The sequence below is a fragment of the Triticum urartu genome, chromosome 7A (genome assembly GCF_056163025.1).
Source record: "Triticum urartu cultivar PI428250 chromosome 7A, HENAU_Tu73, whole genome shotgun sequence".
NCBI classification, from domain to species: domain Eukaryota; kingdom Viridiplantae; phylum Streptophyta; class Magnoliopsida; order Poales; family Poaceae; genus Triticum; species Triticum urartu.
In genome coordinates this window covers 627,399,404-627,471,492 of record NC_141879.1, presented here as the reverse complement: position 1 = coordinate 627,471,492, position 72,089 = coordinate 627,399,404, and the positions used below count along the sequence as shown (strand labels likewise).

General features: G+C 46.1%; 1 protein-coding gene and 1 pseudogene across 1 annotated transcript; both read left to right on the top strand.

The window, feature by feature from the left end:
• Window positions 1-43,328: 43,328 nt before the first annotated feature.
• Window positions 43,329-51,447, top strand: LOC147960778 (uncharacterized). The gene is made up of 4 exons (XM_087533547.1): window positions 43,329-43,424; window positions 50,738-50,838; window positions 50,923-51,142; window positions 51,226-51,447. The coding sequence occupies exons 1-4, from the start codon at window positions 43,329-43,331 to the stop codon at window positions 51,445-51,447; spliced, it is 639 nt and encodes a 212-aa protein (XP_087389673.1).
• Window positions 51,448-57,587: 6,140 nt separating this feature from the next.
• On the top strand, window positions 57,588-58,272 carry LOC125519179 (protein STRICTOSIDINE SYNTHASE-LIKE 3-like; annotated as a pseudogene).
• The last annotated feature ends 13,817 nt before the right edge of the window (window positions 58,273-72,089 follow it).

Genomic DNA, 72,089 nt, shown 5'->3' with positions numbered 1-72,089 from the left:
AAAGAAAGCTAGAAATGGCCACCGGAGGAGAACAAAGCGCCGGAATGCAAAACGGACAACGGGGAAAATACTCGAATGCATGAGATGAACACGTATGCAAATGCAGTGCACATGATGACATGATATGAGATGCATGACAACGATAACAACACACGGAGACAAAGACCCGAACCCGAGAAAATAAAATAACTTAACGCCAGAAACGGCAAGAGTTGGAGTACAAATTGGGAAAGTATTATCCGGGGTGTTACAACCCACTTTGTAGCCACTTTCGATAATTTAAACGACGTGCACGACTTCGACTCCGAAGACATCGACGGTATGGACGACGATGTAGGAGATGAACATGAACCAATGCCTATAAGGCACTGGACAGCCACCTCATCTCATGATGTATACATGGTGGACACACCCAAAGGAAGCGACAACGAGGAACACAGGGATGCAACGAGGGATCGTTCACTCGAAAAGCAATGAAAGCGGCGACGTAAGCGCCGCTCCAAGCCCCGCCTCTACAGAGACAACAGCCATACAGACCCATCCATAGAGCAGGACGAGCCGGCGGACGACGAACATGCCTTCGAGCACGCATCCGAACAACGCAACTTGGATAAACAAACCGAACACCCCGTCCCCGGCGAAAACAACAGTCCGAATGACCTTACACCGGATAAACTCATGGAGCACAAGAACCTCCACAAAAGGCTCGTCGCCACTGCACATAGCCTGAAAAAGCAGAAGCGGAAGCTCAAAACTGCGGAAGATGCCCTCAGAATCAAATGGAGCAAAGCACGCAACACCGCAGACAAATATGGCGGCAGTCGCCGCACAAAAAGCTATCCAAAGCGAAAGCTACTACCTGAATTTGACGAGGAGGCCTTAGAGCCCCCGCAGTCAAAAAATAGGAAAGCCATCCGGTCGGATGGACGACCGCATGGCCAGCATGGAACGGCAAGCGGCGCCGCACACAAGCCGGCACGTGATCCACCAAAGGATCTGCATCAAAAAGACGGCCCAGCCAGATCTATATACGGGCCAAGAAAGGAAGCTCTAGTAAGCAATGCAACACAACAAATATCCGAACATCACGGCACACCCAAATACAGGGGTGCCGCACACCCCCTATGTTTCACCGATGAGGTGCTGGACCATGAATTTCCAGCGGGATTCAAGCCCGTAAACATAGAGGCGTACGACGGAACAACAGACCCTGGGGTCTGGATCGAGGATTATATCATCCACATACACATGGCTAGAGGAGATGACCTCCAAGCCATAAGATACTTACCCCTCAAGCTTAAAGGGCCAGCCCGGCATTGGCTCACAAGGAATGCATGAACCTGGCCTCAACATGGAAATCCAAGTGTGCCACTGGAAATATGAGATGAAATCGCTTGAAAACGATATAAAGAACGCCAGAATCAGAGTTACGGTTTGGAAATGGCAAGCAAAACAAATATGACACCGGTCTGCGATTTACAACAAGTAGTCATCTAAATGCAATGGGATGAACATGCTACAGCACCCAAACATGACAACAAAATACATGGCAGGGATGCATTCAAGATGCTTAACAAAAGTCTAGCACTGAGCTACGTCCAATTCATCCATTAACAGGTTCAAACAAGCATGTCAAAAATGCATCTGGTAAACAGATCTCAGACTTAGTGAGATTTACACTTGTTCGGAATCTCAGATCAGGTAGCCCTCTTCGGAGCAACAAAACTACATGCTACAAGACCTGATCATGGCAAAGTAAGGCATGGAATGGAGCTACTCAAAGAGCATAACAAAAGTCCCTTAGTGACCTTGAGCCAAAAGGGATCAGAAAATACAATTGCAAGCATGTGAACATGGCAAAAACATAATCAGATCACAGACTTAGTGAAAACTGGAGCATGCTGAAAACAGATATCAAGTAGGTATGTTTACGAGCTTGATGCACTCACTATGGAGCAAGTCATGACAAACTAAGAATACACCCATCAAGAATACACAAAATGCAAGCTAGACATGGCAAGAAAAATAGCATAGGATGCACGGCAAGAAAAATAGCATAGCATGCACGGATCAACTACAACATCATGGGCAAAATTGCAAACAAGTTGACAATCTGCCCAGATTCACAAAGTAGCAAAAGTAGAGCTCGATTGACTCAAGCTAGGGTGCTCCATAATTGCAAACAAAGACATGGATGGATAAAGCACTACAAGATTAACAAAACATCCTTACTGATCATTCTCAAAAGAGGCACGGATCACTAGGAAACAACATGAACATATGGCCATATGAAATAAACAGATCAAGGACTTAGTGAAATTACTAAGTCCCTGAAATAAGCACTAACAAGAGCACCACTTTGCAAGCTTGTTTTAGTCACCACACACATCATAAAAATACATGGGTTGCACCTCTGGAAAGATGGAAAAACCCTCAACAAAACATATGTAGATCTCATGGGCATATCATGCACACAATAATCATGGCAAAAATGACAAATATGCAAATGGAGCAGCAGATCTGACAATAATCTCAAGTAGCCCTCTTCTAACAGCATTTCGGGCATCAAGATGAACTCAAATGAAAATGATACAGTGGAATGAAATGATGTACTCTCTGAGACGAACATTTTGATATGCTATATGCCCAAATCGGAGCTACGGATGCAATGTTACGACAGGTCAAAGTATGCAACATGAATCTGAGAGAGGGGAAGAAAGGCAACCCTCGGGTTAGGGTTTCAGATCGGATCTGGATCGGGGCACACGGATCGAGGTTCGTCGCCGGGGCTCGCCGGAGGAAGAGGGCGCCGGGGCTTTGGGCGCCGGTGACCGGGGCGACGAGGGGCGGAGGCGTCGTCGATGGTTGCCGGCCAGGGTGGCAGGGCGCCGGGCGGCGGGGCCGGTGCGGTGGCGGGGCGAGGTTGTGGCCGGCGCGGCGGACCGGGTCGCCGGCCTCGGGGAAGGAGGCGGCGGGAGGCGAGGCGCCTCGGCGGCGGAGGAACGGGCCGCGGGGGCCCGGATCGGGCTCCGCTGGCCTCGGCGCGGGGACGGCCGGCGGCGGCCACGTGGCGCGACGGGAGAGGACGAGGGGACGGTGGCGGACATGTCCGGCCCGGACGGACAATGTCCGGCGCGGCGCGAGGGGTGGATCTAGGGTTTTTCGGGAGGAAGGAGAAGGAGATTTTTGGGGGGTCTTTAAATAGGCATAGAGGGAGCTAGGAGAGTCCAAATGAGGTGCGGTCTTCGGCCACGTGATCGTGATCGAACGCTCTAGATGATGGAGCAGGTTAAGTGGGTTTTTGGGCCAACTTGGAGAGGTGTTGGGCTGCAATACACACGAGGCCTTTTCGGTCCCTCGGTTAACCGTTGGAGTATCAAACGAAGTCCAAATGATACGAAACTTGACAGGCGGTCTACCGGTAGTAAACCAAGGCCGCTTGGCAAGTCTCGGTCCAATCCAGAAATGTTTATCCCCACACACGAAAGAAAGCTAGAAATGGCCACCGGAGGAGAACGAAGCGCCGGAATGCAAAACGGACAACGGGGAAAATACTCGAATGCATGAGATGAACACGTATGCAAATGCAGTGCACATGATGACATGATATGAGATGCATGACAACGATAACAACACACGGAGACAAAGACCCGAACCCGAGAAAATAAAATAACTTAACGCCGGAAACGGCAAGAGTTGGAGTAGAAATTGGGAAAGTCTTATCCGGGGTGTTACAACCCACTTTGTAGCCACTTTCGATAATTTAAATGACGTGCACGACTTCGACTCCGAAGACATCGACGGTATGGACGACGATGTAGGAGATGAACATGAACCAATGCCTATAAGGCACTGGACAGCCACCTCATCTCATGATGTATACATGGTGGACACACCCAAAGGAAGCGACAACGAGGAACACAGGGATGCAACGAGGGATCGTTCACTCGAAAAGCAATCAAAGCGGCGACGTAAGCGCCGCTCCAAGCCCCGCCTCTACAAAGACAACAGCCATACAGACCCAGCCATAGAGCAGGACGAGCCGGCGGACGACGAACATGCCTTTGAGCACGCGTCCGAACAGGGCAACTTGGATAAACAAACCGAACACCCCGTCCCCGGCGAAAACAACAGTCCGAATGACCTTACACCGTATAAACTCATGGAGCACAAGAACCTCCACAAAAGGCTCGTCGCCACTGCGCATAGCCTGAAAAAGCAGAAGCGGAAGCTCAAAACTGCGGAAGATGCCCTCAGAATCAAATGGAGCAAAGCACGCAACACCGCAGACAAATATGGCGGCAGTCGCCGCACAAAAAGCTATCCAAAGCGAAAGCTACTACCTGAATTTGACGAGGAGGCCTTAGAGCCCCCGCAGTCAAAAAATAGGAAAGCCATCCGGTCGGATGGACGACCGCATGGCCAGCATGGAACGGCAAGCGGCGCCGCACACAAGCCGACACGTGATCCACCAAAGGATCTGCATCAAAAAGACGGGCCAGCCAGATCTATATATGGGCCAAGAAAGGAAGCTCTAGTAAGCAATGCAACACAACAAATATCCGAACATCACGGCACACCCAAATACAGGGGTGCCGCACACCCCCTATGTTTCACCGATGAGGTGCTGGACCATGAATTTCCAGCGGGATTCAAGCCCGTAAACATAGAGGCGTACGACGGAACAACAGACCCTGGGGTCTGGATCGAGGATTATATCATCCACATACACATGGCTAGAGGAGATGACCTCCACGCCATAAGATACTTACCCCTTAAGCTTAAAGGGCCAGCCCGGCATTGGCTCACAAGGAATGCATGAACCTGGCCTCAACATGGAAATCCAAGTGTGCCACTGGAAATATGAGATGAAATCGCTTGAAAACGATATAAAGAACGCCGGAATCAGAGTTACGGTTTGGAAATGGCAAGCAAAACAAATATGACACCGGTCTGCGATTTACAACAAGTAGTCATCTAAATGCAATGGGATGAACATGCTACAGCACCCAAACATGACAACAAAATACATGGCAGGGATGCATTCAAGATGCTTAACAAAAGTCTAGCACTGAGCTACGTCCAATTCATCCATTAACAGGTTCAAACAAGCATGGCAAAAATGCATATGGTAAACAGATCTTAGACTTAGTGAGATTTACACTTGTCTGGAATCTCAGATCAGGTAGCCCTCTTCGGAGCAACAAAACTACATGCTACAAGACCTGATCATGGCAAAGTAAGGCATGGAATGGAGCTACTCAAAGAGCTTAACAAAAGTCCCTTAGTGACCTTGAGCCAAAAGGGATCAGAAAATACAATTGCAAGCATGTGAACATGGCAAAAACATAATCAGATCACAGACTTAGTGAAAACTGGAGCATGCTGAAAACAGATATCAAGTAGGTATGTTTACGAGCTTGATGCACTCACTATGGAGCAAGTCATGACAAACTAAGAATACACCCATCAAGAATACACAAAACGCAAGCTAGACATGGCAAGAAAAATAGCATAGCATGCACGGATGAACTACAACATCATCGGCAAAATTGCAAACAAGTTGACAATCTGCCCAGATTCACAAAGTAGCAAAAGTAGAGCTCGATTGACTCAAGCTAGGGTGCTCCATAATTGCAAACAAAGACATGGATGGATAAAGCACTACAAGATTAACAAAACATCCTTCCTGATCATTCTCAAAAGAGGCACGGATCACTAGGAAACAACATGAACATATGGCCATATGAAATAAACAGATCAAGGACTTAGTGAAATTACTAAGTCCGTGAAATCAGCACTAACAAGAGCACCACTTTGCAAGCTTGTGTTAGTCACCACACACATCATAAAAATACATGGGTTGCACCTCTGGAAGGATGGAAAAACCCTAAACAAAACATATGTAGAGCTCATGGGCATATCATGCACACAATAATCATGGCAAAAATGACAAATATGCAAATGGAGCAGCAGATCTGACAATAATCTCAAGTAGCCCTCTTCTAACAGCATTTCGGGCATCAAGTTGAACTCAAATGAAAATGATACAATGGAATGAAATGATGTACTCTCTGAGACGAACATTTTGATATGCTATATGCCCAAATCGGAGCTACGGATGCAATGTTACGGCAGGTCAAAGTATGCAACATGAATCTGAGAGAGGGGAAGAAAGTCAACCCTCGGGTTAGGGTTTCAGATCGGATCTGGATCGGGGCACACGGATCGAGGTTCGTCGCCGGGGCTCGCCGGAGTTCGTCGCGGCTCGCCGGAGCAAGAGGGCGCCGGGGCTTTGGGCGCCGGTGACCGGGGCGACGAGGGGCGGAGGCGGCGCCGGTGGTTGCCGGCCAGGGTGGCAGGGCGCCGGGCGCCGGGGCCGGTGCGCTGGCCGGTGCGGCGGCAGGGCGAGGTCGTGGCCGGCGCGGTGGACCGGGTCGCCGGCCTCGGGGAAGGAGGCGGCGGGAGGCGAGGCGCCTCGGCGGCGGAGGAACGGGCCACGGGGGCCCGGATCGGGCTCCGCGGGCCTCGGCGCGGGACGGCCGGCGGCGGCCACGTGGCGTGACGGGAGAGGACGAGGGGACGGCCGTGGACATGTCCGGCCCGGACGGACAATGTCCGGCGCGGCGCGAGGGGTGGATCTAGGGTTTTTCGGGAGGAAGGAGAAGGAGATTTTTGGGGGGTCTTTAAATAGGCATAGAAGGAGCTAGGAGAGTCCAAATGAGGTGCGGTCTTTGGCCACGTGATCGTGATCGAACGCTCTAGATGATGGAGTAGGTTAAGTGGGTTTTTGGGCCAACTTGGAGAGGTGTTGGGCTGCAACACACACGAGGCCTTTTCGGTCCCTCGGTTAACCATTGGAGTATCAAACGAAGTCCAAATGATGCGAAACTTGACAGGCGGTCTACCGGTAGTAAACCAAGGCCGCTTGGCAAGTCTCGGTCCAATCCAGAAATGTTTATCCCCACACACGAAAGAAAGCTAGAAATGGCCACGGAAGAGAACAAAGCGCCGGAATGCAAAACGGACAACGGGGAAAATACTCGAATGCATGAGATGAACACGTATGCAAATGCAGTGCACATGATGACATGATATGAGATGCATGACAACGATAACAACACACGGAGACAAAGACCCGAACCCGAGAAAATAAAATAACTTAACGCCGGAAACGGCAAGAGTTGGAGTACAAATTGGGAAAGTCTTATCCGGGGTGTTACAACACACTTTGTAGCCACTTTCGATAATTTAAACGACGTGCACGACTTCGACTCTGAAGACATCGACGGTATGGACGACGATGTAGGAGATGAACATGAACCAATGCCTATAAGGCACTGGACAGCCACCTCATCTCATGATGTATACATGGTGGACACACCCAAAGGAAGCGACAACGAGGAACACAGGGATGCAACGAGGGATCGTTCACTCGAAAAGCAATCAAAGCGGCGACGTAAGCCCCGCTCCAAGCCCCGCCTCTACAGAGACAACAGCCATACAGACCCAGCCATAGAGCAGGACGAGCCGGCGGACGACGAACATGCCTTCGAGCACGCGTCCGAACAGGGCAACTTGGATAAACAAACCGAACACCCCGTCCCCGGCGAAAACAACAGTCCGAATGACCTTACACCGGATAAACTCATGGAGCACAAGAACCTCCACAAAAGGCTCGTCGCCACTGCGCATAGCCTGAAAAAGCAGAAGCGGAAGCTCAAAACTGCGGAAGATGCCCTCAGAATCAAATGGAGCAAAGCACGCAACACCGCAGACAAATATGGCGGCAGTCGCCGCACAAAAAGCTAATCAAAGCGAAAGCTACTACCTGAATTTGACGAGGAGGCCTTAGAGCCCCCGCAGTCAAAAAATAGGAAAGCCATCCAGTCGGATGGACGACCGCATGGCCAGCTTGGAACGGCAAGCGGCGCCGCACACAAGCCGACACGTGATCCACCAAAGGATCTGCATCAAAAAGACGGCCCACCAGATCTATATACGGGCCAAGAAAGGAAGCTCTAGTAAGCAATGCAACACAACAAATATCCGAACATCACGGCACACCCAAATACAGGGGTGCCGCACACCCCCTATGTTTCACCGATGAGGTGCTGGACCATGAATTTCCAGCGGGATTCAAGCCCGTAAACATAGAGGCGTACGACGGAACAACAGACCCTGGGGTCTGGATCGAGGATTATATCATCCACATACACATGGCTAGAGGAGATGACCTCCACGCCATAAGATACTTACCCCTTAAGCTTAAAGGGCCAGCCCGGCATTGGCTCACAAGGAATGCATGAACCTGGCCTCAACATGGAAATCCAAGTGTGCCACTGGAAATATGAGATGAAATCGCTTGAAAACGATATAAAGAACGCCGGAATCAGAGTTACGGTTTGGAAATGGCAAGCAAAACAAATATGACACCGGTCTGCGATTTACAACAAGTAGTCATCTAAATGCAATGGGATGAACATGCTACAGCACCCAAACATGACAACAAAATACATGGCAGGGATGCATTCAAGATGCTTAACAAAAGTCTAGCACTGAGCTACGTCCAATTCATCCATTAACAGGTTCAAACAAGCATGGCAAAAATGCATATGGTAAACAGATCTTAGACTTAGTGAGATTTACACTTGTCTGGAATCTCAGATCAGGTAGCCCTCTTCGGAGCAACAAAACTACATGCTACAAGACCTGATCATGGCAAAGTAAGGCATGGAATGGAGCTACTCAAAGAGCTTAACAAAAGTCCCTTAGTGACCTTGAGCCAAAAGGGATCAGAAAATACAATTGCAAGCATGTGAACATGGCAAAAACATAATCAGATCACAGACTTAGTGAAAACTGGAGCATGCTGAAAACAGATATCAAGTAGGTATGTTTACGAGCTTGATGCACTCACTATGGAGCAAGTCATGACAAACTAAGAATACACCCATCAAGAATACACAAAACGCAAGCTAGACATGGCAAGAACAATAGCATAGCATGCACGGATCAACTACAACATCATCGGCAAAATTGCAAACAAGTTGACAATCTGCCCAGATTCACAAAGTAGCAAAAGTAGAGCTCGATTGACTCAAGCTAGGGTGCTCCATAATTGCAAACAAAGACATGGATGGATAGAGCACTACAAGATTAACAAAACATCCTTACTGATCATTCTCAAAAGAGGCACGGATCACTAGGAAACAACATGAACATATGGCCATATGAAATAGCAGATCAAGGACTTAGTGAAATTACTAAGTCCCTGAAATCAGCACTAACAAGAGCACCACTTTGCAAGCTTGTGTTAGTCACCACACACATCATAAAAATACATGGGTTGCACCTCTGGAAAGATGGCAAAACCATAAACAAAACATATGTAGAGCTCATGGGCATATCATGCACACAATAATCATGGCAAAAATGACAAATATGCAAATGGAGCAGCAGATCTGACAATAATCTCAAGTAGCCCTCTTCTAACAGCATTTCGGGCATTAAGATGAAGTCAAATGAAAATGATACAATGGAATGAAATGATGTACTCTCTGAGATGAACATTTTGATATGCTATATGCCCAAATCGGATCTACGGATGCAAAGTTACGGCGGGTGAAAGTATGCAACATGAATCTGAGAGAGGGGGAGAAAGTCAACCCTCGGGTTAGGGTTTCAGATCCGATCTGGATCGGGGCACGCGGATCGAGGTTCGTCGCCAGGGCTCGCCGGAGTTCGTCGCGGCTCGCCGGAGGAAGAGGGCGCCGGGGCTTCGGGCGTCGGTGACCGGGGCGACGAGGGGCGGAGGCGGCGGCGGCGGGGCACCAGGGTGGCAGGGCACCAGGCGGCGGGGTGAGGTGGTGGCCGACGCGGCGGACCGGGTCGCCGGCCTCGGGGAAGGAGGCGGCGGGAGGCGAGGCACCTCGCGGCGGAGGAACGGGCCGCGGGGGCCCGGATCGGGCTCCGCGGGCCTCGGCGCGGGGACGGCTGGCGGCGGCCACGTGGCGCGACGGGAGAGGACGAGGGGATGGCGGCGGACGTGTCCGGCCCGGACGGACAATGTCCGGCGCGGCGCGAGGGGTGGATCTAGGGTTTTTCAGGAGGAAGGAGAAGGAGATTTTTGGGGGTTCTTTAAATAGGCATAGAGGGAGCTAGGAGAGTCCAAATGAGGTGCGATTTTCGGCAACGCGATCGTGATCGAATGCTCTAGATGATGGAGCAAGTTAAGTGGGTTTTTGGGCCAACTTGGAGAGGTGTTGGGCTGCAACACACAAGAGGTCTTTTCGGTCCCTCGGTTAACCGTTGGAGTATCAAACAAAGTCCAAATGATACGAAACTTGACAGGCGGTCTACCGGTAGTAAACCAAGGCCGCTTGGCAAGTCTCGGTCCAATCCAGAAATGTTTAATCCCCACACACGAAAGAAAGCTAGAAATGGCCACCGGAGGAGAACGAAGCGCCGGAATGCAAAATGGACAACGGGGAAAATACTCGAATGCATGAGATGAACACGTATGCAAATGCAGTGCACATGATGACATGATATGAGATGCATGACAACGATAACAACACACGGAGACAAAGACCCGAACCCGAGAAAATAAAATAACTGAACGCCGGAAACGGCAAGAGTTGGAGTACAAATTGGGAAAGTCATATCCGGGGTGTTACAACACTCCACCACTACGAAAGGATCTCGTCCCGAGATCTAGGACTGAAAGAATGCCGGGTACTCAGAACGGAGGTAGTCCTCGCGTTCCCAGGTAGCTTCACAGTCGGAATGGTGTGACCACTTGACTTTGAGGAATTTGATTGACTTATTGCGAGTCTTGCTTTCAGTCTCTTCAAGAATAGCAACTGGGTTCACGGTAGGAGAGATCTTCTTGGAGCTTAATGTCCTCGAAGTTGACGGTGCGGTCAGGAGTCTTGAAGCACTTTCGGAGCTGAGAGACATGGAACACATCATGAACATTTGCAAAGTTTGAAGGAAGCTCGAGTTGATAGGCGAGATCGCCTCTCTTGCTGACAATCTTGAAAGGTCCCACGTATCTCGGGGCAAGCTTCCCTTTGATACCGAAGCGACGAGTACCTTTCATAGGAGAGACACGGAGGTAAACATGACCTCCGATCTCGAAAGCCAAATCACAGTGCTTACTATCATAGTAGCTCTTCTGACGGGATTGGGCTGCTTTGAGGTTATCACGAATGACTTTGCACATTTCCTCTGCCTCTGTGACTAAGTCATTACCCAAAAGCTGACGTTCACCGGTTTCATACCAGTTGAGTGGGGTACGGCACTTCCTGCCATACAGAATTTCAAATGGGGCCTTGCCCGAACTTGCTTGAAAACTGTTGTTGTAGGAGAATTCAGCATAAGGAAGACAATCCTCCCACTTCATGCCGAAAGAGATCACACAAGCCCTGAGCATATCTTCAAGAATCTGGTTGACACGCTCGACTTGACCGCTAGTTTGAGGATGGAAAGCTGTGCTGAAGCGGATGTTGGTGCCCATGGCCTTCTGAAAAGAATCCCAAAACTTTGAGGTAAAGATGCTGCCACGGTCTGAAGAGATCACTTGAGGAATACCGTGCAGAGAGACAATCCGAGAGGTATATAGTTCCGCCAATTGAGCTACAGTGATTGACTCTTTAATAGGCATAAAGTGAGCCACTTTGGTGAGTTTGTCGATGACAACGAATATAGCATCATTGCCACGCTTGGACTTTGGAAACCCAGTCACGAAGTCCATTTCAATGTGGTCAAACTTCCATTATGGAATGGCAAGAGGTTGGAGGAGACCAGCTGGCCTTTGGTGTTCTTCCTTCACTCTTCTGCAGACATCACATTCATTCACGAATTGAGCAATCTCTCGCTTCATTCGAGTCCACCAATAAGCCTGCTTGAGGTCCTGATACATCTTTGTGCTCCCAGGGTGGATGGAGAGGAGAGAATTGTGAGCCTCGTTCATGATCACTTTACAAAGTTCACCTTTGGGCACAACAATACGATCCTCGAAGAAGAGAGTGTCCTTGTCATCAAGGCGGTAGCACTTGTACTTGGGTTGACTCATGGCAATCCCAATCTTCACCTTTTTCACCATAGCATCAAGAAGTTGGGCTTGGCGAATCTGGTCTTCTAAGGTAGGAGAGACTTGAAGGTTGGCAAGGAAACCTTGAGGAATAACTTGCAGATTAAGTTTGCGGAAAGCTTCACAAAGCTCGGGTTGATAAGGCTTGAGAATCAGACTGTTGCAGTAAGCCTTTCTGCTCAATGCGTCAGCAATCACATTGGCCTTGCCTGGAGTATACTCGATACTCGGATTATACTCTTGAATCATTTCGACCCATCGAGTTTGCCTGAGGTTGAGATTAGGCTGAGTGAAGATGTACTTGAGACTCTTGTGATCAGTGAAAATGTCCACTTTTCTTCCCAATAAGAGATGTCTCCAAGTCAAAAGAGCATGCACAACTGCCGCCAACTCGAGATCATGAGTGGGGTAGTTCTTCTCATTGGGCTTCAATTGGCGAGAGGTATAAGCAACAACTTTCTTCTCTTGCATCAATACTGCGCCAAGACCTTGGAGAGAGGCATCACAAAAGACCTCGTACGGTTTGGATTCATCAGGCGGAGTCAGAACTGGAGCACTGATCAATTTCTCTTTCAAAGTGTTGAAAGCAATGTCACACTCCGGAGACCAAACGTACTTGACGTGCTTTTTGAGAAGATTAGAGAGAGGCTTCGCGATCTTAGAAAAGTTTTCAACGAATCTTCGGCAATAGCTTGCGAGACCGAGGAAGCTACGGAGTTGCTTCACGTTCTGAGAAGGTTCCCAATTCACAATTGCAGACACCTTCTCAGGATTCACAGCAATGCCCTTGGTAGAGATGATATGACCAAGATAAAGAACCTCATCGAGCCAAAATTCACACTTGGAGAACTTGGCGTAGAACTGATGTTCTTTGAGCTTATCGAGAACCAAACGCAAGTGCTTGGCATGATCTTCCTTATTCTTCGAGAAAACCAGAATGTCGTCGAGATAGACCAAAACGAAGTCATTGGTGTAGGCGTTGAAGATGAAGTTCATCATGCGAGAGAACGTCGGAGGAGCGTTGACGAGGCCAAAAGACATGACAGTGTATTCATATGAACCATAGTTTGTCCTGAAAGCCGTCTTGGGAATATCTTGCTCACGGATTCGAATCTAACGGTAACCCATACGGAGATCAAGCTTGGAGAATACTTGGGCACCTTTGAGTTGTTAGAACAGCTCATTGATGTTGGGAAGTGGGTATTTGTTCTTGATGGTCTTCTTGTTCAATGGACGGTAATCAACACAAAGTCGGTCCGTTCCATCCTTCTTCTTCACAAAAAGAACACCACAACCCCACGGAGAAGAACTAGGCCGGATGAGACCCATTTTCTCTTGAATATCGAGTTGCTTCTTCAGCTCCTTTAACTCTTCAGGTCCGAGCTTGTAAGGACGCTTGCAAAAAGGTTCCGTGCCAGGCTCAAGATCAATAACGAATTCAACTGGCCGGTGCGGAGGCATTCCTGGAAGCTCTTCTGGAAAGACGTCTTGATATTCGCAAACGACTGGAATTTTGCGAGATAGCGTCCAGTTCACCCTTCTCATTGAGAGCAAACAGACGGATGGTATCGTCATTCGCGGCAAAGACAATTACATCCTCAGACGAATGAGTCAATTGAATCTGCCTGGCTGCACAATCAAGCTGAGCTTTGTGCTTAGAAATCCAATCCATCCCGAGAATAAGATCAATATCCGAGTTACCAAGAACCATTGGAGAAGCCAGAAACTTGAAGTCACCCAACATGATAGAAACATCCGGGACTATTGAAGTAGCCCTCATAGACTTAGCCGGAGAAACCACTCCCATAGGTTTACCCAACATTTGTGAAACGAAGTCATGCTTGGAAACAAAAGATCTTGACATGAAACAATGCGATGCACCCGTGTTAAAAAGAACTTTTGCAGGAAAAGAGTTAACTGGAAAGTTACCCATGATCACATCTGACGAGTCCTCTGCCTGAGCTGCATTGAGCAAGTTGACCTTGGCGTGCTTGGGGTTATGCTTGACCACAGCTGTACTTGCCGATCTCACAGGAGGAGAAGGAGGAGGAAGATGCCTCTGGTTGAAACACTTGTTGGCATAGTGACCCTTCTGTTGTCACTTGTTGCATGTGACCTCTGAAAGCGGACGGTGATACGGAGCACTCGATCTTGGAGCTTGAGACGAAGTCTTGTTCTGAAAGCCAGGGTTGGGTGGGTGGGAAGTCCACTACCACCTTTGCTCTTCTGCTGATACGACTGACGGAACGGAGGAGGAGGAAGCCAATACTTCTGCTGCTTGGCCACTTGAGTAGAGGAAGAAGGAGTAACATCTCTGACTCGCTTCTTGGAAGCATCACACCTCAACTGAGCAACCTCTTGCTTCAGTGCCATGTTGTAGAACTCATCGTACCTCAAGGGCTCAAAGAGAACAAGAGCTAGCTGGATTTCTTCTCTGAGACCACCTCTGAACTGGTATATCATGCTCTTCTCATCAGGTACGTCCTGCTTAGCAAAGCAGGCGAGCTTCTGGAACAACTTGTTGTAGTCATAGAGAGACAAAGAGCCTTGCTTCAGGTTGCGGAATTCCTCACGCTTTCTTTCAACCATGCTCTGAGGGATATGGTGAGCTCTGAAATCTTGACGAAATTCATCCCAGGTGATAACACGTCCACCTCTGGAACCCTTGTGCTGCTGGAACCATTCTGCAGCTTGATCTTTGAGTTGGAAGGAAGCGAACTTGACAAAGTCCTCAGGCCTGACGTTACTGCACTCGAAATGCTTACACAGATCCACAAGCCAATCGTCAGCATCGGTTGCCTCAACACAATTGCTAAAAGTCTTTGGCCCGTTAGCAAGGAACTGGTTGAGTGTAGCAGAGTGATTCTGATTGTTGCCTTGATTCCCTTGGTTGCCTTGATTGCGCTCTTGAAGAATTTGCATGATCAACTGTGTGTCTGCATTGGTTGCGGCCATCACAGCTTGCCATGCCTCCGGAGGAGGTGGAGGTGGTGGCGGATCAGGATTCGGAGTCGTGCGCATTGGAGGAGCCATCCTGAAGAGGTTGACCACCATTAGCACATAGACAAATAAAATGAAGCTGAATCCAACGAAATGAAAATTGCAACATATCGTCTTCACATCTGAACAAAATGAATGAATGCATTCCTCTTGAAATGGTCACATATCCATAAATTGAGAAGCCACTTAGACTTAAGATAGAGAAATAAATCAACAAGGTACGGATCAAGAACGAATATTCGGTAAGAAATCCCAATCTCAAACCAATATCCGTGGAAGAAGAACTAGAGCTACGAGAATTCCCACCTATGAAATTCCCGAACATTTCCGGTTATGCAATCAGGTGTTGGGGATACAGGGGAAGCATAATATCTCACCCAATTCTAGCAAACCCTACAACCAGTTGTATCCATCCTTCAACACATAACCGAGAAAAACTTTGGAAACCATTTACCTCAACCTTCGAAAAGCATCCGTTATACAAGTTATGGCGATACTCCCGAACTCCCGCCCCAGTACTGGGTGGCGTCGAGGTTATCTCACCAATGAGCTACATAAAAGAGATTTTCGATGTCGGCGTACTAAACTCAGGTATGCCAGAACTGCAACGATAAAATTATGACGACAACACCTCAGAGCTCAACTCCCCGGGACACTTCCACAAAACCCCTGACAGGAGGCACCAAGACAATGTTCTCATCATAAAACCATCGGAACGATTCCAAGATACCCGCGTGATCCTAAAAAAAATTTAGTGAAATTTGAGAAGAGAAGAGTCAAAACTCTATGTCAGGATGCCTTACCAGAGCGATGAGGAGACTGGGAAGTAAAAAGGATTCCTAAACTCTCCGATATATAATTCCTAAATGACTCGAAACATTTTTCTAGACACAACTCGGCTGCTAAAAACGATCAAGCAATGGGGCTCCTAAGGTCGGGGAAGGCTCTGATACCAACTTGTAACACCCTCGATGCCTATATCTCCCACGTGTCGAGGCACGACTTAGAGACATAATCGCATTGAAGGCATATGTCGCAAGTAAGGTAATCTTTACACATCCCATGTAATATAATAATAAAGGGGAGAGAACATAGTTGGCTTACAATCGCCACGTCAATCAAGGTACATAAATAACATTACATCATTCAAAACACTCATGGCCCAACTATGGCGCCAAAATAAAAGATAACCCAACATGCGACATGGTCCCGATCACCCCCAACTGGGCACCACTACTAATCATCAGGAAAGGAAACATAATAACGTTGAGAGTCCTCGTCGAACTCCCACTTGAGCTCGAGCGCGTCACCTGGAGAGGAATCATCAGGCCCTGCATCTGGTGTAATAGTAATCTATGAGCCACAGGGACTCAGCAATCTCGCACCCTCGCGATCAAGACTATCTAAGCTTATAGGTAAGGCAAGGTAAAAGTATATGTGGAGCGGCAGCAAGCGACTAGCAAATATGGTGGCTATCCTGCTCGCAAAAGAGAGCGAGAAGAGGAGGCAAAGCGCGAGCGAGAAACTAGAGAGCAACCTGCGCAAGCATTACTCCAACACCGTGTCCACTTCCCGGACTCTGCCGAGAAGAGTCCATCACGGTAACTCACATGGTTGATTCATTTTAATTAAGTTAAGGTTCAAGTTATCTACAACCGGACATTAACAAATTCCCATCTGCCCATAACCGTGGGCATGGCTTTCGAAAGTTCAAATCCCTGCAGGGGAGTCCCAACTTAGCCCATGACAAGCTCTCACGGTCAACGAAGGAATAGACCTCCTCCCAAGACGTTCCGATCAGACTCGATATCTCGGTTCTTTAAGACAACTCCGACAACGGTAAAACAAGTCCAGCAACACCACCCGCTGTGCCGACAAATCCTAATAGGAGCTGCACATATCTCGTTCTCAGGGCACACCGGATAAGCTAAGTGTATGGGAGCCAACGTAACCCAAGTTGCCAAGGGACGGCCCCGCACGGTGCTCTAGGTTGGACCAACACTCAGAGGAGCACTGGCCCGGGGGGGTTTAAATAAGATGACCCTTGAGTCCGCGAAACCCAAGGGAAAAGGCTAGGTGGAAAATGATAAAACCAAGGTTGGGCATTGCTGGAGGAGTTTTATTCAAGGCGGACTATCAAGGGCTTCCCATTATAACCCAACCGCGTAAGGAACGCAAAATCTGGGAACATAACACCGATATGACGGAAACTAGGGCGGCAAGAGTGGAACAAAACACTAGGCGAGAGGCCGAGCCTTCCACCCTTTACCAAGTATATAGATGCATTAAGATAACAAGATAATATAATGATATCCCAACAAGTAAAGAAATGTTCCAACAAGGAACGGCCTCCAATCTTCACCTGCAACTAGCAACGCTATAAGAGGGGCTGAGCAAAGCGGTAACATAGCCAATCAACAGTTTGCTAGGACATGGTGGGTTAGAGGTTTGACATGGAAATTTGGGAATCTTGAAAGCAAGGGGTAGGCATCGTAGCAATGGCATAGCAAAAGAGCGAGCAATCTACCATAGCAAAGATAGTAGTGATTTCGAGGGTATGATCATCTTGCCTGCAAAGTTGTCAGAGTGGACTAGATCCTCGAAAGCAAACTCAACGGGCTCCTCGTTAGCGAACTCGTCTCCCGGCTCTACCCAAACAAGACAAACAAACAACAAGGACACAATCAACCACGTGCAAAGCTCAAACAACATGATGCAAAGATGATATGCTATGCGGGATGCATATGCAAGATGTGACAAGGAATGCATGAACTTGGCCTCAACTTGGAAATCCAAGTGTGCCACTGGAAATATGATATGAAATCGCTTAAAAACGATATAAAGAACGACGGAATCGGAGTTACGGTTTGGAAATGGCAAGCAAAACAAATATGACACCGGTCTGCGATTTTCAACAAGTAGTCATCTAAATGCAATGGGATGAACATGCTACAGCACCCAAACATGACAACAAAATACATGGCAGGGATGCATTCAAGATGCTTAACAAAAGTCTAGTACTGAGGTACGTCCAATTCATCCATTAACAGGTTCAAACAAGCATGGCAAAATGCATAAGGTAAACAGATCTCAGACTTAGTGAAATTAACACTTGTCTGGAATCTCAGATCAGGTAGCCCTCTTCGGAGCAATAAAACTACATGCTACAGGACCTGATCATGGCAAAGTAAGGCATGGCATGGAGCTACTCAAAGAGCTTAACAAAAGTCCCTTAGTGACCTTGAGCCAAAAGGGATCAGAAAATACAATTGCAAGCATGTGAACATGGCAAAAACATAATCAGATCACAGACTTAGTGAAAACAGATATCAAGTAGGTATGTTTACGAGGTCGATGCACTCACTACGGAGCAAGTCATGACAAACTAATCATACACCCATCAAGAATACACAATATGCAAGCTAGACATGGCAAGAACAATAGCATAGCATGCACGGATCAACTACAACATCATCGGCAAAATTGCAAACAAGTTGACAATCTGCCCAGATTCACAAAGTAGCAAAAGTAGAGCTCGATTGACTCAAGCTAGGGTGCTCCATAATTGCAAACAAAGACATGGATGGATAAAGCACTACAAGATTAACAAAACATCCTTACTGATCATTCTCAAAAGAGGCACGGATCACTAGGAAACAACATGAACATATGGCCATATGAAATAAACAGATCAAGGACTTAGTGAAATTACTAAGTCCGTGAAATCAGCACTAACAAGAGCACCACTTTGCAAGCTTGTGTTAGTCACCACACACATCATAAAAATACATGGGTTGCACCTCTGGAAAGATGGAAAAAACCCTAAACAAAACATATGTAGAGCTCATGGGCATATCATGCACACAATAATCATGGCAAAAATGACAAATATGCAAATGGAGCAGCAGATCTGACAATAATCTCAAGTAGCCCTCTTCTAACAGCATTTCGGGCATCAAGATGAACTCAAATGAAAATGATACACTGGAATGAAATGATGTACTCTCTGAGACGAACATTTTGATATGCTATATGCCCAAATCGGAGCTACGGATGCAATGTTAGGGCGGGTCAAAGTATGCAACATGAATCTGAGAGAGGGGAAGAAAGTCAACCCTCGGGTTAGGGTTTCAGATCGGATCTGGATCGGGGCACACGGATCGAGGTTCGTCGCCGGGGCTCGCCGGAGTTCGTCGCGGCTCGCCGGAGGAAGAGGGCGCCGGGGCTTTGGGCGCCGGTGACTGGGGCGACGAGGGGCGGAGGCGGCGCCGGTGGTTGCCGGCCAGGGTGGCAGGGCGCCGGGCGGCGGGGCCGGTGCGCCGGCCGGTGCTGCAGCGGGGCGAGGTGGTGGCCGGCGCAGCGGACCGGGTCGCCGGCCTCGGGGAAGGAGGCGGCGGGAGGCGAGGCGCCTCGGCGGCGGAGGAACGGGCCGCGGGGGCCCGGATCGGACTCCGCGGGCCTCGGCGCGGGGACGGCCGGCGGCGTCCACGTGGCGCGACGGGAGAGGACGAGTGGACGGTGGCGGACGTGTCCGGCTTGGACGGACAATGTCCGGCGCGGCGCGACGGGTGGATCTAGGGTTTTTCGGGAGGAAGGAGAAGGAGATTTTTGGGGGGTCTTTAAATAGGCATAGAGGGAGCTAGGAGAGTCCAAATGAGGTGCAGTTTTCGGCCACATGATCGTGATCGAACGCTCTAGATGATGGAGCAGGTTAAGTGGGTTTTTGGGCCAACTTGGAGAGGTGTTGGGCTGCAACACACACGAGGCCTTTTCGGTCCCTCGGTTAACCGTTGGAGTATGAAACGAAGTCCAAATGATACGAAACTTGACAGGCGGTCTACCGGTAGTAAACCAAGGCCGCTTGGCAAGTCTCGGTCCAATCCAGAAATGTTTATCCCCACACACAAAAGAAAGCTAGAAATGGCCACCGGAGGAGAACGAAGCGCTGGAATGCAAAACGGACAACGGGGAAAATACTCGAATGCATGAGATGAACACGTGTGCAAATGCAGTGCACATGATGACATGATATGAGATGCATGACAACGATAACAACACACGGAGACAAACACCCGAACCCGAGAAAATAAAATAACTTAACGCCGGAAACGGCAAGAGTTGGAGTACAAATTGGGAAAGTCTTATCCGGGGTGTTACAACACACTTTGTAGCCACTGTCGATAATTTAAATGACGTGCACGACTTCGACTCCGAAGACATCGACGGTGTGGACGACGATGTAGGAGATGAACATGAACCAATGCCTATAAGGCACTGGACAGCCACCTCATCTCATGATGTATACATGGTGGACACACCCAAAGGAAGCGACAACGAGGAACACAGGGATGCAACGAGGGATCGTTCACTCGAAAAGCAATCAAAGCGGCGACGTAAGCGCCGCTCCAAGCCCCGCCTCTACAGAGACAACAGCCATACAGACCCAGCCATAGAGCAGGACGAGCCGGCGGACGACGAACATGCCTTTGAGCATGCGTCCGAATAGGGCAACTTGGATAAACAAACCGAACACCCCGTCCCCGGCGAAAACAACAGTCCGAATGACCTTACACCGGATAAACTCATGGAGCACAAGAACCTCCACAAAAGGATCATCGCCACTGCACATAGCCTGAAAAAGCAGAAGCGGAAGCTCAAAACTGCGGAAGATGCCCTCAGAATCAAATGGAGCAAAGCACACAACACCGCAGACAAATATGGCGGCAGTCGCCGCACAAAAAGCTATCCAAAGCGAAAGCTACTACCTGAATTTGACGAGGAGGCCTTAGAGCCCCTGCAGTCGAAAAATAGGAAAGCCATCCGGTCGGATGGAAGACCGCATGGCCAGCATGGAACGGCAAGCGGCGCTGCACACAAGCCGGCACGTGATCCACCAAAGGATCTGCATCAAAAATACGGCCCAGCCAGATCTATATACGGACCAAGAAAGGAAGCTCTAGTAAGCAATGCAACACAACAAATATCCAAACATCACGGCACACCCAAATACAGGGGTGCCGCACACCCCCTATGTTTCACCGATGAGGTGCTGGACCATGAATTTCCAGCGGGATTCAAGCCCGTAAACATAGAGGCGTACGACGGAACAACAGACCCTGGGGTCTGGATCGAGGATTATATCATCCACATACACATGGCTAGAGGAGATGACCTCCACGCCATAAAATACTTACCCCTCAAGCTTAAAGGGCCAGCCCGGCATTGGCTCAAAAGCCTTCTCGAAAACACCATTGGAAGTTGGGAAGAGCTTGAGGATGCTTTCCGGGCAAATTTTCAAGGGACCTATGTCCGCCCTCCGGATGCAGATGATCTCAGTCACATAACTCAACAGCCCGGAGAGTCAGCCCGAAAATTCTGGAACAGATTTCTTACTAAAAAGAATCAGATAGTCGACTATCCGGACGCCGAAGCCCTAGCAGCTTTTAAGCATAACGTTCGAGACGAATGACTCACCAGACACCTCGGCCAAGAAAAGCCCAGAACAATGGCCACATTAACAAGCCTCATGACCCGCTTTTGCGTAGGAGAGTTCAGCTGGTTGGCCCGATGTAGCACCAGCAACCCAAGTACATCCGAAGTTAGGGATGGAAACGAAAAACCCCGACGCAGCAAGGACCAGCACCGAAATAAGGGAAGCAGCCCAAAGAGCACGGCGGTCAACGCCGGATTCAAAAGCTCGCGGCAGAATCAGTGAAAGCCGCCCCTCAAGGATAACAGGGACGAGCTATCCAACTTAAAAAAAATCTTGGACAAGATATGTCAAATACACAGTACTCCCGGGAAGCCTGCGAACCATACCCATAGAGATTGTTGGGTTTTCAAGCAAGCCGACAAACTCAACGCCGAACACAAGGGGCTCGACACACCAAGTGAGGACGACGACGAACCCCATAAGCAGAGCACCAGGAAACAAAAGGATTACCCACAAGAAGTCAAAACAGTAAACTTACTTCATGTGACGAACAGAATGGCGCCACCAGAGATACGCGCCATACGGCCTATCCCAAAGTAGTCTCGCCAATGGTTGTTAAAACCGATCACCTTCGACCATCAGGATTACTCTAGAAGTATCCGGAACGCAGGCTGGACTGCCTTGGTATTAGACCCAATAATCGGCGGACTCCACTTTACAAATGTCCTGATGGACGGCGGCAGTGGTCTAAACCTGTTATACCAGGACACAATCTGCAACATGGGGATAGACCCAACAAAAATTTGCCATAGCAAAACCTCCTTTCAAGGGGTAACACCAGGCCCGGATGCCCGCTGTATGGGTCCTCTCTGTCTAGAAGTTATGTTCGGCTCCCCCGATAACTTCCGTCACGAACAGCTAACTTTCCACATCGCCCCATTCTCAAGTAGCTATCAAGCACTGCTGGGACGTGAAGCTTTCGCCCGCTTTAACGCAATACCGCATTATGCATCTCTTACGCTTAAGATGCCTGGTCCACGAGGCATCATCTCATTAAAGGGAAAACATTGAGTGTTCCTCTCGCGCGGAAGACAGTGCGGCTGCCTTGACAGCCCCACAATAAAGCGGCTTCACCAGCCGAAGCACCTAAACAGGTTGTCAAGACCACGGACACGGCTAGACGAGTCCGGCATAAACATACAATTGATAAAGGCTTAATAGTCGTATACCCCTGTACTAGGGGCTCCGCGCATATAAAACAAGAGACAATAAAGCTCAATGTTACCCATTTCGATTTATACTTTGTTTATTTAGTATAACTTATGTTTGGCACGATTTTTCTTCAACCAAGTTCCTCTCTTTTTACAGATGAACACCGTGCTATGCCCGTCCAAGATATGGCACAACGGAGACACAGGCGCAGACGTGCAGCAGGGACCCGTTCCAAGGATTCTTTTCAGATTAAGACCCTGCGTAAACCTTTTTTACTGTCTCTTGTTGATACACATCCCCTGGTTTCTTGGTATAACCAAGGAGGAGGCTGGCGTTTTGGCATGTGGCCACGTCAGGGTTTTGCGCGTACCTGGACACTAGGGGCTTATTACTAAGGGCGTTATCCCACCCGCCCTCATAAAGACCGAATACCTTAGGGAGTGTTCGGCGTCACGAGTTTGGCCTTATATGCATCAGCTCCGAATCATGTCTTTGGTCAAATGTGGGGTTTGCCTGGCTCCTATGTTTTGCTGCCTTACGTTCCGCTCTATCGGCTAAGGCGGCACCAGGAGAACTACTGCGATTGTGCCCCGGTTCGGCCAGGCGAGCACCTCACTAGAGAAAGCCGAAAACTGACTGTCATGATATAGCGTGAGACTGGTCAACCACTCGATGACTTACTGGAATCTTTAGGATTCCTCCGCATTAACGAAGGGCCGTTTCCCGGCCAGGCACATACGCGCCCCGAGTTAGGGCGAGCGCAGACGCCACCCGGGGCTATATAAGTAGCCTCACTGTCAAACTCCTATGGCTAAGTGAAAGTGATAAAGCATCATAGTCCGATTGCCTAGTTCACTGCGCTATCACCTCCTTTGTAGGACCAAGACGTTGGATCAAGTGTGAAAATGCGCCTTCTGCGAACACCCCCGCATTATGTGCGTGGGGGCTGAAGCCGACGACTGCCATCTTTCAGATTTTATATACATATATGTTAAACGGTCGTAGAGGAGGTATCATAATACTTGCAGGCACAAGTATAAAAAGCTTCTACAATTTATCAAAATATTGTTTTACAATAATATATGCTATTCGAATATAGTATCCTTCGAGCACTGCGTCTCTATCAAACAAGCGCCTTGCAGAACTTCCTGGAAATAGTGCTCGGCAGGTACTCGGCTTCCATCCGAGTCTGGGGATGCAACAGCGGTGGCTTCCATTTCCGCCCAGTATGTCTTGACATGGGCAAGAGCCATCCGCGCACCCTCTACGCACGCTGACCTCTTCATCACATTGATATGCGGCGCCGCACCAAGGAACTGCTGCACCAAGTTGAAATAACTTTTCGGCTCTGGCCTCTCTGGCCACAGATGACTCATGACATACTTCATGGCGAGTCCCGACAACTTATTTAGCTCGGCCCATTCGGCCAAACGACCGGCTAATGACAGTGGATGCTCTGGATTGTGGAACTACGACCAGAAGAGCTTTTCCACTTCGCGATCTTCTTGATCTCGGAAGTGTTCAGCCGCATCTGCGGCACTCGCTGCCAAATCCAGATAGGTGTCCGCCGTACTCCACATCTGGTCTAACGGAGCATGTTTAGGATCATAGAACTTCCTCCGCAGCATAAAGGGCTTTCCAGCCGCGATCTCTATGGCCTGATGCAGCTCCTCCTTCATAGCTCTCATCGCAGAGCGAGCATCCTTGGCATCAACAACGACCTTCTTCAGGTCCGTCTGTTCCGCCCGATCTTCTTTTTCAAGAAGCTTGCAACGGTCAGTAGCGTTGTTCAGCTTCACGGCCATTTCCTTCTTGCTTCGGCAGTGAGCAGCCTGTTCGGCTTCAGCTCTTCAATTGCCTTTCCGGCAGCCACATCACTTTTCCTGGCTTGCTCCTTGGCTCGGGCAAGCTCCGCCCGAAGATTCTCCATGGCAGAAGCACCATCTGCATCAAGCGCACACATTGTAAGATACTGGCATAAAGCTCCTCTTACCAGGTGCCGCCGGAGGAATTACATACCTTGGGCCCCGTCAAGCCGCTTGTTGACAAGCACGATATCGGCATCTGCCACGTCAAGTTGCCGCTTTAGCTCAGCAAATTCATCAATCCGGCTGGCCACCGGACACTTCGCCACCTACGTATGAAGGCGACATGTTAGACCTGGGATTATGATCCTCTGTGCACCATCACTTTTGACAACGCACAGAGTCTCAGGGGCTACTATCTACACAGGGCGCATCTTATTTACGCGCAACTGTCCAAAAAGGGTACATTATTTCTCGTACCTCAAAACCTGTCAGTAAACTCCTGACGGCCTCGTGCAATCCGCTCTCCGCGGATGAAATCCTCTAAATCACTGTACCCATCAAGGCACGGTGCTCCTCTGAGATAGATGCTCGCCCTAGCAGATCCTTCAGCTCCTCCGACCGCGCAACAGACGGCGCCGGACTCGTCCGATGGCCCTTTTCGAAGGCCGGACGCGGAGGGCTTTGGGGGGCCATATGACTACCTTCCGGCCCCGCCGGATTCGGAGAAACCCTCCGCGATGATACCTCAGGGTCGCCCGCTTCGCAAGGCGGTACGGCAGGGGGAGGCGTTCCGCTCTCCATCATCTCCGGAAGAAGATCCCCCGAGGACGAGCTCTGCTGAGAAGGGCTAAGGTCCGAGCTACAAGGTAAATTTTTGATTCCTTTTCTCAGATATAAAGCAGGGATTTTTCTCGTTTCTCAAAAAGAAAACTCCTCTCTACTTACGGCTCAGGTGAGGGCTAATCCCCTTGAGGGCATAATTCGGCCGAAGTATCCCCCAGCACAGGACCCTCTGGCGAAGATTTCTTCCCCCGCTTTAAGGCCATGGTCTCCGGGTCTTCAGAGGCGGTCCTCTTCTTCCCCTAAGGAGAGGAATTTTCGATTCCTCCCTTCTGGACAACCTCCTTTGAGGAGGTTGTAGCTTCCTTGTCCCCTCCCTCGCTTCCCTTTGAAGGCACATCCTCCAACATCCTGACTAGCACGGGACCCGGCGTGGTATCCAGGAGGGGGGCCGGACACCTGATTAGCTTTGCTTTCGCTATCCACTCCTGTTTAAAGGACAGCTCTTTTAGGGGCAATTTTATGATAAATATACGGATAGCGAGACCGGGCAAAAGGCTACTTACTTGAGTATCGGGACGATTGCAGCTCAGACCTGCATCCTCCGTAGAATCCGGACACACTACTTGTGGTCCGAAGAACAATTTGTACATCTCCACGGGCGTCATGCCAAGAAAATGTTGGAGAACTCGTGGTCCCTCCAGGTTGAACTCCCACAGGCGGAGGGGGCGACGTTTGCAGGGCAGAATTCGGCGAATTAACATAACCTGCGTCACCACGACCAGACTGATGTCTCTTTCTAGGAGATCTCGGATGCGGCCCTGCAACAGGGGCACATCCTTTGCCGGACCCCAGTCCAGGCCCGTATTGACCCATGACGCCAGTCGTGGCGGGGGACCCGAGCGGAAAGCAGGCAGCGCCACCCACCTGGTGCTCTTGGGAGCTGTGATATAAAACCACTCTCGTTGCTATAAGCTGGACTCCCCTAGAAAAGAGCCCTCGGGCCATGGAGCACCAGCATTCTTGCTTATAAAAGCACCTTCGCACTCCGCGTGCCGTCCCTCGATCATCTTCGGCTCTACTTTGAAGGTCTTGAGCCATAGTCCGAAGTGAGGAGTAATACGGAGGAAGGCTTCACACACGACGATGAACGAGGAAATATGGAGGATGGACTCCGGAGCTAAGTCGTGAAATTCCAGCCCATAATAAAACATGAGCCCCCTCACGAAGGGATCAGTCGGGAATCCTAGCCCCCGAAGGAACTGAGACATAAACACCACACTCTCACCAGGCTTGGGAGTGGGAATGACCTGCCCTTGAGCAGGCAGCCTATGCGAGATTTCGCCGGTCAAGAACCTGGCCTCTCTCAACTTCAGCACGTCCTCCTCCGTCAGGCATCCATCGGCCTCGAAGGTCGGAACCGGACATTGTTGAAGGTACGAAGCGCCTGAAATCTGGAGCCTTTGGTGTTGGAACTCGAGGCGAAGGGCAAACTCGTTTGAGATTGAAAGAAAGGAGTAAGGCCTTGGTCTCTTTATAAGAGGTTGAATACCAAGGGCCTTCCCCGTGACCGTTTGGGACTCGCCTTTGATCGAGAAAATATACCAACGGGTACGGTTGGGTTACCCACACCCGTATTGATGAGAATCCCGGAATAAGGGGACACGATCTCTGCTTTAACAATACGTGCCAAGGAAACCGCCTCGCTAAACGAGCTGAGGTGGGACGGTAAAATGATTCGAATAAAGACTTGGCCGTGGTGTGATGTCACGCTACGGAATATGTCAGCAGATTAGATTTGTGTAAATATTATTCTCTCTATGGCAATATGTGAAAACTTATTTGGCAGAGCCGGACACTACCTTTGTGTTCAAAATCTTCTATGAAGTACTTGGAGGAGGAACCCGCCTTGCAATGCCGAAGACAATCTGCGTGCCGGACTCGTCGTTATTGAAGCCTGGTTCAGGGGCTACTGAGGGAGTCCTGGATTAGGGGGTGTCCGGATGGCCGGACTATACCTTTGGCCGGACTCCTGGACTATGAAGGTACAAGATCGAAGACTTCGTCCCATGTCCGGAAGGGACTTTCCTTGGCGTGGAAGGCAAGCTTGGTGATACGGATATGTAGATATCCTACCATTGTAACCGACTCTATGTAACCCTAGCCCTCTCCGGTGTCTATATAAACCAAAGGGTTTTAGTCCGTAGGACGAACAACAATCATACCATAGGCTAGCTTCTAGGGTTTAGCCTCTCTGATCTCGTGGTAGATCTACTCTTGTACTACCCATATCATCAATATCAATCAAGCAGGACGTAGGGTTTTACCTCCATCAAGAGGGCCCAAACCTGGGTAAAATATCGTGTCCCCTACCTCCTGTTACCATCCGGCCTAGACGCACAGTTCGGGACCCCCTACCCGAGATCCGCCGGTTTTGACACCGACAGGAACCCTCAGTCCAACCCAGGCGATGTAGCAAACCGGGTGTGACGCCGTCAGTGCCCCCCTCCCTCGTATATAAAGGAGTGGAGGAGGGGAGGGCCGGCCCTCCCTATGGCGCGCCCTAGGGGGAGTCCTACTCCCACCGGGAGTAGGATTCCACCCCCCCTTCCCTAGTAGGAGTAGGAGGGAAGGATGGGGGCGGCCACCACCCAATTTGGACTAGGCTAGGGCGACGCGCCCTCCACCTTTCCCTTCCTCTCCTCCTTTTCCACTAAGGCGCAATAAGGCTCATATACTCCCCGGGGGGTTCTGATAACCTCCCCGTAATCTGGTAGATGCCCGAACTCATCCGGAACCATTCTGATGTCCAAACATAGGCTTCCAATATATCGATCTTTATGTATCGACCATTCCGAGACTCCTTGTCATGTCCCTTATCATATACAGGACTCCGAACTACCTTCGGTACATCAAAACACATAAACTCATAATACCGATCGTCACCGAACGTTAAGCGTGCGGACCATACGGGTTCGAGAACTATGTAGACATGATCGAGACTCATATCCGGTCAATAACCAATAGCGGAACCTGGATGCTCATATTGGTTCCTACATATTCTATGAAGATCTTTATCGGTCAAACCGCATAACAACATACGTTGTTCCCTTTGTCATCAGTATGTTACTTGCCCGAGATTCGATCGTCGGTATCTCAATACCTAGTTCAATCTCGTTACCGGAAAGTCTCTTTACTCGTTCCGTAATGCTACATCCCGTAACTAACTCATTAGTTACATTGCTTGCAAGGCTTATAGTGATGTGCATTACCGAGAGGGCCCAGAGATTGCCACGCTGGATGCCTACGTGGCCTGGGGAGGTTGCTAGTGACCAAAATGCCACAATAGACGTATTTTGGTCATAAATGTCTATGACCATTCCAGAAGAAAGGTCGCTATAGTCAGTTTATGACGGCCAGCTTTTGACCTTATGTTTTTGGTCACAAAAAGGTCACAAATGGAAATTTGTGACCATTCAGTGACCAATAGTGGTGGTCACAAGTTGACATATTTTTTGTAGTGTGAAAGGCGTATAGTGATGTGCATTACCGAGAGGGCCCAGAGATACCTCTCTGATACACGGACTGACAAATCCTAATCTTGATTAATGCCAACTCAACAAACACCATCGGAGACACCTGTAGAGCATTTTTATAGTCACCCAGTTACGTTGTGATGTTTTATAGCACACTAAGTGTTCCTCCGGTATTCGGGAATTGCATAATCTCATAGTCATAGGAACATGTATAAGTTATGCCGAAAGCAATAACAGTAAACTAAACGATCATCGTGCTAAGCTAACGGATGGGTCAAGTCAATCACATCATTCTCTAATGATGTGATCCCATTCATCAAATGAAAACTCTTTGTACATGGCTTGGAAACTTAACCACCTTTGATCAATGAGGTAATCAAGTAGAGGCATACTAGTGACACTCTGTTTGTCTATGTATTCACACATGTATTAAGTTTCCGGTTAATACAAATCTAGCATGAATAATAAACATTTATCATGATATAAGGAAATACAAAAAACAACTTTATTATTGCCTCTAGGGCATATTTCCTTCAGTCTCCCACTTGCACTAGAGTCAATACATTGTAATAATTTTAACACCCATGGAGTCTTGGTGCTAATCATGTTTTTCTCGTGAGAGAGGCTTAGTCAACGGGTTTGCAACATTCAGATCCGTATGTTTCTTGCAAATCTCTATGTCTCCCTCCTTGACTTGTTCGTGGATGGAATTGAAGCATCTCTTGATGTGCTTGGTTCTCTTGTGAAATCTGGATTCCTTTGCCAAGGCAATTGTACCAGTGTTGTCACAAAAGATTTTCATTGGACCCGATGCACTAGGTATGACACCTAGATCGGATATGAACTCCTTCATCCAAAATCCTTCATTTGTTGCTTCCAAAGCAGCTATGTACTCCGCTTCACATGTAGATCCCGCCACGATGCTCTGCTTGGAACTGCAACAAATGACAGCTCCACCATTTAATAAAAATACGTATCCGGTTTGTGACTTAGAGTCATTCGGATCAGTGTCAAAGCTTGCATCGACGTAACTATTTACGACGAGCTCTTTGTCACCTCCATAAACGAGAAACATATCCTTAGTCCTTTTCAGGTATTTCAGAATGTTCTTGACCGCTGTCTAGTGATCCTCTCCTAGATTACTTTGGTACCAACATGCTAAACTAATAGCAAGGCACACATCAGGTCTGGTACACAACATTGCATACATGATAGAACCTATGGCTGAAGCATAGGGAATGACTTTCATTTTCTATCTATCTTCTGCAGTGGTCGGGCATTGAGTCTGACTCAACTTCACACCTTGTAACACAGGCAAGAACACTTTCTTTGCTTGCTCCATTTTGAACTTCTTCAAAACTTTATCAAGGTATGTGCTTTGTGAAAGTCCAATTAAGCGTCTTGATCTATCTCTATAGATCTTTATGCCCAATATATAAGCAGCTTCACCGTGGTCTTTCATTTAAAAATTCTTATTCAAGTATCCTTTTATGTTATTCAGAAATTCAGTATTATTTCCGATTAACAATATGTCATCCACATATAATATCATAAATGCTACAGAGCTCCCACTCACTTTCTTGTAAATACAGGCTTCTCCAAAAGTCTGTATAAAACCATATGCTTTGATCACACTATCAAAGCGTATATTCCAACTCCGAGTGGCTTGCACCAGTCCATAAATGGATCGCTGGAGCTTGCACACTTTCTTAGCACCTTTTGGATCGACAAAACCTTCTGGTTGCATCATATACAACTCTTCTTTAAGATATCCATTAAGGAATGCAGTTTTGACATCCATTTGCCAACTTTCATAATCATAAAATGCGGCAATTTCTAACATGATTCGGACGGACTTAAGCATCGCTATGGGTGAGAAGGTCTCATCGTAGTCAACTCCTTGAACTTGCCAAAAACCTTTTGCAACAAGTCGAGCTTTGTAGACAGTAACATTACCATCAGCGTCAGTCTTCTTCTTGAAGATCCAATTATTCTCTATGGCCTGCCAATCATCGGGCAAGTTAACCAAAGTCCACACTTTGTTCTCATACACGGATCCCATCTCAGATTTCATGGCGTCAAGCCATTTTGCGGAATCTGGGCTCATCATCGCTTCCTCATAGTTCGAAGGTTCTTCATGGTCAAGTAACACGACCTCCAGAACAGGATTACCATACCACTCTGGTGCGGATCTTACTCTGGTTGACCTACGAGGTTCGGTAGTAACTTGATCAGAAGTTTCATGAGCATCATCATTAGCTTCCTCACTTACTGGTGTAGTAATCACTGGAACCGATTTCTATGATGAACTACTTTCCAATAAGGGAGTAGGTACAATTACCTCGTCAAGTTCTACTTTCCTCCCACTCACTTCTTTCTAGAGAAACTCCTTCTCTAAAAAGGATCCATTCTTAGCAACGAATATATTGCCTTCGGATCTGTGATAGGAGGTGTACCCAACAGTTTCCTTTGGGTATCCTATGAAGACACATTTCTCCGATTTGAGTTCGAGCTTATCAGGTTGAAGCTTTTACACATAAGCATTGCAGCCCCAAACTTTAAGAAAAGGCAACTTGGGTTTCTTGCCAAACCACAGTTCATAAGTGTCACCTCAACAGATTTTGATGGTTCCCTATTTAACGTGAATGCAACAGTCTCTAAAGCATAACCCCAAAACGATAGCGCTAAATCAGTGAGAGAAATCATAGATCGCACCATATCTAATAAAGTGCGGTTAGGACGTTCGGACACACCATTACGTTGTGGTGTTCCAGGTGGCGTGAGTTGCGAAACTATTCCGCATTGTTTCAAATGAAGATCAAACTCATAACTCAAACATTCACCTCCACGATCAGATCGTAGAAACTTAATTTTCTTGTTATGATGATTTTCCACTTCACTCTGAAATTCTTTGAACTTTTCAAATGTTTCAGACTTATGTTGCGTCAAGTAGATATACCCATATCTGCTCAAATCATCTGTGAAGGTAAGAAAATAACGAAATCCACCGCAAGCATCAGCAATCATTGGACCGCATACATCAGTATGTATTATTTCCAACAAGTCTGTTGCTCGCTCCATTGTTCCGGATAACAGAGTCTTAGTCATCTTGCCCATGAGGCATGGTTCGCAAGCATCAAGTGATTCATAATTAAGTGATTCCAAAAGTCCATCAGCATGGAGTTTCTTCATGCGCTTTACACTAATATGACCTAAACGGCAGTGCCACAAATAAGTTACACTATCATTATTAAACTTATATCTTTTGGCTTTAATACTATGAATATGTGTATCACTACTATCAAGATTTAGTAAAAACAGACCACTCATCAAGGGTGCATGACCATAAAAGATATTATTCATATAAATAGAACAACCATTATTCTCTGATTTAAACGAATAACCGTCTCGCATCAAACAAGATCCAAATATAATGTTCATGCTCAACGCTGGCACCAAATAACAATTATTTAGGTCTAAAACTAATCCCGAAGGTAGATGTAGAGGTAGCGTGCCGACGACGATCACATCGACTTTGGAACCATTTCCCACACACATCGTCACCTCTTCCTTAGACAATCTTCGCTTAATCTGTAGCCCCTTCAAGTTGTAAATATTAGGAACATAACTAGTATCAAATACCTAGGCGCTACTGCGAGTATTAGTAAGGTACACATCAACAACATGTATATCAAATATACCTTTCACTTTGCCATCCTTCTTCTCTGCCAAATACTTAGGACAGTTCCACTTCCAGTGACCAGTCCCTTTGTAGTAGAAGCACTCAGTCTCAGGCTTATATCCAGAATTGGGCTTCTTCACTTGAGCAGCAACTTGCTTGCCGTTCTTCTTGAAGTTCCCCTTCTTCCATTTACCCTTTTTCTTGAAACTGGTGGTCTTGTTGACCATCAACACTTGATGCTCCTTCTTGATTTCTACCTCCGCAGCCTTTAGCATTGCAAATAGCTCGGGAATCGTCTTATCCATCCCTTGCATATTATAGTTCATCACGAAGCTCTTGTAGCTTGGTGGCAGTGATTGAAGAACTTTGTCAATGACACTATCATCAGGAAATTTAACTCCCAGCTGAGTCAAGTGGTTGTGGTACCCAGACAATCTAAGTATACGTTCAACGACAGAACTATTCTCCTCCATTTTGCGACTGTAGAACTTATTGGAGACTTCATATATCTCAATCCGGGCATTTGCTTGAAATATTAACTTCAACTCCTGGAACATCTCATATGCTCCATGATGTTCAAAATGTCGTTGAAGTCCTGGTTCTAAGCCGTAAAGCATGGCACACTAAACCATCGAGTGGTCATCAACTTTCCTCTGCCAGGTGTTCACAACATCTGTCGTTGCTTGTGCAGCGGGTTTGTCACCTAGCGGTGCTTCTAGGATGTAATTCTTCTGTGCAGCAATTGTAGCGACCATACCACAAACAGTCCGATCTCTGTGCTTTAGTTTCATCCCTGGATCAGTAACGCTGACACACACAGTACTTGAAGGATTTATAACAGAGTAGCAATCACACACTTATTACATCGAATGTCTCAGAAGAGAACTTATTACAATAAATACGGCTTAAGTCCATCTAATAACGATAATAGCGGAAGGCTTGGAAGATAAGTGAGTCCATCAACTCCAACGGCATCACTGAGTATAGAACCACGACCTAAAGGCACCTTATTCGTCGTATGGAAAGTCTGCAACATGAACGTTGTAGCCCGAAAACGGGTCAGCACAAGGAATATGCTGGCAATGTAACACATAGAGAGTAATGAAGGAATAGAGCTATACTACATGCATATATGGCTGGTGGAAAGCTCTATGGTCATAGTTTTTGCATAAAGCCAATTTTTCCCTACTACAAAGGAATAAATTTTATTTAACTATCATGGTGGTTATTAAACATTGAGAAGATAGACATCCTCTCAATCCCAATTAAGTATCATCATTAAAACCCAACAGTATTAATTAAAGTAACATGATGAGATTCACATGATAATCCAAGTACTAGATACTCAAGACGTCCATAACCGGGGACACGGCTAACCATGATTAGTTTATACATTCTGCAGAGGCTTGCGCACTTTTCCCCACAAGACTCGATCTCCTCCGTTGGGATTCTTGCACTGCATGATGTTTGAGAAACGGATGACCGAGACATAGTCTTTCAGAAGTGCTAGCACCTTACGATCGGGTAGACAGTACCAACATACATCCCCTACATCTGCTAGTCTACCACAGTAAGAGTTTGCACGACTTAGTCAACTATGCTAGAGCCCATAATAGCTTGTGGCTGCACACGGAAGTTTCTAGTATGAATAGTCTCATGATCCCTTTGAGCCTGGGTGGCTGTCCAAAAGAAAACAGGCAAGTCCTGGAATACCCAGGTGCCTCAATCCACCCAGATGTGTGTTTAAGGTGCCACCTTAAATAAACCATTAATTTACTAATCTCACATCTGTCATGGATACACCCACCCAATCCACGTCTACTAGCATAGCATGGCATAATAAGCAAACGTAGAAGTAACTCCGAAGGGTTTGATAATAAAACAGGGAATAGGTACTACCTCATCTACTTCCCAAAACCCACAATTTAATTAGATCCTAATCATGCAATTGTTTGAGGATTGATCTAATGCAATAAAACTGGGTATGAAGAGGTATGATCAAAGTGTTACTTCCCCTGCTGATGATCCGCGAAACCTAGAGATTCAAAGTAGCAAGCGGCGCACTCCGGGTACTCTATCGCAAACAAACAAGAATACAATAAGTAATCATCTAATGCATGGGTAAAACTCAAATAAGAAATCTAACCAGAAAGTTAAACTTAAGAACTCCGGTTTGCAAAAAGAATCAAATCAAACGAAACAACGAAAGTCAAACAGCGAAAGAAACAAACTTCGTTTACTAATCTGGATCTAAGTCAAATTTTACAGATGCAAAAACTTGTTTGAGTTGGTTAAACGGAAAGAGGGATTCGAGACGAAACTCCAGGCGCTTGAATCGCCTGATTCGGATAAACGAGCGAAAAGATAAACTAAAACGAAAATCGGATTAGAAATAATCGCAGAAAATCCGAGAAAAACAAAATCTGACGAACAGATTAACGAACGAACATTCGTTATCTGAAACTAAACGGTGAACGCGTTCGTTAAAACGAATGAACGAGCGAACGCTCGCTAAATAAAAGAACCGATAAAACCGATCTAAAAAAATAAACATGGGGTTTCTAAAAAAACTGGATCGGTTTTTCTTAGGAAACCGGGGTGGCGGGCGGCTACCTCGGCTCGGGCTCCGGCGAGGTCCGGCGGGGCTCCGGTGGCGGTAGGCGGCGTGGGGTGGCGGCCCCTGGCGGCGGCGGCGCAAGGCGGCGGGGCGGCGGTGGCTTGCGGCGGCGGCGGCTCCGGCTGTGGGGCTCCAGGGGGGCCCAAGTCGGTTTATAAAGGGGGTGGCGGCGGTGGCTTGCGGGAGGGGCTGAGGCGGCGTGGCCCTCCCGGACTCGGCGGCGGCGGCTATCGGGACTCCGGTCCCGATCCGGATGCGGGAGGCGGCGGCGGCTGGGCCTTCGGCCCAGTCGGGCGCGCGGGAGTTTTTTTTTTAAATAATCCCGCCGAACTAAGAAAAATCCTAGAGAAAAAATAAAAATCTAAAAATGCCAAAAAAAATTTCACCATCTAAATAAAATATTTAGATCAGGATGAACATTTTCTTGGCCCTAAAATGCAGTTTTGAAAACGTGCAATTTTTCCTAAATTCAAATAAAATAGCGAGAAAAATCCGAAATAAAATCTTGCTTGATTTTTTTATTAAACCTTCAATATTTCTTTATTTTGGGAAAGTCATTTTATTCCCTCTCTCGTATTTTTATTATAGAAATAATTGAAGATAAAATAAATAAAATCAATGATCCTATTTTCAAAATTTGAGAAAAACTCAAATATGAAAATAACGAAATCCCCAACTCTCTGTGTGGGTCTTTGAGTTGCGCAAAATTTCTAGATCAGGCCAAAAGCAAATAAAATATGATATGCAGTGATGACCTAATGTATAACATTCCAAATTGAAAATTTGGGATGTTACAAACCTACCCCCCTTAAGATGAATCTCGCCCTCGAGATTCGGGTTGGCTAGAAAATAGGTGAGGGTGGTCCTTCAGCAGTTCTTCCTCTCGCTCCCAGGTGGCTTCATCCTCGGTGTGGTGGCTCCACCTGACTTTGCAAAACTTGATAACCTTGCTGCGGGTGAATCGGCTGGCATACTCGAGAATCTTGACTGGTTTCTCCTCATAGGTCAAATCACTATCCAACTGAATTGCTTCCAGCGGCACTGTATCTCTCAGCGGTATGTCCGCCATCTCTGCATGGCACATCTTCAACTGGGAAACGTGGAACACATCGTGAACTCCTGACAATCCTTCGGGCAACTCCAACTTGTAGGCAACTTCTCCCATATGTTCCAAAACTTTGTATGGTCCCACAAAACGTGGCGCTAACTTTCCTTAACTCCAAAGCGCTTAACTCCCCGAAGGGGAGATACTCGATGATAAACTCGGTCTCCGACTTCGTAAACTGTCTCTTTGCGTTCAGAATCTGCGTAGCTCTTCTACCTAGACTAGGCTACCTTGAGCCTATCGCGAATCAATTTTACCTTCTGTTCAGACTCCTTAATCAAATCCGATCCTAACAACTGGCAGTCTCCAACTTCATCCCACGACAATGGGGTCCTGCACCTCCTTCCGTACAAGGCTTCGAAAGGGGCCATCTTCAAACTGGATTGATAACTGTTATTGTAAGAGAACTCTGCATATGGCAAATTGTCGTCCCAACTAGATCCATAATCTAGCGCACAAGCTCTCAGCATATCCTCCAAAATCTGATTGACTCTCTCGGTCTGTCCATCTGTCTGCAGATGAAAAGTTGTACTGAACTCTAGCCTGGTACCCAAAGTTTCGTGCAACTAACTCCAGAACTTTGAGGTAAACTGGGTTCCTCTATCTGATACAATGCTCCTTGGAACTCCATGCAGACATACGATCCTGGTCATGTATATCTTTGCCAACTTAGCACTGGTGTAAGTGGTCTTTACTGGGATGAAATGAGCTACCTTCGTCAAGCGATCGACTACAACCCATATCGAGTCATAGCCTGAACGGGTCCTGGGTAATCCCGTGATGAAATCTATGCCTAGCTTATCCCACTTCCATTCGGGTATCGGCAATGGTTGTAGCAATCCTGCTGGCTTCTGATGCTCTTCCTTTATTCTCTGACATACATCACAAACTGCTACATACTCTGCAATATCCTTCTTCATTCCGGTCCACCAGAAAGTATCCTTCAAATCCAAATACATCTTGGTATTTCCTGGGTGAATCGAATATGGTGAATCATGGGCCTCCTTCAGAATCAACTTCCTGATCTCTAGGTCGTTAGGCACATAAACACGGTCTTCAAACCATAGGGTATCGTGCTCATCCTCACGAAATCCTTTAACTTTTCCTGTGCTCATCTTCTCCTTTATAGAGGCAACCTCCTTGTCAGTCTTCTGAGCTTCTCTGATCTTATCCATCAAAGTAGATTGGATCTCCAATGCTGCTACATAGCCTCTCGGAACTATCCCCAAACATAGCTCACGGAGGTCTTCGGCTAACACCTTCGGTAAATCTCCCGTCATTAGTGTGTTGACATGGCTCTTACGGCTCAGCGCATCAGCTACTACGTTAGCCTTTCCGGGATGATAATGCAATCTCATATCATAATCCTTGATGAGATCCAACCATCTCATTTGCCTGAGATTTAGCTCCTTCTGCGTGAAAATATACTTCAAACTCTTGTGATCCGTGTATACTTCACAATGGTTTCCAATCAGAAAATGTCTCCAAGTCTTCAATGCATGCACTACGGCTACTAACTCCAAATCATGCGTGGCATAATTCAATTCATGAGGTTTCAGCTGTCGTGAAGCATACGAAACAACTCTTCCCTCCTGCATAAGCACTGCTCCAAGTCCTCGACGTGAAGCGTCACAATATACCTCGTAATCCTTGCGTTGATTTGGCAAAATCAACACTGGCGAGGTAACCAAACGTTTCTTTAACTCCTGGAAACTGGCCTCACATTCCTCAGTCCATTTGAACTTGGTATCCTTCTTCAACAACTCCGTCATAGGCTTCGCAATTTTCGAGAAATTCTCTATGAATCTCTGGTAGTATCCTGCAACTCCATGAAAACTCCGTATCTCTCCAACTGTTGTTGGTGCTTCCCAATTTGTCACAGTGACAACCTTGGTGGGATCTACTGCTATACCTTCTCCGGATATAACGTGTCCGAGGAATCCAACTTCCTTCAACCAAAACTCACATTTGCTGAACTTGGCATATAGCTGATGTTCTCTGAGCTTCTCAAGTACCAAACGCAAATGCTCCTTATGCTCCTCTTCATTCCTTGAGTAGACCAAAATATCTTCAATGAACACCACGACGAACTTATCCAAAACTCCATAAACACCTTGTTCACCATGTTCATGAAATATGCAGGTGCGTTAGTCAAACCAAATGACATAACGGTATACTCGTACAGCCCATACCTGGTGGTAAAAGCCGTCTTAGGTATATCCTGCTCTCGAATTTTTAATTGATGGTATCCTGATCGCAGACCGATCTTGGAAAATACCTTAGCTCCTTGCAATCGATCAAACAGATCATTGATCATCGGTAGTGGGTACTTGTTCTTGATTGTTACTTCATTCAATCCTCGATAATCAACAACCATCCTTAACGATCCATCCTTCTTCTCCACTAGAAGTACTGGCGATCCCCAAGGCGAAGAACTTGGGTGAATATAACCTTTATCCAGTAACTCCTTAATCTGCTTCTTAATCTCCTCCAAATCTTTTGCGGGCATCCTGTATGGTCTCTTAGATATGGGCCCTGTGCCTGGCAAGAGCTCAATCAAAAACTCAATATCTCTATCCGGTGGCATGCCTGGCAACTCCTCTGGAAATATGTCAGGGAAATCCTTCACCACTGGTACTTCCTGCTACACAACTCTTGACAATGAATTTACTTGAGTCCTCTTCGGCACATGCCGGGATACATACTTCATCCTTCTTCCTTCTGGCGTCGTAAGCAAAATTGGCTTACTGGTGCATTCAATGTTCCCTCCATACTTCGATAACCAATCCATGCCTAATATCACATCTAATCCTTGAGATTCCAATACTATTAGGTCCGAGGGAAATACATAGTTACCAATCCTTAATGGTAACCGATCACACCATAGACTAGCCATATACTCTGCTCCAGGCGAGGTTACTAACATGGGTGACCTAAGGGCTTGGGTTGGCAGTTTATACTTATCCACAAATCCCCTTGAGATATATGAATGCGATGCACCAGTATCAAAAAGAATGAGTGCAGTAAATGACTTAACCAAAAACTTACCTATTACTGCATCTGGCTGAGCTTCAACCTCCTCCACGTTAACGTGGTTCACCTGTCCCCTATTGAAAGGGTTCGGCTTCTTCCCAGAGCTTACATTGCTATTTCCATTCTGGGCTTCAGGACATTCATTGGTGTAATGTCCAATCTTCTGGCACTTATAGCAAGTGACTTGGCTCAGGTCTCTCTTGGCTGGCGTTGATGGGTTGGTACGGTTCTGGCCGTTGCTTCCTCCATTCCTATTAACATTCATGGGGCCATTATGATTGGGTGAGCTGCCTCCTCCATGGGTATGCTGAAAATGTCCTCCCGGTTTAGGGGTAAAACATGGCTTCTGCTGAGCTCCAGAATTGTACTTCCCTTATCCATACTTCCTCTTGCGGTTTTCAATCTGCTGCTACTTCCCTTCAATCATAAGAGCGCGATCTACCAACTCCAGGTAATTGTTGAAGCTTGCTACCATCAACTGCATGCTCAACTGATCATTCAGTCCTTCCAGAAACTTCTCCTACTTAGCTGCATCCGTAGCAACGTCATCTGGGGCATAACGTGTTAGCTTACTAAAGTCATCCACATACTGGCCAACTGTCTGTCCTCCTTGGCGCAAGTTGCGAAACTCACGCTTCTTCATGGCCGTAGCTCCTGATGAAACATGGGCAGTACGAAAAGCCTGCTGAAATTGGTCCCATGTCACCATGGCTATAGGGTAGGTGACAGTGTAATTCTCCCACCATGATGCTGCTGGTCCATCCAATTGATGTGCGGCAAAGCGCACCTTCTCAGCATCAGTACATCCTGTAGTGGTTAACTCCCTTCCAATCTTGCGGAGCCAATCATCTGCTACTATAGGCTCGGTGCTACTAGAGAACACCGGCGGATTCAGCCTAAGAAAACGGGTTAAGTGATCAACAGGTGGTGGCAGTGGTGGGTTGTTGTTGTTGTTGTTCCCCTTATTCTAATTCTGGACTAGCAACTGCATCAACGTATTCTGCTGCTGGATCAACTGAGTGAGCTTCGGTGGGAAAGCAAATCCATTGTCACGTCTCGGAGGCATCTGGGGTTTAGAAAAGATGAGAATATAGAATAGAATGAGGTCTAGAGGGAAAGCACTACCCATATGCACATGAGGCAAATGCAAACAAACTCACTTCATTCAATCAAACAAGGGCATACAACGGTCTATCTATCGTTACAAAAGTGCTCGGGCTATACTAGATACATGGGGGAATACTACTACTGTTATGGTGGTCGTCTAGAAAAACTACTCTGATGAAGACTCCATGATATCTGCTCCAGCTTCATCAACATAGTCATCATCGCTATCGTCTGGGTCTGAGTCGGTGTCGTCGATGATGATGTAGTTCTCTGGACAAGTGCAATCTTCGTCTTCTCCTCCAGTTGCGGAAAATCCCATGAACACTTTTAGCTTCTTCTTCAGATCATCATTCTTCTCTACTAGTGTTGCTATTTCCTCCTCATATCCATCGTGTGTAGACATGAGTTCTTCCTCCAGCTCCGTGATCTTGGTCATGGCTTTCTTCGGGTCTATCATGTCTCCACACATCTGGTTCTCCTGGCGTCGAATGTGCTGGTTTAACTCCTGGATGAAAGCTGCAATTGATCTATCCTTCTTGGTGCTGATCATCTCCCATTGCTCATCTCGGCGCCCACAAATCTGGTAGATAGTATCCTTGAGATCCTTGTGGTAAACTTCTCCAACGCGCCCCATAGTGATGTGGGCTGCCATGCTCTTTCCTAGACTCCAGGTTGGTCCATCAAAGGAAAACTCTATGGGCTCAGTGACGGGCATGAACATCCTTCCTGGAACTTGAACTTGAATCATCCAACGTTTCTCTTCAGGTAAAGTGGCGTTGTAGGTCCCGGTGAAGCTTGGTACTCCGATGTTCAGGTATCTAGTGACTTCCTTCAAGTGACGTCCAAAGGGTGTATCTTCATCTGGTTGCGTGAACTTGTTCCTTGCATCCGCCATCCTAAAAGAGTAGAAAATATGTGGAGTCATAAATGAGAAGAGTGAGTAGTGATCTAGGGATTTTAGCTTAGTGGTCGTGTCCTCCAGTCAGCGTGTGCTCTGATACCATCTTGTAGTGACCAGACCTCAAATAGTCCGATCTCTATGCTTTAGTGTCATCCCTGGATCAGTAATGCTGACACGCACAATACTTGAAGGATTTATAACGGAGTAGCAATCACACACTTATTACATCGAATGTCTCAAAAGAGAACTTATTACAATAAATATGGCTTAAGGCCATCTAATAACGATAACAGCGGAACGCTTGGAAGATAAGTGAGTCCATCAACTCCAACGGCATCACTGAGTATAGAACCACGACCTAAAGGCACCTTACTCGTCGTCTGAAAAGTCTGCGACATGAACGTTGCAGCCCGAAAACGGGTCAGCAAATGGAATATGCTGGCAATGTAACACATAGAGAGTAATGAAGGAATAGAGCTATATTACATGCATATATGGCTGGTGGAAAGCTCTATGGTCACAGTTTTTGCAGAAAGCCAATTTTTCCCTACTACAAAGGAATAAATTTTATTTAACTATCATGGTGGTTGTTAAACATTGAGAAGATAGACATCCTCTCAATCCCAATTAAGTATCATCATTAAAACCTAACAGTATTAATTAAAGTAACATGATGAGATTCACATGATAATCCAAGTACTAGATACTCAAGACGTCCATAACCGGGGACACGGCTAACCATGATTAGTTTATACACTCTGCAGAGGTTTGCACACTTTTCCCCACAAGACTCGATCTCCTCCGTTGGGATTCTCGCACTGCATGATGTTTGAGAAACGGATGACCGAGACATAGTCTTTCAGAAGTGCTAGCACCTTACGATCGGGTAGACAGTACCAACCTACATCCCCTACATCTGCTAGTCTACCACTGTAAGAGTTCACATGACTTAGTCAACTATGCTACAGCCCATAGTAGCTTGTGGCTACACACGGAAGTTTCTAGTATGAATAGTCTCATGATCCCTTTGAGCCTGGGTGGCGGTCCATAAAGAAAAAAACAAGCACTCGCTGGAATACCCAGGTGTCTCAATCCACCCAGATGTGTGTTTAAGTTGCCACCTTAAATAAACCATTAATTTATTAATCTCACATCTGTCATGGATACACTCACCCAATCCACGTCTACTAGCATAGCATGGCATAATAAGCAAACGTAGAAGTAACTCCCAAGGGTTTGATAATAAAACAGGGAATAGGTACTACCTCATCTACTTCCCAAAACCCACAATTTAATTAGATCCTAATCATGCAATTGTTTGAGATTGATCTAATGCAATAAAACTGGGTACGAAGAGATATGATCAAAGTGTTACTTGCCTTGCTGATAATCCGCGAAACCTAGAGATTCAAAGTAGCAAGCGGCGCACTCCGGGTACTCTATCGCAAACAAACAAGCATACAATAAGTACTCATCTAATGCACGGGTATAACTCAAATAAGAAATCTAACCAGAAAGTTCAACTGAAGAACTCTAGTTTGCAAAAAGAATCAAATCGAATGAAACAACGAAAGTCAAACAGCGAAAGAAACAAACTTCGTTTACTAATCTAGATCTAAGTCAAATTTTACAGATGCAAAAACTTGTTTGAGTTGGTTAAACGGAAAGAGGGTTTCGAGACGAAACCCAGGCACTTGAATCGCCTGATTCCTATAAACGAGCGAAAAGATAAACCAAAACGAAAATCGGATCAGAAATCACGATTAGAAATAATCGCGGAAAATCCGAGAAAAAGAAAAACTGACGAACAGATTAATGAACGAAAGTTCGTTATCCGAAACTAAACTGTGAACGCATTCGTTAAAACGAAAGAACGAGCAAACACTCGCTAAATAAAAGAACCGATAAAACCGATCTAAAAAAATAAACCTGGGGTTTCTAAAAAAACCGGATCGGTTTTTCTTAGAAAACCGGGGTGGCGGGCGGCTACCTCGGCTCGGGCTCCGGCGGGGCTCCGATGGTGGTGGGCGGCGTGGGGTGGCGGGACGGCGCAAGGCGGCGGTGGCTTGCGGCGGCGGCGGCTCCGGCTCTGGGGCTCCAGGGGGGGCCCCGGGTCGGTTTATAAAGGGGGGGTGGCGGCGGTGGCTTGCGGGAGGGGCTGAGGCGGCGTGGTCCTCCCGGACTCGGCGGTAGCGGCTATCGGGACTCCGGTCCTGATCCGGATGCGGGAGCTGGTGGCTGCTGGGCCGGCTCGGCTGGGCCTTCGGCCCAGCCGGGTGCGCGGGAGTTTTTTTTTAAATAATAATAATAATCCCGCCGAACTAAGAGAAATCCTAGAAAAAAATAAAAATCTAAAAATGCCAAAACAAATTTTCACCGTCTAAATAAAATATTTAGAATAGGATGAACATTTTCTTGGCCCTAAAATACAGTTTTAAAAACGTGCAATTTTTCCTAATTTCAAATAAAATAGCAAAAAAATTCGAAATAAAATCTTACTTGATTTTTTATTAAACCTTCAATGTTTCTTTATTTTGGGAAAGTCATTTTATTCCCTCTCTCATATTTTTATTATAGAAATAATTGAAGATAAAATAAATAAAATCAATGATCCTATTTTCAAAATTTGAGAAGAACTCAAATATGAAAATAACGAAATCCCCAACTCTCTCCGTGGGTCTTTGAGTTGCGTAAAATTTCTGGATCGGGCCAAAAGCAAATAAAATATGATATGCAGTGATGACCTAATGTATAACATTCCAAATTAAAAATTTGGAATGTTACAACAATGAGGATAATCCTCCACTACTAGAATCAGCAACTTTGCCATCTGCCAGCTCTTTGCCGTCAGCTAGCGGACGGCAAAGAAGCTCTTTGCCATCAGCTAATTGAAAGCAGACGGCAAAGAACAGGCTGATGGCAAAGAAAGCCTTTGCCATCAGCCTGTTCTTTGCCGTCTGCTAGCTGACGGCAAAGAATCTTTGCCGTCTGCTAGCAGACGGCAAAGAGGGAGGGGGCCCCACTGAGGAGCTGGTTAAAAAATACTTAACGGCCCCCCTCTTTGCCGTCCGCTAGCGGATGGCAAAGCGCACATTAGCGGGCGGCAAAGGTGGCGGACGGCAAAGATTAAACGTATCTAATTAACGGCTGGCGCGCCCCACCCCCCCTCTCTCTGTTTCCCTCCCACACACGCGCGCCGCCGCCCCCACCACTCGCCGCCGCCCGGTCGCACCACCGCCCCGCCGCACCACCGTCCCCCCGCCCCGTCGCCCCACCGCCCCGTCGCCCCGGCCCCCCGCCCCGTCTCGGCGCCGCCGTGCCCAGGCCCCCCGGCGACCCGGCCCCCCGGCGACCCGGCCCCCCCGCGCCCCACCGCCCCGGGCGCCGTCGCTCCACCGGCCGCCCGCCCCGTCGCCCCTGCCGCGCCCCGGCCCCCCGACGCCCCGGCCCCCCCGCGCCCCCCCGCCCTGGGACCGGCGCCGCCGCCCCAGGCCGCCCCGCCCCCTCCTCCACCGGCCACCTCCTCCAGCGGCCCAGGTGAGCTCTACCTCTCCTTTTTTTTCTGTTTTTTTAGTTTTAGGTTTATGTTTAGTTTAGATTTAGTTTTAGTTTTAGTTTTAGGTTTAGGTTTAGTTTTAGTTTAGTTTTAGGTTTAGATTTATTTTTTTCCTTTTTTTCTTCTGTTTTTTTAGTTCTAGGTTTATGTTTAGATTAGATTTAGGTTTAGTTTTAGGTTTAGTTCAGTTTTAGGAAAGAAAAAGAAGAAGAAGAAGAAAAAAACAGGAGAGGAGGAGAAGAAGAAGAGGAAAAAGGAAAGGAAGAAGAAGAAGAGGAGGAGGAGAAGAAAAAAGAAGAAGAGGAAGAAGAACAAGAAGAAGAAAAAAATAGGAGAGGAGGAGAAGAAGAAGAGGAAAAAGGAAAGGAAGAAGAAGAGGAGGAGGAGGAGGAGAAGAAAAAAGAAGAAGAAAAAAAAATAGGAGAGGAGGAGAAGAAGAAGAGGGAAAAGGAAAGGAGGAGGAAGAAGAAGAAGAAGAAGAAGAAGAAGGACAAAAAAGGAAGAAGAGGAAGAAGAAGAAAAGGAAAAAAGACCCCGACCCGGCACCCCGACATGACACCCCGACCCCGACACCCCAACCCCGACCCCGACACCCCGACCCCCCGAGCCTGACCCGACACCCCGACCCCGAGCCTGACCCGACACCCTGACCCCGACACCACACCCCGACCCCGAAACAACACCCCGACACCGACAGGGCACTACCCCGACATCGACACGACCCCCCGACCCCCCGACCCCGAAACAGCACCCCGACCCCGGCATGGCACCCCGACACCGACAGGACACCCCGACCACCGACACCTCCCGAAAAGGTGTTCTTTGGCCTTCCGGAGGCCGACGGGGTCATATATTTGTGAATTATTAGTTTGGTCATATATTTTTTGATTTTGTTATGAAAAACATCATATATAATTGTGTTGATCGTGTAGTTTTAAATGTGTAGTTGTTTCATCGCTGCGAGGTTTGGTGTTCGATGACCTCGCCCTGCGTTTGACGAGCTCTGCCCCTTCGTTCGTGGGTGAGCACAAATGACAAGTCCTCCTCCCCCATTAATTATTTGATCTATTCCGATGAAACTTGATAGCTAGCTATATATGTGTCTTGAATCATCAGTATGCGTAACCAATATGTGTCTCCCGTTCGAAAGCGTCATAGTTATAAATATGCATGCATTTGCATATTTATAACCTTGATTCTTTCGAATTGTCCAATGCTATCCATGGATAGCCCGAGTATGTGTAGATTGGGTTCGTTTTCCCATATGCTTTGCTCCGGATCCGACGCATATATTTCGTCAGTGCCTCCCCTGTTGTTCTCCGGGTACACATCCTCTCTGTTTATTGCAGAGACGTGTATCAGGAGAACAGCGGGGAGGTGCTGCCGAAATTTTGCGTTGGATCCGCAGCATAGCATGGGAAAATGAACCCAATCTACACATACACGGGTGGGATTAGGACCTATCATTACCTATTAGAGTGTAGGTTGCATGGACGTAATAAAATTGACAAAGTAGATCAACTGATGAATATATACATGGTGAATTACATATATAATTGTTGTGTGTCCAGTAGCTCTGAAAGTCAAGATGAGTGACCGTGCTTGGATGTATACCGGTCACACTGGTCAGAACAAATGGAGCGCTGAATGGTTCACAAAAACTAAGGGGTTTGTGCAAGCCGCATTTGCAAATGGCCAAAAGAAAACCTGGTGCCCCTGTTTCCGGTGCGGCAATTGGGAAAAGAAGACAGAGGCTGAAATGGGCAAACACCTGCAGAAGAGTGGTTTTACGCCCGATTATACGGTGTGGACATTTCATGGTGAGTCTGCCCAACATGACCAAGCTGAGGTGGATCGTCGTCGCACCGACGAGCATGGTACCGGGATGGAAAACATGGTGCAAGGCTATGATGATGCTCGGGATTCGGACGAGGAGATGGAGGAATCTGCAAAGGCCTTCAATGAAATGTTGGAGTCTTCGAAACGTCCGCTCCACGAGCACACTGAGCTCTGTCAGTTGGATGCCATCTCACAAGTAATGGCTCTGAAGGCTCAGTTCAACTTGGGCAGAGAATGCTATGACGCAATTATGACAGTATTTGGACGCTTTCTACCCAAAGGCCATGTAATGCCTGCAAACCTGTACCAGTCGGACAAAATCCTCCGTGCACTGAAGATGCCCTATGAGAAGATACATGCCTGTGAGAAAGGATGTGCCTTATTTAGGCTTGACTATGCGGACTTGAACTATTGTCCCATTTGCAAGTCTTCCAGGTATATTGTGGTAGACAACGGTATGGGTGAGAAGACACAGACCAAAATCCCCGTTAGTGTTCTTCGGTATATGCCAATCGTACCAAGACTTCAACGTCTTTTCATGGTCGAAGAGACGGCCAGACAGATGACATGGCACAAAACAGGCAAAAGAACCGAACTAGATGCAGATGGGAATCTGATGATGGTACACACATCGGATGGTGTTGCGTGGAAAAAGTTTGATGAATTACATGCTGACAAAGCGGCAGATCTGAGGCATCCTCGAGTCGGCATCAGCACAGATGGGTTCAGTGTGTTTGGTATGACGGCAGCTCAATACAGTTGTTGGCCCGTATTTGTCTTTCCACTCAATCTCCCCCCCGGACAGATTATGCAAAGAAAGAACATTTTCCTGACGTTGATAATTCCAGGACCCAACTAGCCGGGCAAAAATATGAATGTGTACATGCAGCCGCTTAAGGACGAATTGCAAGAAGCCTGGGATAATGGGTTCAAGACATACGACGCCTTTAGCAAACGGAACTTCATAATGCGTGTCTGGTACATGTACTCGACGCATGACTTGCCGGCGTATGCGCTATTTGTTGGCTGGTGTGTGCATGGAAGGTTCCCGTGCCCCACATGCAAGGGAGCTCTTGAGTTTCGTTGGCTTCAGGACGGTCGCAAGTTTTCTTGCTTCGACATGCATAGACAGTTCCTGGATCCTCGCCATAAGTTCAGGAAAGACAAGAAGAACTTCATTAGGGGTAGAGTTGTCAAAAACTCTGCACCACCTACATTGACAGGCCAACAGACCCTGGATCAGTTAAACGCTCTCGAGCCAGATCCACAACGTCCAGGGTACTTCAAGGGGTATAATACTAAGCACGCGTGGACTCACAAAACATGCTTATGGGATCTGCCTTACTTCAAAGACCTCCTTTGCCCACACAACATCGACGTGATGCACACTGAGAAGAATATCGCCGAGGCACTTTTTGGTACATTGTTCGGCATAGATGGGAAGTCAAAGGATAATACTAAGGCTAGAGTCGATCTGGAGGCGCTATGTGATAGGCCGTTACAAAACATGAAAGAACCGAAAGGAAAGCGGAACTGGACGAAGCCAAATGCATGGTTCAATCTTGGAAGGCTAGCTATGAGGGAAATTCTCTTGTGGGTGCAACAGCAGTTGATGTTCCCCGATGGGTATGCAGCGAATCTAAAGAGGGGAGCGAATCTTGATAAACTGAAGATATTTGGCCTCAAGAGTCATGATTAGCACATATGGACTGAGCGGGTAATTCCGGTGATGTTGCGTGGCTTCATCCCTGAGGATGAATGGCTAGTACTGGCAGAACTCAGCTATTTCTTCCATGTTCTTTGTGCGAAAGAACTATCGCCTGGCGTGCTAGAAGAAATGGAAGAGTTGGCGCCGGAGTTGATCTGCAAGTTAGAGAAGATCTTTCCACCGGGCTTCTTTAATCCAATGCAGTATTTGATTTTGCATCTCCCGACCGAGGCAAGATTGGGGGAGCCCGTGCAAAATCGTTGGTGCTACCCAACTGAGAGGATGCAGAAGACGCTTCGAGAAAAATGTAAAAGTAAACATAGAATTGAAGCATCGATGGCTGAGGCATTCATCACAGAGGAGGTGGCAAACTTCGTAACAGCGCACTACGAAGCCAAAAATCGTCATTTGCATAATCCGAAGCCTCGGTACAATGCTGACGAGCCTAAAAAGGGTGGATCCAACCTCAGCCTATTCAAAGGGAATCTCGCACCAGCTAGTGTTTCACATCCAGTATCTTTGGATAACGAAGAATGGCGGACCATTTCGTTGTATATCTTCAACAACCTGATAGAAGTGCGGCCGTACATCGAGTAAGTTCTCGGTACATTGTTTTGCAACTTCTATTTCCTTTGAACTACTCTTATTCCTAGATATGTCATACAGTCGATACGTCGCCATATTCTCGTATGGAGCGGAGATCCAAAAGGATTCCGTCGAAGAGTATGAGCTTCTCGCAAAGCAAGGAGGTGGCTATCCCGGTTTCATCTCTTGGTTCAAACAAACGGTAATTTCTATTAGACAATTTCATTTCATTCGCTAATTTGTGCATAATGCAACAATCCTTTCATATTAAACTTGTAGGCTAATTCAGAGTCTATCGACGCCGAATTGAGACAAGTCGCTAATGGTTTTGACTATAAGGTCCGTTCATTTGACAAGTACGACATCAACGGGTATCGCTTTCGTACCTATGGCAAAGAGCTATCTATGGCCGACCGAAAGTCTACAAATTGTTGTGTATCTGCTATCGGCGAAGGAGGTACCGAGTATTATGGGAGAGTTGAAGCAATTTATGAACTTCTGTTCTATGGTGAAAACCCACCGAATGTCGTAGTCTTCAAATGTTATTGGTTTCAGCCGAAGGAGACTAGAAGGACTCATGAACATATAGGGCTAGTTGAAATCAACCAAAGCACTCATTTAGATGTTCCTGATGTCTATATTATGGCTCAACAGGCGACCCAAGTATTCTATCTACCGTGGGCCTGCCAAACTAATCCAAATCTGAAAGGTTGGGATGTCGTTTATGAAGTGCCGCCACGTGCTAGACTTTCTCCCCCAAAGGAAGAGGATTATGAACCTCACATTAACCCAGACACATATGAAGTAGAATTCTTCCAAGAGACACGTCTTTCCAAAAAGTGTTTCAAGAACCGCTATACTTCACCCCAAAACATTGAAGTAGACAGCGACAATGAATCCGACATCACCCCAGAGGAGGAACAAGAAGAGCCGGAACAAGAAGAGGTTACTGCTACGGATGACCTGTCAATGCTTGACCGATTACGTTAAGGTGGCCTTGCACATGTTGATGCCAATGAACCCTATGAGCCCATCATTGATTATAGTGATGATGATGATGATTATGCATTTATTGATGATACTGATCGAGATTATTAGTAGTGTCAGGTATTCAATTTTTTTATGTTGTACTTGATGATGATACACTTAAGTGATATACATATTATTATTCATGTCGGTACTTTTTTATGTTGTACTAATTTCGTTTATTCTTTGTCATGGCAGGTGTTGAAAGATGGTGGGCGCTGGTCGGGAGCGCGCCGACGCCCCTTCTTCGTCGGCGCGTGGTGCGAGGTCTTCCATTCCACACGCACCTCTCCGCCGAGCGTGGCTGGACAGTATGGCGACACCGCCGGGCCCTTCTTCGTCGACCGCGGTGCCCAGCAGGGGACGAGGTAAGAAGAAGAGAGGAGGTGGAGCACGTGGTCACGGGAGAGGAGGTAGGGTGACTCTTACGGCGCCTTCCTCGCCACCGCCCCCAGCTGTTTCACCCGAGCACGTGACTGCTAGGGTGGACTCGTCTGAGGAGGAGGCTGCACGGACTCTGGTCCACGAGCCTCCGGTCCACGAGTCTTCGGCCCACGAGCCTCGGGTCGACGGGCCTTCGGCCCACGAGACTTGGGCCCACGAGACCCCGGAGGAGCACACGTCTGGATGGGGTACCTGGTCGGGTCAGCCTGAGCATGGCGGGGAGCCGAGTGGCCATGCTGATGATGGCGGGGAGCCGACTGATGAGGAGGGGGAGGAGGGGGGCAACGTCTACCAGCATGGTGCTACACGGCTCCCGTCCGTGCCGGTGACCCGCGAGCAGAGGTGGTTGATTTTCCCTGATGGGGAGAGGTACGTAAGTGCATTTAATATTTTTGTACCTTCTGCATTCACGTTTCTTCAAATAACTAATGCGTTGGCCTTGTCATGCTGCAGGGGTTGGGACCACCATCATAGTGTCCGCCGACCCAACTCCGTCCTTGGAGTTCTTTGCCGGCAAAACTTCCTGGGGTTTGTCACGTTGCCTGGTGAGGGTCGGCTTCCAGAGCTTGGATTGAGCTGGGAGCACTACGTGGCTGCCCCGGCCCCGCCGGATGAGATTATCGACGGTGTCGTGTGCGACACGAGGGCAGACATGGTGATCAGAAAGTTCTGGGTAATTTCTCCTTTACACATTTAAAAATCTTCAACTAGCTAGTTATTAATTGTACTAATAAATATTGTCTCATTTGATTGCAGACATTCTACAGGTGTGAGGAGGGATACGAGGAGGACGCGGCACATGTTATCGAGAACGTCTACAAGCGCCTACTCCAGAACTTACGGCACGAGGCTCGGGTGCAGGCTGTTCGAGACTACTACGCCTTGCGTGGTATCAAGAAGACCAAGCCGGCGTGCCGCGATAAGTTCCTGAGTAAGGAGCAGTACATGAAGGTAATTCTTAAGGCCTTCTCTACTTAAGTTCCTTCATTTAGTAATTCTTAGCCGTAGCGCTCAAGTTTCTATTTGCTAACTTAGGCGCCTCCGAGATGGTGTGCGGATCGGATGGATTGTTGGGAGGTGTTGGTCGATGAGTGGTGCTCAAAACAATGGCTAGCCCTCCACAACGAGGCCAAGGAAAAACGTGCCCAAATGGAAGGTGTGCCACACCATCAAGGCAGCTCCAACTTATATCAGTTCGGGCGCAACAGGGTATGTGGTTTGCTTCATGATTCATGCAATTCATTCATCATGCTAGCTTGAGCCCTTTAATTACTAATTTTCATTGTTTCTCTCTTTCATGCACGCTACAATAAGGCGGATAAGGTGCCAGAGGTGTACGACCTGTATGCCATGGCCCACACTGCCTCTTTCAAGAAAGTCAAGGCTTTCTCTCAGTATGACCTCGATGATGCAAACAACTTCACCAAAATCTCCTCCCACAACAAGCTCGTGAGATATAGAGATGAGGGGAAGGCGAGGAAAGGGGAGGACTTTAACCCGAGCCAGGGTCCCATTGATCCAGAGCTGGTGATGATATCTGGTGGCGGGAGGTCCCATGGCTCCATAGCCATTGGAGATGGACTTATCCGTTGTCCTAGCACTCTCCCGGAGATCAAGGCGCGCCAGTCGAGCTCCGCTCCTGAGATAAGGCCTCGTGAACGGCTAGTGCAACTCGCCATCAAGGTTAGTGATACGTACTCAGTTATCTTTCTCCATTACATTGTGTGCGCTTCCATCAATGATTACAAATGGTCATGTGAGTGGTGTTGCAGGCTGCTATACAGAGTGAGAGAGATAGAACGGAGAAACTTCTGGCGGAGGCGGCGGAGAGGCAGCGGGAGTTGGAGGAGAGGACGACAAAGATGATGGAGGAGGAGAGGGCACGGAATGACATGCAGGCAAGGGCCATGTACGAGCTCCTTGTGGTAAGTTTCTTCTGCAGATTAGCCAAAACATTCATGTAGTGTTTGTCTCATTACTAACTAGTATGACTGAGTCGTCAAAACCAAATGTGCAGTCTGTGTGCGAGAAGACAGGTCAGACCGCTCCGCCGATGCCAGTGATTGCTCCTGGGACCAGGTGAGTTTTATTTGAATGGACATTACTTGCTAGTCTTAACATTTGAGTGTCATCATGCTAACAAGACATTGGAAATGATCTTTGGTGCAGCATAACTCCAGACAAGCATCGCACGATCCTTCTCCAGCTACCGACACAAGCCACCCCGCTCCTACACCTCCTGGATCTTGGTAAGTTTATCTAGTGTTTTGCTTAACACATGCATAAAGACCTAAACTTAGCTTTATTTCCTCCAATGCTTACCATAATGACCTAGACTTAGCTTCTTCTCCTCCAAAATGACTTAATAAGCTTACTGACCTCCAAAACCATCCATTTTACCAAAGTTAGCTCTAAAACGATCTGTACTTAGCTTACTTATGTCAAAAATTGCATAATTAGCTTAGTTAGCTCATAGACGATCCATTTTACCTAAGTTAGCTCTAAAATGACCCATTTTACCTAGGTTAGCTTATAAATGATCCAGTTCATCCAAGTTAGCTCAAAAATGACCCATTTTACCTAGATTAGCTCCTAAATGATCCATTTTACCTACGTTAGCTTTAAAATGACCCATTTCACCTAGGTTAACTCCAAAATGACCCATCTTACCTAGGTTATCTCATAAACGATCCATTTCAACTAATTTACCTCATAAACGATCCATTTCACCAAGTTAGCTAAAAAACGATCCATTTCACCTAAATTAGCTCTTAAATGATCCATTTCACCTAAGCTAGCTCAAAAAGATCCATTTCAACTAAATTAGCTCATAAATGATCCATTTCACCTAAGTTAGCTCAAAAACGATCCATTTCAACTAAGTTAGCTCATAAATGATCCATTTCACCTAAGTTAGCTAAAAAACGATCCATTTCACCTTAGTTACCTCAAAAACGATCCATTTGACCTTAGTTAGCTCATAAACGACCCATTTCAACTAAGTTAGCTCATAAATGATCCATTTCACCTTAGCTAGCTCATAAACGACCCATTTCAACTTAGTTAGCTCATATATGATCCATTTCACGTAAGTTAGCTCATAAATGACATACTCTTCTTGTTCTAGTCTTCTTCTTGTTCTACTCTTCTTGTTCTAGTCTTCTTCTTGTTCTACTCTTCTTCTTGTTCTACTCTTCTTGTTCTAACTTTCTTATTTTTCATTTTGCAGATTTCATTCACTTGACGAAAGCTTGCATAGATGGAGTGCTCCTTATCCCTTTCTCTGTTTCTTTTGTATCGTTGAACTATGCATGTATCGTTGGATGAAACTATTGTAATATATATGGTTGGATGCCTCTATGTTGAACTTGTTATGTATGATGGAACTATGCATGTAATATATATGGTTGGATGATGAAGTTATGTGTTGGATATCTTATATGTTTGCTCTGTAATGGCCTTTTGAAATATATCTATATATGTCATATAGATATTTGTGATGAAAATTGTTGGATTTAATAAAAAACAGATAAAAGAGCCAATATGCAGGCTCTTTGCCGTCTGCCACCGACGGCAACGGGCTCTTTGCCGTCTGCCGCGGACGGCAAAGAAGACACGTGGCATCCAGCTGTGCTTCCTGGGAGCTGACCCATTTGGTCAGTTTGCCTACAGTGGCAGACGGCAAAGACTTTGCCATCAGTGGCAGACGGCAAAGAACCTGCACTTTGCCATCAGTGGCAGACAGCAAAGAACCTGCCATGTAGTGACGTGTAGATGACATCATACGGCGGACGGCAAAGACACTAGAAATTTTGCCGTCAGCGGCGGACGGCAAAGGCCTGCCGTTAGCCACTTAACGGACTGACAGCGCAATTATTGCCATCCGCTCTCTTTGCCGTCCGCCGCAAACGGCAAAGGGCCTTTGCCGCCAGCCGCCAGGAAGCAGACGGCAAAGTAGCTGTTTACCGTAGCCTACTTTGCCGGAGCCTTTTGCCGTCCGCGGCTGACGGCAAAGGCCTTTGCCGTCCGCCGTTCATGCCTTTGCCGTCCGCCGTGGCAGACGGCAAAATAGCTGATTCCTGTAGTGCTCAAGTTACGGACCCAGTCCGTGTAATTGCTACCATCATCTTTCAACTTAGTTTTCTCTAGGAACGAATTAAAATTCAACGGAACAACAGCACGGGCCATCTATCTACAACAACATAGACATGCAAAATACTATCAGGTACTAAGTTCATGATAAATTAAAGTTCAATTAATCAAATTATTTAAGAACTCCCACTTAGATAGACATCCCTCTAATCATCTAAGTGATCACGTGATCCATATCAACTAAACCATGTCCGATCATCACATGAGATGGAGTAGTTTTCAATGGTGAACATCACTGTGTTGATCATATCTACTATATGATTCACGCTCGACCTTTCGATCTCAATGTTCCGAGGTCATATCTGCATATGCTAGGCTCGTCAAGTTTAACCTAACTATTATGCGTGTGCAAAACTGGCTTGCACCCATTGTATGTGAACGTAGAGCTTATCACACCCAATCATCACATGGTGTCTCGGCACGATGAACTATAGCAACGGTGCATACTCAGGGAGAACACTTATACCTTGAAATTTAGTGAGAGATCATCTTATAATGCTACTGTCGAACTAAGCAAAATAACATGCATAAAGGATAAACATCACATGCAATCAATATAAGTGATATGATATGGCCATCATCATCTTGTGTCTTTGATCTCCATCTTCAAAGCACCATCATGATCACCATTGTCACCAGCTTGACACCTTGATCTCCATTGAAGCATCGTTGTCGTCTCGCCAACTATTGCTTCTACGACTATTGCTACCGCTTAGTGATAAACTAAAGCAATTAGATGGCGATTGCATTTCATACAATAAAGCGACAACCATATGGCTCCTGCCAGTTGCCGATAACTCTGTTACAAAACATGATACAATAAAATTTGACATCATGTCTTGACCATATCACATTACAACATACCCTACAAAAAAAGTTAGATATCCTGTAGTTTGTTGTTGCAAGTTTTACGTGGCTGCTACGGGCTGAGCAAGAACCGTTCTTACCTACGCATCAAAAAACCACAACGCGGTATAGTGATTGCTTTTTGATCTTCAGAAAGAACCCTGTTCATTGAATCCGATTCATCTAAAGTTGGAGAAACTGACACCCACTAGCCACCTGTGTGTGAAGCACGTCGGTAGAACTAGTCTCGCGTAAGCGTACGCGTAATGTCGGTCTGAGCCGCTTCATCCGACAATACCGCTAAATCAAGAATCAACTAGTGACGGCAAGCAATATGTATATACCCACGCCCACAACTCCTTTGTGTTTTAATCGTGCATATAACATCTACGCATAGACCTGACTCTGATACCACTGTTGGGGAACGCAATAATTTAAAAAAAATCCTACGCACACACAAGATATATCTAGGTGATGCATAGAAACGAGAAGGAAAGAGTGTTGTCTACGTACCCTCGTAGACCGTAAGCAGAAGCGTTATGACAACATGGTTGATGTAGTTGTACATCTACATGATCCGACCGATCCTAGCACCGAAGGTACGGCACCTCCGCGATCTGCACACGTTTAGCTCGGTGACGTCCCGTGAACTTTAGATCCAGCTGAGTGTTGAGGGAGATTTTCGTCAGCACTACAGCATGATGACGGTGATGATGAAGCTACCAGCGCAGGGCTTCGCCTAAGCACTGCAACGATATGACCGAGGTGGATTATGGTGGAGGGGTGCACCACACATGGCTAAGAGATCAACTTGTGTGTCTATGGGGTGCCCCCCTCCCCCGTATATAAAGGAGTGGATGAGGGGAGGGCCGGCCCTCTCTATGGCACGCCCTAGGGGGAGTCCCTAGTAGGAGTAGGAGAGAAGGAAGGGGAAGAGAGAAGGAAGGAAGGGGGGAGGCGGCCCCCACCCAATTCAGATTGGGCTAGGGGGGCACGCCCTCCACCTTTCCCTTCCTCTTCTCCTTTTCCACTAAGGACCAATAAGGCCCATATACTCCCCGAGGGGTTCCGGTAACCTCCCGGTACTCCGGTAAATGCTCGAACTCATCTGGAACCACTCCGATGTCCAAACATAGGCTTCCAATATATCGATCTTTATGTCTCGACCATTCCGAGACTCCTCGTCATGCCCGTGATCATATCCGGGACTCCGAACTACCTTTGGTACATCAAAACACATAAACTCATAATACCGATCGTCACCGAACGTTAAGCGTGCGGACCCTACGGGTTCGAGAACTATGTAGACATGACCGAAAATCATCTCTGGTCAATAACCAATAGCGGAACCTGAATGCTCATATTGGTTCCTACATATTCTACGAAGATCTTTATCGGTCAAACCGCATAACAACATATGTTGTTCCCTTTGTCATCGGTATGTTACTTGCCCGAGATTCGATTATCGGTATCTCAATACCTAGTTCAATCTCATTACCTGCAAGTCTCTTTACTCGTTCCGTAATGCTACATCCCGTAACTAACTCATTAGTTACATTGCATGCAAGGCATATAGTGGTGTGCATTACCGAGAGGGCCCAGAGATACCTCTTCAATACACGGAGTGACAAATCCTAATCTCGATCTATGCCAACTCAACAAACACCATCGGCGACACCTGTAGAGCATCTTTATAGTCACCCAGTTACGTTGTGAGGTTTGATAGCACACTAAGTGTTCCTCCGGTATTCAGGAGTTGCATAATCTCATAGTCATAGGAACATGTATAAGTTATGGAGAAAGTAATAGCAGTAAACTAACGATCATCGTGTTAAGCTAATGGATGGGTCAAGTCAATCACATTATTCTCTAATGATGTGATCTCGTTCATCAAATGACAACTCTTTGTCCATGGCTAGGAAACTTAACCATCTTTGATCAACGAGCTAGTCAAGTAGAGGCATACTAGTGACACTCTGTTTGTCTATGTATTCACACATGTACTAAGTTTTCGGTTAATACAATTGTAGCATGAATAATAAACATTTATCATGATACAAGGAAATATAAATAACAACTTTATTATTGCCTCTAGGGCATATTTCCTTCACCACTGCGGCCGGTCGCTCGGCCTGCGGTTCCACCTCAAGTCTGGGCACCTGTACATAGCCGATGCCTACAAGGGGCTCATGAGGGTCACGCCAGGCGGTGGGAAGGATACAGTGCTGGTCATCGAAGTTGATGGCGTACCTCTCCGCTTCACCAACGGGGTGGACATCGACCAGGTAACCGGTGAGGTCTACTTCACGGACAGCTCCAGGAACTACAATAGGTCACAACATGAGATGGTCACAAGAACCGGAGACTCGACGGGTCGGCTACTGAGGTATGAGCCATGGACAGGAAAGGTTGTCGTGCTCCAGGCTGACATCACTTGCCCCAATGGCCTCGCCATCAGCGCTGCTCGAACACATCTAATCGTCTCATCAACCGGGCCATGTAAGCTGCTATGATACTGGATCAAGGGCTCCAAGGCGAGCTCGATGGAGCTATTCGCCGACCTCCCTGGCTATTCAGACAATGTGAGGCCCGACAATGAAGGAGGATACTTGGTGGCACTACATCGTGAAAAGGCTGAGCTCCCCTTTGGCGTTGATAGCCACCTGCTAGCATTGAGGATCGATGCCGACGGAAAAATAATCAAGGAGATGCGGGGACCGAAGGGCGTGAGGCCGACCGAGGTGGTGGAGATTGTTCATGGGATCCGTCAAGCTTCATTATGTGTCCGTCGTCACGCGCAAATAGATAAAGCAATTATTAGAGATATGTGAATTAGGATTTTCCTAGGACATGCACCTTTTATTTTATTTTTGTTATGATTTTGTTTTGATTGACTTTATTTGTACATAAGACTATTATTCTATTATATTATTAGGATAGTTTCTAAAAAATAGTATTAGGATGAGTTTTCTATTTGACGATGTTCATGTATTTTCTATAGAACCGTTATTTCTGCAGAACTAGATAACAGCAGATATGTGAATTTCAAAGACAGAAAAAAGCACGAGCATTGTCGTGAATATCAAAGATAGTTAGCATATAGGAGTACAGGTTAATACTCACAAAAACGAGAGAATCCAATATTGCCAAAAGAGAACATCTTTTTTGCGAGAAAACTTTCGATCTATTCATTTTAAATCATGACAGTACAACGAACATTAGAATAATAAAATTACATATATCGTAGACCACTTAACGACGACTACAAAAACTGAAGCGAGCCGAAGGCGTGCTGTTGTCATCGCCCCTCCCTCATTGGAGCCGGGCAAAATTTGTAATAAGAGAAATCAATTGTTGACAAACCGTAAATCAGCTAAGTGACTGTTAGCACGAAAGTACATTTCTACACCCAGGAGCAAATGCTCCTGGTGTGAACAGTAACATCAAAAAAATAGAAAAATTATTCAAAAAATTCTGAAATTTTTTTGTGACATACTTCCACAAATGTTTGTTGCGCATGCAAAATTTCATTGCGGAATCACATTTGTGGAAGGCATGCCGAAAAAAACAAAATCAGAGCTCCAAAATGCTTTTGTAAGTAACATTTTCAGAGCATCGATTTTGTTTTTTTACCATACCTTCCACCAATGTGATTTTGCGACGAAATTTTGCATGCACAACAAACATTTATGAAAGTATGTCACAAAAAAATTCAGAACTTTTTGAATTATTTTTTAATTTATTTGATGTTACTGTTCACACCAGGAGCATTTGCTCCTGGGTGTAGAAACTCCACGTCCGTGTAGCAACATATATCTAGGTAAGACTACTTAGGTGAAGGACCAATTTTGTTTGTTAAATTGTGCTTCCATTGCAAGTAAGATGCTGATAGATATATATTAAGTATGATTTCCTTGGTGTTTTTGTTAGAAATTTAGGTGCCGATAATGGCGGAGATGCCACATGAACTTGTGGAGTGCATGGGCTAACCCACAGGCACTGATTTACAGTTATTGGACAAGGCTTACTCAACCAATAGACGCCCACCGTCCAGTGCGGTATCGCCATTCCCCCTCCTCTGTCACCCCAGTTTGGTATGGACAATAGCCTTTGTTGTTGTTTCCACTTACCAATTTCCCTCCTCAATGTAGGCTGAGAGGACATTCTCTTTGGGTGTATGCAGGTTGTGGCACAATTTAACAAAATTGTGTTCTCGACAAACTTGCTACTACGGGAGGCTTGCGAACTTTCCAATGAGGACAAACACAACATGAGTAGAAAATGAGGATATTTCAGATGTGTCTTCTGTTGTTGCATCTCTTATTTTCATTTACAGGTGGATTTTCCTCCCAAACGCTGTCGTGGCCGTCCGCCGTCTCCTTGTGGCCGTGACGGTGCCTGGGTTATGGTTGTCTTGGTGATCAAGATTCCGACGGTTCTTTGCTTGCTGTGCGGTCGCGTAGGGTATACCAGCCAGCCTAGCTACTGCAGCTGGGGGACAGTTGCGAGGCGATCGCCACAGCGTGGCAAATGTTTGCTCTCCAAGCAGTCATGCTCGACAAATTATTTGGCTGCATCCTCTTTCTTTGGTATCCTGCTCTTCTGCTCCACCAGTAAACGGTAACCGCCCTCTACATAGAAACTCACCCACATGATGCTTCTTCCCTTTCTTCTCAACTCATAGGATATGTTCTTATCCATAGCAATCCTTGCAAACACACACAACTCTATTTACCAGTTAATGGTTGTTTCATCTGATTTTTCCACTTTTTTTACTAATAATCATGCTTTGAACTCAACGCCATCTAATTGATAAGTGGCTAATCTGTTTGTACTTTTTCCTATATAAATGATGCTTTGGATTGAATGGTAACAAACGATAAATCAGTGTTTTATTTTTTACTTCATGTGACTCCCTAGATAAACATACATAAAAAGCTATAGGTCATTACCACAAAACTTCGCGACAATGTTTGTTGCCACGATGTGGTGCCTTGAGAAAAAAACAGACTGAATAAATGAGAAGTGAGCATTCTTCCTGTTTTTTAAGTGAGGTGCTAAACTTCTACTTTTCTCTCTCCAGAAATTGATGTCAGAAGGAAAAAAGAAGAGCAGTGCACTAAAAAATACTGGATTTTCAAAGGGTTTATCTCAACGGATGAAAAATATGAGGCATAGATCATCCATTCTCTCAGGTCGTCCATGATGAAGAGCATGCATGTGCCAGAGTTTCGAGTCCAAGAAGTTGGTCACAAATATCAAAATATGTACTATAATAATACCGAGCAGCAGCGGATCAAAGACGCTAGAAAAGCCTCACTTCTCCTTTGTTGCTTGGAATTGACTACCACATGGAAGCTAGACTGCATAAACAGGGCAGGCCATGGGCATGACAACCGTCAGAATAACTGAGGCACGGACACGCAGTAGCTAGATTAAACATATTGCATGAGAAGGCATGTAGGACTACACGAGTTAAGAAACGAAGTGATGCTGATCATGATGGCGGATGGTAAGAAGCAATGAATAACTTGATCGTATTAATAAGGAAACAGCATAATAAATAATTTAAAGATCACATAGACTTTTTGTAACAGGCTATCATCGAGGAAACACATGACCGCCCTGCCCATAAGAGAAGGATATCATATATTGTCGACATGATTTCTGTTCTTTCCTCTGTCCATAAAGGGTCACAGATCATGTTTATGTCAGACAACATGGTTGTGTTAGAACCTAGATGCACACGGGAATTAGAGTCCAGTATTGTGACCAGGTTATGAAATTTAAATACTTTTGAAATTAAACATAACTAACATAACTATTGTCGTATTCGACAACACGTACACTATTGTTGTGCTCCTGTTTGGTGCACCCAAACATGTGAATCGCGACAAGAAGCTCTCCTAGGTTGAAGCTGTGTCCCAGTATAATTCTTCCCGTTGTTGTCTTGAGAAGGGTGCCATATAGTCGTCACAGAAGTGTGGTTTTTCGGACAACAAGCTCCATGACACCTGATGTACTGTTCATGCGTGAAAATTATATTTTGAAGTTTCAAATAATTCTAGAAATAGAGATTATTTACGGTACATCATACTACCCGAAATAGTGGGTAGTATTTAGTTGATCCAATGGTCAGTATGGATCGGTTAAATTTTTTCTTTAGGATAGATTGGTAATTCCTTATTAGAGGTAGTTTGTTCTTTAATGATGATAATCTAATTACCTAAATTAATCCCATCACACCCGACGCCGTGTGTTCAGATCAGATCAGCGGGTTCACGTATGTTTCTCTTGCATCTCCGGCCAGCGGAATCGATTCGTACGTGTAGTGTTTAAGTGCTTGTCCTTCGGAAGAATCCATCCAGCAGCCAGCTCGCTGGAGAGGTTAGCTTTCTATTTGCATGCGTGCTAGTTTCTCGAGGATCTCAATCAACCCGTTTGTGGTTGTGTATTCGTGTCGCGTTTCGCTCGTAGTACGTTCTTTGGCAGACATAAATTTCCTCGACGAGACGTGTGATCGAGCCGGGGCCTGCGCTAATATTCAGTTCTTTCCCGGCAACGTACTAAGCTTCAGCCCGCACAGCTCATGGTGCTCTCTGCTGACATGGAGACGCTTCTTGGCCGGCCGGACATGGACGACGGTAACGACTACCGAAGAGGAACCATTTTGTATGAAGGCATTGGGCCGCATCGAGCTGATGGATGAGTAGACGACAGGACGACTCAAGCCGGGGATCGACGCCATGCTAGTGTGTGGCCTCGAACCAGGAGCCGGCGGTGTCACGGCAATATGCTCGAAACCGACTTCGACTACGGCTCACCTCAGGCCACACCATACAAGAACGTGGCAAGCAGCGGTCATTAGTTCCTCCCGAGAAGATTCACTTCGAGTAATACTGCTGCTCGTTACGGGAGGGAAACATAACTGCATGCGTGAACCTGTACACGAGATTGACATAAACAGATAGATAAACAGTGAACTGCCTATAATGCCCCTAACAAATCAATATACTACCGAAAATCTGTTGTAGTATTGGCTCATCTCAGCCCTTCAACCATATAAATGGACAGGCCAAATAAACTTGATGTACCGTAAAAGGTCTCTAGAAATACTACACAGGAACCTACAGATGTATACTACATCTCTATAAAAATTCACAATGGAATCACTTTGGTGTGAGCTGGGCAAGAAAAAAAATATGTACTTCTAGCACATGCACTATTCATTGTAAAAATCCATCATTTTTTGTGCAGATCACACCAAGGCATATTTCATCATGAAACTTTACAGAGATATAGTATACATCTCTATGTTCGTGTCATCATGTGTAGTTTTTTCACTCCACTCCAAGTTCTGTCTACCACTCTACCTCCAGCACTCGACTCTATCCCACCTTCTAATTAGCTACAAGACAGAAATTTGGAGGAGAGAGTTAGTCCTGACCCTAGTTAGAGAGGACAGATATCAAAAGGTCAAACCACCCGTCTTTTTCTTTTCTTTATCTGACAAAGTATTGTTTCTTTATGCTACATGTGCTATGTAGAATATGTTCATGTTCATCATGGATCTATAACTGTATTTTAAAGCCATCATTTGCTCACTATTTTAATATTTACAGCAAAATATAGATTACAAAAAATATTGTGAAATGTACAACGAAATAACAGTGATTATGACCAGTAATATAGAGTTCAAATCTGTCTTTTCTAACGTACAGGTACACACTATAAACCATCCTAAACTTGATGTCCACATGTGCCGCGAACAGCTTCACACATCCCAAAGTTTAGACACACATCTGGAGCAAGCAACGAGCAGCATGGATATGTATCTTCTGCTCTACTTGGGTACTTTAAAATACTCCAAACATATCTCAAAATCCCACGAATATACACTAAAATACTATCAGAAGATAGTTTTTAGGGTACTCTTAGTACTGTAGAGGGAGAACGAGTATACCATTAACCTAATAGCTGAATTTGTATGGTGTAATGGATAAATTACAATCGGCCATTTTCTTTTGGTAATCGAGGTCCAGGCCCTTGCAGCCACAACGATCGACTGCCGCACCTAGCTAGGATTCCTCCAACAGGCATTGCGTATGAAAAGTTTTGATGAAGCCTGGCGCCGCCAGGTTGAATCGTTTACGCAAAAAAGGAGTGTTGGAATTAATGTGAATGACGATATCGGTCATTACTTTCAGACACATAAAGGCCTGAGGCAAGGGGATCCGATGTCCCCCGTCCTGTTTAACATTGTGGTTGATATGTTAGCAATTATGATAGAAAGGGCTAAGGAGGCTGGTCAAGTAGGTGGCTTGGTACCTCATCTTGTTGATGGAGGTGTGTCCATCCTTCAGTACGCTGATGATACAATCATCTTTATGGAGCATGACTTGGCCAAAGCGAGAAATATGAAGCTGGTGTTATGCCTTTTCGAACAATTGACCGGGTTAAAGATTAATTTTCACAAAAGCGAGTTGTTCTGCTTTGGTAGAGCCAATGACGAACAAGAGGCTTACAGGCAATTGTTTGGGTGCGATTTGGGGGCTTTACCTTTCACTTACTTAGGTATACCAATCCACCACCGTAAGCTGACAAACAGAGAATGGAAGTGCATCGAGGACCGATTTGAGAAGAAACTGAGTTGCTGGAAGGGCAAGCTCATGTCATACGGAGGCCGATTAATCCTGATAAACTCGGTTCACACGAGCATGCCTATGTTTCTCTTGTCGTTCTTCGAAGTCCCAGTTGGAGTCAGGAAAAGACTGGACTTTTATCGATCGCGATTCTTTTGGCAGGATGATGAATTAAAAAGAAAATACCGTCTAGCAAAATGGGATATCATCTGTAGACCGAAAGACCAAGGGGGTCTTGGTATTGAGAATCTTGAAGTCAAGAATAGATGCCTTCTCAGTAAGTGGCTGTGGAAGTTATCGAGTGAGACTGATGCCACTTGGGCGCAAATCCTACGTAGCAAGTATCTTCAGACCAAAACTTTGTCTCAGGTGACAGTAAGGCCGACTAACTCGCTTTCTGGAAAGGGCTTATGAAAGTCAAACAATCCCTGTTTAATAGGACAAAGTTTATTATTGGTAACGGTGCTCGTACGCGATTCTGGGAGGATACTTGGCTCGCAGAGACACCCTTAGCCATTCAATACCCGTCCTTGTATCGTATTGTTCAACGACGTGAGGTGTTTGTTGCAATGGTATTTCAGTCTATCCCCCTTAATATTCAGTTCAGAAGGACGCTAGCGGGCAATCGTCGGGAAGAATGGCTCCGTCTAGTAGGTAGACTGATGGAGATACAGCTTTCTCAACAACCCGATGAATTATGCTGGAAGCTTACTAGGTCTGGAATATTTACAGTTAAATCAATGTATATTGATGTTATCAATTGGAGCTTCATTCCTAGATTCAAACATGTTTGGGCTGTCAAAGTTCCTTTGAAAATAAATAGTGTTTATGTGGTTTCTCCATAAACAAGTTATTTTAACCAAGGACAATTTCACAAAGCGTAATTGGACAGGTCCTACTAGGTGTAGTTTCTGTGATCGGGATGAGACAATCAAACACCTTTTTCTTGATTGCCCTCTAGCCAAAGTTCTATGGCGGACGATCCATATTGCTTTCAATATTACTCCACCGAATTCTGTCAACACGTTATTTGGGACGTGGCTTAACGGGATAGAGCCCGACTTAGCGAGACATATTCGTGTAGGAGTCTGCGCCTTGCTGTGGGCTATCTGGAATTGCAGAAATGATTTGGTTTTTAACAGGACAACACGCATTCATTTTTTGCAGGTTATTTTCCGAGCAACGGCGTTGATCTGTTCATGGTCACTGCTCACTCCGACGGAGGCCAGGGAGCATTTGGTTACTGGATCTATCCGCTGGGAGATGATAGCTCGGGATATCTTCAACCGGTTTGGATGGCGGTCATGTAATAGGATAGGCAATTAGTTTACCTATCTCTCTTTTTTGCCAGCCGGTTGTGGCGTCCTTTTTTTTGGCTAGTTTGTATTCTACCTCTTCTGGCTCTGCGTGAGCTCCTTTTTGTCTTTTGGAGACTTTTAGACCTGTTTGGAACCTATTTATTTTCTTAATAAGAGGGCCGTATGCATCGTTCTGATGCAGAGGCCGGGGAATCCCCCCCCTTTTCAAAAAAAAGCTAGTAGTCCTAGCTCGGACATACAAAGCTATTGCTACTACCAAGCTGTTCTTTATGACCTCATTTCTTCTTGATTGACATTCATTTTGGAGTGGACTTTCTAAACCCCGGTGTATTATTTGCAAAAATAAACATGGTGTATGTACAACCCTCTCTATGTATTGTCCGGTTTCAAATCAAGATTTTTGTGCTATCTCACTATCCTCACTACATAGAAACCTCTCATTTTAGTTTCTGTCAAACAACATAATCTATAATCTTCAGAATTTGATCTTCAACAAAACCTTAAGACTGTGATGTGCAGAAAATATTTTTGATTTTTTGGTGCATCTCATAAAATATATTAAATGAGACTTTTCCGAATAAGCCATATCATTTTGAGTATTTATTTGCAAGAGAACCTTTCCGAATTGTTGTTTACATATTGTGGTTTGAATTTATTTTTGACTTGCAAAGTTTAAAGTTCAGGTATTGGTTTATTTAAGATAAAAATGGAAATTTGTGCTAGATGGGGGTGGAGCTATACTCGGGTTCAGCCGATTTTCATATTCATCATGGATCTATAGTTATATCTAACATTGTACTAAAGCAGAGACAATTAATTTGGATTTGAGGGTGTAGCATTTTCTCTCTATCTTTACATTTTCAGCAAGAAATATTACGAAAAAATTTGTTGAGGGAAGAAATATTACATATCTATTGTGAAGTGTACAAACAAAAAATAATTATGCCCTAGTAATATCGATTTCGAATGTTTCTCTTCTAACTTAAAACTACACATTGTGGCACATCCTAAGTTTCATATGAGCAGCTTCACATAATATATGCATCGTCTCCTAAACTTCACTCCTGGCATAATCCAAACATCCGGAAAATATATATAACAATATGAAAATAATTGCCAAGAAAACCAAATTATCCAGATACAATGGCAATTATCTTGGCTAGGCCTATCTATGTTCACATTCCTTGTGTCCTTCAGACTAAAAGTCATCTGTACGTCCAACATCTTCAGTATGATTCTTCTTTTGTGCCACTGATTCAGATGAGGTTCTCGCTGGAAAATTAAAAAGGCTTAGGAAAGGCCTGGCGATTTGGCCCACAATCAAACATAGAGAGAATCACATGTCCTCTCTAAACAAGGACAAATTCAGGATGATCATCAGACTAAAGCTGCAATTCTTTTTAGGGCATTCAAAGAAAGGACGGGTGCTTCTCAATCTACTAATATGCTCTGTGTTTTTATCCCTAATTCAAGGATGTGAAGAGATCTATTGCTTGGAAGAGCCTTTTAACAACGAGAAAATTGATATCTTTTGTGGGGCTTTCATTAAAGCATGTTGGAATGTCAATTGTGGACTTTTATTATGGTGAAGTCACTCTTCAGAGTATTAATTCACCCATGATTACTCTTCTCCCAAAGAAGGAGAATGAAGAATGCGACAATGATTTTAGACCAATGATCTTACATATGATTAATATATATCCAGTTTGATTGTTCGAGCAGACATATTAGATAACTATGCAAAGGTCATGCTCTTTAGGCATTGAGAGATTCCCAAACCACAATAACTTACCATTGTGTCCTCATTTCTTGTGGGTTTCTCTTTAGGCATAGAGACGCGCTATCATTGCTGGACGAAAACCATAATGGGTTAGCACTGCCAGTACATACGATGACCAGTCACCTTAGTAGTCACCCAGCCATTCAGGTTGTACTAATTTACTTCAATCCCGCAGGGCCATCTTAGAAAATCATACATACATTTTTCTTTGTTATGAACCATGTAAAAATATAATGGAATGTAATAGTTAGATGAATGCAAATGTGGGTCTGTGATAAACCATGATTTGATCTATGATAGATCATTTTTGTATGAATTTATGTGCATTTCGATTACGTGGCTACCTACAAAATATAAATTAGTCTAACCCTGGAATACACATTTCAACCAGTTTTTACTAGAGACACTCTCTGGGATACAAAGAAACTGTTTTAGTCAATTTTACAATTGGAACCGACTGCGATGCTTAACAATTCCAATTGGTTCTAAGGGCTGAATAAACTGAGGTGGAGATTTTTTTTGAAGTACTTACGCAACCGCTTACAAAAGATGGAGTAGCAGCTCTAGTTTGACATTGCCAAGCCGACCAAGGGTTGTGTGATAGAATAACCTTCTAAAGGCTTGCTATGTACAACTACCTCCGTTCAGATTTACAAGGCCCTCTTAGTTTGTGTCGAATTTTTACTACAAATTGAACACATATGAGCTACATGTCACAAAATTATACCGAAACCTCTTTCGAACACAAATTCAATAGTACACTTTTTGTAGCATATACCTCATATTTGTTAGAGGCATAGATGGTCACAATATGATCCAAAATATGAGGAGGCCCAGTAAACCCGGACGGAGGAAGTAGTGTACGCTAACAATATTGATTCATTTATTAGACAACTTTGCAAGTTCATGCTTTTTAGACATAGAGAGTTTGCCGAGGGTTGCACATGAACTTTTTTCTTCTCTTTGATTGGGCAAATTATCATACCACAAGAACATAAAAAATAGTACTACAATGCACTGCTAGCTTAAATCTAACAGATGTGTACACATGCATGTTTGACTGATCATATGTAATGATAGATAATATTATAGGGAGTTTGTTCTAATATGAAATTTCTCGTCTAAAATGAAGTCCAAAAGAAATCTTCATTTCATATATATGGACTGCAAATCCTAGCGGTTATAAACACTGTTAACATATCTTTCGAGAATAATACATATGATTACTAAATGTCCAATGTAAACTTTTGAGAAGACAGATTAGATAACTTTGCAAAGCTCATGATGCGTTTTAGACATAGGGAGATTCCCAAATCACAGTAACAGGAAAAAAAACATAGGAGTACGGTCTCATTGCTACTTAAATCAACCTTATTTTGTGGCATGTTTGACTAATAATTGATATGAAAATGAAAGAAAAAATTCTGTGATGTTGGTTCTCATGAAATTCCTCGTATGAAGTGGAGTGCAAAGAAATTCTTAGGAATCAAATAAAATGGATTGCAAATTCTACAAACCATACATTCCACATACGGGATAAATCATAAGGATTACAAATCGCTAAAAAACAATGGATTTAGTTGTACATATATATTATCAATATCTCTGCAGCCGCTAGACATATAACATGATGGATTGCATTTTTTTCTTCGAAAAGGATGATGGATTGCATTCATGCTGAGAAACTAACATTGGACTGGACAAGCTATGCTATATAGGTTGAGACAAAATAGAATAGTCCATCCAACAGAAATTCGAGGCACACTATATATAGCCATGAATATATTGTCGATTGTCATGCGAGCACTTTTGGGCTCAATCACAATCAGTACTCCTTTACTGCGTACCAAGCGTCAACCAGCGGTCGAAAATGCTCCGATTGCCAATGTCCTTCTGGTCCTGCAGTAGGGTAAGTGTGCCCTCTGCGAGGTTCACCTGGAACACATGGTTCTCGAACCTACGAACCACCAGCAGCATCCCTGCGTCGACAGACGGGACCAGGTAGGACCTCAGGTGGTGTAAGTGTAGGTGACTAGTCTGAGTAGCCTCCTGCCTGGCCGCGTACACGAAGTGAGGCTGCGGCTCGAGCTCCAACTTGAGGACGTCCCCTGTGAGGGACGGGACGTAGAAGCGGCCGCCTAGGGAGAGGCCGCCCTCGCCGTAGAACAACGGAAGCTCGCCGTCCTCGTTTGGGGCGAAGTATCGCCACTGCCACACGGCGTCGCTGGGCCTGGCGTACTTGACCATGTCAATGGAAAACAGCGTCACGAGGAGCACCACCGTGGGAGTGGGAACAGCGTCGCCCTCGGCGTCGCCGTCGTAGATGATTGCTGCGGCCTTGATATCCCCTGTTACCGTTACGCCGTTCGCCCTAATCCAGAAGAAGGGAGTGGGCAGGTTGGCGGCGGCTCCGGTCACCGGGTTGAACAGGCACACCTTGTGCGTGCCCGAGGCTAAGAGCAGGCAGCCCTCGGCGCTGGCGATGACTTGACCGTGCTCCTGAGGGATCTTGACCCGGATGGAGGCGCCAGTGAGGATGTTCACGAACCTGGCTTGCTCACCTGGGATCTGCAGCATCTTCCAATGACGCGGGATGAAGCGCGGATTCATGCCCATGAGCTTCGGGTCCGTGACGGCGCCCCTCCATGGCTTAACGGTTCTCAGGCGGACGAAGTCCGTCACGTCGCAGCGCAGCAGGATCTTGGCGACCTTGGATACGAGCTTGTGCGGGAGGTCGTCCCAGTTCCCCTCATCGGTCGTTGGGATGATACTGCAAATCGATTCAGCGGATCTACGCTTAGCCTAACTGGAGCATAATTTGGAACCAAACACGCGTGCATACAACATATTCACGAGATGAGATCTAACGAATTGGAATCAGCCGAATTATATCAACAAGGCAACTAGAAAATAGATCCGCAAGCAAGAACATCTAATTAAGTTACGGACCTTTCGTGGCCACCGTCGTCGGCGCCGGGAATGAAGCCATAGAATGGCCGGCAAATCACTGGTTCCATGGAGGAAGCGGCGGCGTCTACAGTGTAATGTCCTCGATGCGGCTATATCTCCTACGTGTCGAAGCACGACTTAGAAGCATAATCGCATTGAAAGCAATGTCGCAAGTGAGGTAATCATCACAACGACCCATGTAAATAAGTAAAGGCGAAAGTTACATAGTTGGCTTACACTCGCCACGTCACACAAATACATAAATAAGTCATTACATCAACCAATAAACTCATGGTCCGACTATGGTACAAAAATAAAGATCAACCCCCAAATGCGACAAAGTACCCGATCGCCCCAACTGGGTAACACTACTGATCATCTAGGAGAGACACGTAGTAACGGCGAGAGTCTTCATCGAACTCCCACTTGAGCTTGGTCATGTCATCTGGAACGGTATCATTGGTCCCTGCATCTGGTTTTGGAAGTAAACTGTGAGTCACGGGACTCAGCAATCTCACACCCTCGTGATCAAGACTATTTAAGCTTATAGGTAAGGTAAGATATAAGGTGGAGCTGCAGCAAGCGACTAGCATATTTGGTGGCTAACCTATTCGCAAAAGAGAGCGAGAAGAGAAGGCAAAAGCACGGTCGAACAACTATGATCAAGAAGTGATCCTAGAACAACCTACGTCAAGCATTACTCCAACACCATGTTCACTTCCCGGACTCCGCCGAGAAGAGACCATCACGGTTACACACGCGGTTGGTGCATTTTAATTAAGTTAAGTTTCAGGTTATCTACAAACGGACATTAACAAATTCCCATCTGCCCATAACCGTGGGCACGGATTTCGAAAGTTCAAATCCCTGCAGGGGAGTCCCAACTTAGCCCATCATAAGTTCTCACGGTCAACGAAGGATATTTCTTCTCCCAAGACAATCCGATCAGGCTCGGCATCCCGGTTACAAGACATCCTCGACAATGGTAAAACAAGTCCAGCAACACCGCCCGAATGTGTCGACAAATGCCGATAGGAGCTCCACATATCTCGTTCTCAGGGCACACTCAGATGAGACATCCTACGAGTAAAACCAACCCTCAAGTTGCCCCGAGGTGGCCCCGCAGTCTACTCGGTCGGACCAACACTCAGAGGAGCACTGTCCCAGGGGGGTTTAATAAAGATGACCCTTGGGCTCCGGAAACCCAAGGGAAAAAGAGGCTAGGTGGAAAATGGTAAAACCAAGGTTGGGCACTGCTGGAGGAGTTTTATTCAAGGCGAACTGTCAAGGGGTTCTCATTATAACCCAACCGTGTAAGGAACGCAAAATCCGGGAACATAACACCGATATGACGGAAACTAGGGCGGCAAGAGTGGAACAAAACACTAGGCATAAGGCCGAGCCTTCCACCCTTTACCAAGTATATATGTGCATTAAGATAAACAAGATAATATGGTGATATCCCAACAATAAACATGTTCCAACAAGGAACGATCTCCAATCTTCACCTGCAACTAGCAAAGCTATAAGAGGGGTTGAGCAAAGCGGTAACATAGCCAAACAACGTTTTGCTAGGACATGGTGGCTTAGAGGTTTGACATGGCAATTTGGGAGGCATGATAAGCAAGTGGTAGGTATTGTAGCATAGGCATAGCAAAAGAGCGAGCATCTAGCAAGCAAAGATAGAAGTGATTTCGAGGGTATGGTCATCTTGCCTGCAAAGTACTCAGAGTGGCCTTGATCCTCGTAAGCAAACTCAACGGGCTCCTCGTTCACGAACTCCTCTCCCGGCTCTACCCAAACAAGAACAACAAGCAACAGGAGCACAATCAACCACGTGCAATGCTCAAGCAACATGATGCAAACATGATATGCTATGCGGGATGCGATATGTGATGCATATGCTAGATTTGCAAAGGGAAGATTGAACCT

Bases quoted from the DNA above. Each gene is read 5' to 3' on its own strand.
- LOC147960778 (XM_087533547.1), top strand. From the start codon at position 43,329: ATGGTGGTGGGCGGCGTGGGGTGGCGGGACGGCGCAAGGCGGCGGTGG. The intron at 50,839-50,922 runs GTACGTAAGTGC...GTCATGCTGCAG, and splicing joins ATTTTCCCTGATGGGGAGAG to GGGTTGGGACCACCATCATA. The intron at 51,143-51,225 runs GTAATTTCTCCT...ATTTGATTGCAG, and splicing joins TGGTGATCAGAAAGTTCTGG to ACATTCTACAGGTGTGAGGA.